Below are 72089 nucleotides of genomic sequence, written 5' to 3' on the forward strand. Positions count from 1 at the left end.
GAAACCCATAAACACCCACTGAAACCCTTCCCCACACACTGAAACCCCTTCCCCACACACTGAAACCCTTCCCCACACACTGAAACCCTTCCCCACACACTGAAATCCTTCCCCACACACAGAAACCCCTTCGCCACACAGTGAAACCCATCCCCACACACTGAAACCATTCCCCACACACTGAAACCCCTTCCCCACACACAACCACATTCCCCACACACTGAAACCCCTTCCCCACACACTGAAACCCCTTCCCCACTCACTGCAACCATTCCTCACACGCTGAAACCCCTTCCACACACACTGAAACCCCTTCCCCACACACTGAAACCAGTCCCCGCACACTGAAACCCCCTCCACACAAACAGAAACCCCTTACCCACACACTGACACCCCTTCCCCACACACTGAAACCATTCCCCACACACTGAAACCCCTTCCCCACACACTGAAACCCCTTCGCCACACACTGAAACCCCTTCCCCACACAGAGAATCCCCTGCTCAACACACTGAATCACCTTCACCACACACTGAAATCCTTTCCCCACACATTGAAACCATTCCCCACACACTGAAACCCCTTCCCCACACAGTGAAACCCCTTCCCCATACACTGAAACCACTTCCTCACACAGTGAAACCCCTTCCCCACACACTGAAACCCTTTCCCCACACAGTGAAACCCCTTCTGCACACACTGAAACCCGTCCCCACACACTGAAACCATTCCCCACGCACTGAAACCCCTTCCCCACACACTGAAACCCCTTCCCCACACACTGAAACAACGTCCCCACACACTGAAACCCCTTCCCCACACACTGAAAACCCTTCCCCACACACTGAAACCCTTTCCCCCCACAGTGAAACCCCTTCCCCACACACTGAAACCCGTCCCCACACACTGAAACCATTCCCCACGCACTGAAACCCCATCCCCACACACTGAAACCCCTTCCCCACACACTGAAACACCTTCCCCACACACTGAAACAACGTCCCCACACACTGAAACCCCTTCCCCACAAACTGAAAGCCCTTCCCCACACACTGAATACCTTCCCCACACACTGAAACCCTTCCCCACACACTGAAACTCCTTCCCCACACACTGAAACACATTCCACACAAAGTGAAACCACTCCCCACACACTGAAATCCTTCCCCACACACTGAAACCACTTCCCCTCACGCTGAAACCATTCCCCACAAACTGAATCCCCTTCCCCACTCACTGAAACCCCTTCCCCACACACTGAAACCAATCCCCACACACTGAAGCCCCTTCCCCACACAGTGAAACCCTTTCCCCACACACTGAAACCATTCCCCACACTCTGAAACCCCTTCCGCACACACTGAACCACATTCCCCACACACAGAAACCCCTTCCACACACACTGTAACCCCTTCCCCACACACTGAAACCATTCCCCACACACTGAAAATCCTTCCACACACACTGAAAACCCTTCCCAACACACTGAAACCATTCCCCACACACAGTGATACCTCTTTCCCCACACAGTGAAACCCCTTCCCCACACACTGAAACCCCTTCCCCACACACTGAAACCCTTCCCCACAAACTGAAACCCCTATCCTACACACTGAAACCCCTTCCCCACACACTGAAACCCCGTCCCCACACAGTGAAACACCTTCCCCACAGACTGAAATTCCTTCCCCAAACACTGAAACCCTTCCCCACACACTGAAACCCATACCCACACACTGAAAACCTTCCCCACACACTGAAACCCATTCCCCCACACTGAAACCCTTCCCCACACACTGAAACCCTACCCCACACACTGAAGTCCTTCCCCACACACTGAAACCCCTTCGTCACACAGTGAAACCCCTTACCCACACACTGACACCTCTTCCCCACTCACTGAAACCATTCCCCACACAGTGAAACGCCTTCCCCACACACTGAAACCATTCCCCACACACTGAAACCCCGTCCACACACACTGAAACCCCTTCCCCACAAGTGAATCCCCATCCCCACACACTGAATCACCTTCACCACACACTGAAATCCTTTCCCCACACACTGAAACCATTCCCCACACACTGAAACCCCTCCCCACACAGTGAAACCCCTTCCCCACACACTGAAACCCCTTCCCCACACAGTGAAACCCCTTCCCCACACACTGAAACCCTTTCCCCTCACAGTGAAACCCCTTCCCCACACACTGAAACCCGTCCCCACACACTGAAACCCCTTCCCCATACAGTGAAACACCTTCACCACACACTGAAACACGTCCCCACACACTGAAACCATTCCCCACGCACTGAAACCCCTTCCCCACACATTGAAACCCCTTCCCCACACACTGAAACACCTTCCCCACACACTGAAACACCTTCCCCACACACTGAAACACCTTCCCCACACACTGAAACCCCTTCCCCATACAGTGAAACACCTTCCCCACACACTGAAACCCCTTCCCCACACATTGAAACCCCTTCCCCACACACTGAAACACCTTCCCCACACACTGAAACACCTTCCCCACACACTGAAACAACGTCCCCACACACTGAAACCCCTTCCCCACACACGGAAAACACTTCCCGATTCACTGAAAACCTTCCCCACACACAGAAACCCTTCCCCACACACTGAAACTCCTTCCCCACACACAGAAACACATTCCAAACAAAGTGAAACCCCACTCCACACACTGAAATCCTTCCCCACACACTGAAACCCCTTCCACTCACGCTGAAACCATTCCCCACACACTGAAACCCCTTCCCCACTCACTGAAAACCCTTCACCACACACTGAAACCAATCCCCACACACTGAAACCCCTTCCCCACACAGTGAAACCCCTTCCCCACACACTGAAACCATTCCCCACACTCTGAAACCCCTTCCCCACACACTGAACCACATTCCCCACACATAGAAACCCCTTTCACACACACACTGAATCACCTTCCGCAGACACTGAAACCATTCCCCACACGCTGAAACCCCTTCCACACACACTGAACCCCCTATCCCACACACTGAAACCCCTTCCCCACACACTGAAACTATTCCCCACAATCTGAAACCCCTTCCCCACACACTGAAACCCCTTCCCAACACACTGAAACCATTCCCCACAAACTGAAACCCCTTCCCCACACAGTGAAACCCCTTCCCCACACACTGAAACACCTTCCCCACACACTGAAATCCTTCCCCACACACTGAAACCCCTACCCTACACACTGAAACGCCTTCCCCAAACACTGAAACCCCGTCCCCACACACTGAAACACCTTCCCCACACACTGAAACTCCTTCCCCAAACACTGAAATCCTTCCCCAAACACTGAAACCCATACCCACACACTGAAACCCTTCCCCACACAATGAAACCCCTTCCCCACACAGTGAAACCCCTTCCCCACACACTGAAACCATTCCCCACACTCTGAAACCCCTTACCCACTCACTGAACCACATTCCCCACACACAGAAACCCCTTCCACACACACTGAAACCCCTTCCCCACACACTGAAACCATTCCCCACACGCTGAAACCCCTTCCACACACACTGAAACCCCTTCCCCACACACTGAAACCCCTTCCCCACACACTGAGACCATTCCCCACAAACTGAAACCCCTTCCCCACACACTGAATCCCCTTCCCAACACACTGAACCCATTCCCCATAAACTGAAACCCCTTCCCCACACAGTGAAACCCCTTCCCCACACACTGAAACCCCTTCCCCATACACTGAAACCCTTCCCCACACACTGAAACCCCTACCCTACACACTGAAACCCCTTCCCCACACACTGAAACCCCGTCTCCACACAGTGAAACACATTCCCCAAACACTGAAACTGCTTCCCCAAACACTGAAACCCTTCCCCACACACTGAAACCCATAACCACCCACAGAAAGCCTTCCCCACACACTGAAACCCCTTCCCCATACACTGAAACCCTTCCCCACACACTGAAACCCTTCCCCACACACTGAAATCCTTCCCCACACACAGAAACCCCTTCGCCACACAGTGAAACCCATCCCTACACACTGAAACCATTCCCCACACACTGAAACCCCTTCCCCACACACAACCACATTCCACACACACTGAAACCCCTTCCCCACAGACTGAAACCCCTTCCCCACTCACTGCAACCATTCCTCACACGCTGAAACCCCTTCCACACACACTGAAACCCCTTCCCCACACACTGAAACCAGTCGCCGCACACTGAAACCCCCTCCACACAAACAGAAACCCCTTACCCACACACTGACACCCCTTCCCCACACACTGAAACCATTCCCCACACACTGAAACCCCTTCCCCACACACTGAAACCCCTTCGCCACACACTGAAACCCCTTCCCCACACAGAGAATCCCCTGCTCAACACACTGAATCACCTTCACCACACACTGAAATCCTTTCCCCACACATTGAAACCATTCCCCACACACTGAAACCCCTTCCCCACACAGTGAAACCCCTTCCCCATACACTGAAACCACTTCCCCACACAGTGAAACCCCTTCCCCACACACTGAAACCCTTTCCCCACACAGTGAAACCCCTTCTGCACACACTGAAACCCGTCCCCACACACTGAAACCCCTTCCCCACACACTGAAACCCCTTCCCCACACACTGAAACAACGTCCCCACACACTGAAACCCCTTCCCCACACACTGAAAACCCTTCCCCACACACTGAAACCCTTTCCCCCCACAGTGAAACCCCTTCCCCACACACTGAAACCCGTCCCCACACACTGAAACCATTCCCCACGCACTGAAACCCCATCCCCACACACTGAAACCCCTTCCCCACACACTGAAACACCTTCCCCACACACTGAAACAACGTCCCCACACACTGAAACCCCTTCCCCACACACTGAAAGCCCTTCCCCACACACTGAATACCTTCCCCACACACTGAAACCGTTCCCCACACACTGAAACTCCTTCCCCACACACTGAAACACATTCCACAAAAAGTGAAACCACTCCCCACACACTGAAATCCTTCCCCACACACTGAAACCACTTCCCCTCACGCTGAAACCATTCCCCACAAACTGAATCCCCTTCCCCACTCACTGAAACCCCTTCCCCACACACTGAAACCAATCCCCGCACACTGAAGCCCCTTCCCCACACAGTGAAACCCCTTCCCCACACACTGAAACCATTCCCCACACTCTGAAACCCCTTCCGCACACACTGAACCACATTCCCCACACACAGAAACCCCTTCCACACACACTGAAACCCCTTCCCCACACACTGAAACCATTCCCCACACACTGAAAATCCTTCCACACACACTGAAAACCCTTCCCAACACACTGAAACCATTCCCCACACACAGTGAAACCTCTTTCCCCACACAGTGAAACCCCTTCCCCACACACTGAAACCCCTTCCCCACACACTGAAACCCTTCCCCACAAACTGAAACCCCTATCCTACACACTGAAACCCCTTCCCCACACACTCAAACCCCGTCCCCACACAGTGAAACACCTTCCCCACAGACTGAAATTCCTTCCCCAAACACTGAAACCCTTCCCCACACACTGAAACCCATACCCACACACTGAAAACCTTCCCCACACACTGAAACCCATTCCCCCACACTGAAACCCTTCCCCACACACTGAAACCCTTCCCCACACACTGAAGTCCTTCCCCACACACTGAAACCCCTTCCCCACACAGTGAAACCCCTTACCCACACACTGACACCTCTTCCCCACACACTGAAACCATTCCCCACACACTGAAACGCCTTCCCCACACACTGAAACCATTCCCCACACATGAAACCACTTCCACACACACTGAAACCCTTTCCCCTCACAGTGAAACCCCTTCCCCACACACTGAAACCCGTCCCCACACACTGAAACCATTCCCCACGCACTGAAACCCCTTCCCCACACGCTGAAACCCCTTCCCCATACAGTGAAACACCTTCACCACACACTGAAACACGTCCCCACACACTGAAACCATTCCCCACACACTGAAACACCTTCCCCACACACTGAAACAACGTCCCCACACACTGAAACCCCTTCCCCACACACGGAAAACACTTCCCGATTCACTGAAAACCTTCCCCACACACAGAAACCCTTCCCCACACACTGAAACTCCTTCCCCACACACTGAAACACATTCCACACGCACTGAAACCCCTTCCCCACACACTGAAACCCGTCCCCACACACTGAAACCATTCCACCGCACTGAAGCCCCATCCCCACACACTGAAACCCCTTCCCCACACACTGAAACCCCTTCCCCACACACTGAAAGCCCTTCCCCACACACTGAAAACCTTCCCCACACACTGAACCACATTCCCCACACACTGAAACCCCTTCCCCACACACTGAAAGCCCTTCCCCACACACTGAAAACCTTCCCCACACACTGAAACCCTTCCCCACACACTGAAACTCCTTCCCCACACACTGAAACACATTCCACACAAAGTGAAACCACTCCCCACACACTGAAATACTTCACCACGCACTGAAACCACTTCCCCTCACGCTGAAACCATTCCCCACTCACTGAAACCCCTTCCCCACACACTGAAACAAATCCCCGCACACTGAAACCCCTTCACCACACACTGAAACCCCTTCGCCACACAGTGAAACCCCTGACCCACACACTGACACCTCTTCCCCACACACTGAAACCATTCCCCACACACTGAAACCCCTTCCCCACACACTGAAACCATTCCCCACACAATGAAACCCCTTCCACACACACTGAAACCCCTTCCAAACACACTGAAACCCCTTCCCCACACAGAGAATCCCCTTCCCCACACACTGAATCACCTTCACCACACACTTAAATCCTTTCCCCACACACTGAAACCCCTTCCCCACACACTGAAACCCCTTCCTCACACAGTGAAACCCCTTCCCCACACACTGAAACCCCTTCCCCACACAGTGAAACCCCTTCCCCACACACTGAAACCCGTCCCCACACACTGAAACCATTCCCCACGCACTGAAACCCCTTCCCCACACGCTGAAACCCCTTCCCCACACACTGAAACAACGTCCCGACACACAGTGAAACCCCTTCCCCACACACTGAAAACCCTTCCCCACACACTGAAACCCCTTCCTCACACATTGAAACACGTCCCCACACACTGAAACCGTTCCCCACGCACTGAAACCCCTTCCCCACACACTGAAACCCCTTCCCCACACACTGAAACACCTTCCCCACACACTGAAACAACGTCCCCACACACGGAAACCCCTTCCCCACACACTGAAAGCCCTTCCCCACACACTGAAACTCCTTCCCCACACACTGAAACACATTCCACACAAAGTGAAACCACTCCCCACACACTGAAATCCTTCCCTACACACTGAAAACCTTCCCCACACACTGAAACCCTTCCCCACACACTGAAACTCCTTCCCCACACACTGAAACACATTCCACACAAAGTGAAACCACTCCCCACACACTGAAATCCTTCACCACACACTGAAACCACTTCCCCTCACGCTGAAACCATTCCCCACAAACTGAAACCCCTTCCCCACTCACTGAAACCCCTTCCCCACACACTGAAACAAATCCCCGCACACTGAAACCCCTTCACCACACACTGAAACCCCTTCGCCACACAGTGAAACCCCTGACCCACACACTGACACCTCTTCCCCACACACTGAAACCATTCCCCACACACTGAAACCCCTTCCCCACACACTGAAACCATTCCCCACACACTGAAACCCCTTCCACACACACTGAAACCCCTTCCACACACACTGAAACCCCTTCCCCACACAGAGAATCCCCTTCCCCACACACTGAATCACCTTCACCACACACTGAAATCCTTTCCCCACACACTGAAACCATTCCCCACACACTGAAACCCCTTCCTCACACAGTGAAACCCCTTCTCCACACACTGAAACCCCTTCCCCACACAGTGAAACCCCTTCCCCACACACTGAAACCCGTCCCCACACACTGAAACCATTCCCCACGCACTGAAACCCCTTAACCACACGCTGAAACCCCTTCCCCACACACTGAAACAACGTCCCCACACACAGTGAAACCCCTTCCCCACACACTGAAAACCCTTCCCCACACACTGAAACCCCTTCCCCATACAGTGAAACCCCTTCCCCACACACTGAAACACGTCCCCACACACTGGAACCATTCCCCACGCACTGAAACCCCTTCCCGACACACTGAAACCCCTTCTCCACACACAGAAACACCTTCCCCACACACTGAAACAACGTCCCCACACACTGAAACCCCTTCCCCACAACTGAAAGCCCTTCCCCACACACTGAAAACCTTCCCCACACACTGAAACCCTTCCCCACACACTGAAACTCCTTCCCCACACACTGAAACACATTCCACACAAAGTGAAACCACTCGCCACACACTGAAATCCTTCCCCACACACTGGAAACCTTCCCCACACACTGAAACCCTTCCCCACACACTGAAACTCCTTCCCCACACACTGAAACACATTCCACACAAAGTGAAACCACTCCCCACACACTGAAATCCTTCACCACACACTGAAACCACTTCCCCTCACGCTGAAACCATTCCCCACAAACTGAAACCCCTTCCCCACTCACTGAAACACATTCCCCACACACTGAAACAAATCCCCGCACACTGAAACCCCTTCACCACTCACTGAAACCTCTTCGCCACACAGTGAAACCCCTTCCCCACACACTGAAACCCTTTCCCCACACAGTGAAACCCCTTCCCCACATACTGAAACCCGTCCCCACACACAAACCATTCCCCACGCACTGAAACCCCTTCCCCACACGCTGAAACCCCTTCCCCACACACTGAAACAACGTCCCCACACACAGTGAAACCCCTTCCCCACACACTGAAAACCCTTCCCCACACACTGAAACCCCTTCCCCATACAGTGAAACCCCTTCCCCACACACTGAAACACGTCCCCACACACTGAAACCATTCCCCACGCACTGAAACCCCTTCCCCACACACTGAAACCCCTTCCCCACACACTGAAACACCTTCCCCACACACTGAAACAACGTCCCCACACACTGAAGCCCCTTCCCCACACACTGAAAACACTTCCCGACACACTGAAACACCTTCCCCACACACTGAAACAACGTCCCCACACACTGAAGCCCCTTCCCCACACACTGAAAACACTTCCCGACACACTGAAACTCCTTCCCCACACACTGAAACACATTCCACACAAAGTGAAACCCCACCCCACACACTGAAATCCTTCCCCACACACTGAAACCCCTTCCCCTCACGCTGAAACCATTCCCCACAAACAGAAACCCCTTCCCCACTCACTGAAAACCCTTCACCACACACTGAAACCAATCCCCACACACTGAAACCCCTTCCCCACACAGTGAAACCCCTTCCCCACACACTGAAACCATTCCCCACACTCTGAAACCCCTTCCCCACACACTGAACCACATTCCCCACACACAGAAACCCCTTCCACACACACTGAAACACCTTCCCCACACACTGACCATTCCCCACACGCTGAAACCCCTTCCACACACACTGAACCCCCTATCCCACACACTGAAACCCCTTCCCCACACACTGTAACTATTCCCCACAAACTGAAACCCCTTCCCCACACAATGAAACCCCTTCCCAACACACTGAAACCATTCCCCACAAACTGAAACCCCTTCCCCACACAGTGAAACCCCTTCCCCACACACTGAAACCCCTACCCTACACACTGAAACGCCTTCCCCACACACTGAAACCCCGTCCCCACACACTGAAACACCTTCCCCACACACTGAAACTCCTTCCCCAAACACTGAAACCCTTCCCCAAACACTGAAACCCATACCCACACACTGAAACCCTTCCCCACACACTGAAACCCCTTCCCCACACACTGAAACCCTTCCCCACACACTGAAACCCTTCCCCACACACTGAAATCCTTCCCCACACACTGAAATCACTTCGCCACACAGTGAAACCCCTTCCCCACACACTGAAACCATTCCCCACACACTGACACCCCTTCCCCACAACAACCACATTCCCCACACTCTGAAACCCCTTCCACACACACAGAAACCCCTTCACCACACACTGAAACCATTCCTCACACACTGACACCCCTTCCACACACACTGAAACCCCTTCCCCACACACTGAAACCCCTACCCTACACACTGAAACCCCTTCCCCACACACTGAAACCCCGTCCCCACACAGTGAAACACCTTCCCCACACACTGAAACTCCTTCCCCAAACAGTGAAACCCTTCCCCACACACTGCAACCCATACCCACACACTGAAACCCTTCCCCACACACTGAAACCCCTTCCCCACACACTGAAACCCTTCGCCACACACTGAAACCCTTCCCCACACACTGAAATCCTTCCCCACACACAGAAACCCCTTCGCCACACAATGAAACCACTTCCCCACACACTGAAACCCTTCCACACACACTGAAACCCCTTCCCCACACACTGAAACCCCTTCACCTCACACTGAAACCCCTTCCACACACAGAGAATCCCCTGCTCAACACACTGAATCACCTTCACCACACACGGAAATCCTTTCCCCACACACTGAAACCATTCCCCACAAACTGAAACCCCTTCCCCACACAGTGAAACCCCTTCCCCACACACTGAAACCACTTCCCCACACAGTGAAACCTCTTCCCCACAAACTGAAACCCTTTCGCCACACAGTGAAACCCCTTCCCCAAACACTGAAACCCGTCCCCACACACTGAAACCATTCCCCACGCACTGAAACCCCTTCCCCACACACTGAAACCCCTTCCCCACACACTGAAACAACGTCCCCACACACTGAAACCCCTTCCCCACACACTGAAAACCCTTCCCCACACACTGAAACCCTTTACCCACACAGTGAAACCCCTTCCCTCACACTGAAACCCGTCCCCACACACTGAAACCATTCCCCCCGCACTGAAACCCCATCCCCACACACTGAAACCCCTTCCCCACACACTGAAACACCTTCCCCACACACTGAAACAACGTCCCCACACACTGAAACCCCTTCCCCACACACTGAAAGCCCTTCCCCACACACTGAAAACCTTCCCCACACACAGAAACCCTTCCCCACACACTGAAACTCCTTCCCCACACACTGAAACACATTCCACACAAAGTGAAACCACTCCCCACTCACTGAAATCCTTCCCCACACACTGAATACCTTCCCCACACACTGAAACCCTTCCCCACAAACTGAAACTCCTTCCCCACACACTGAAACACATTCCACACAAAGTGAAACCACTCGCCACACACTGAAATCCTTCCCCACACACTGAAACCATTCCCCACAAACTGAAACCCCTTCCCCACTCACTGAAACCCCTTCCCCACACACTGAAACAAATCCCCGCACACTGAAACCCGTTCCCCACACAGTGAAACCCCTTCCCCACACACTGAAACCATTCCCCACACTCTGAAACCCCTTCCCCACACACTGAACCACATTCCCCACACACAGAAACCCCTTCCACACACACTGAAACCCCTTCCCCACACACTGAAACCATTCCCCACACACTGAAAACCCTTCCACACACACTGAAAACCCTTCCCAACACACTGAAACCATTCCCCACACACAGTGAAACCCCTTTCCCCACACAGTGAAACCCCTTCCCCACACACTGAAACCCCTTCCCCACACACTGAAACCCTTCCCCACACACTGAAACCCCTACCCTACACACTGAAACCCCTTCCCCACACACTGAAACCCCGTCCCCACACAGTGAAACACCTTCCCCACACACTGAAACTGCTTCCCCAAACACTGAAACCCTTCCCCACACACTGAAACTCATACCCACACACTGAAACCCTTCCCCACACACTGAAACCCTTCCCCACACACTGACGTCCTTCCCCACACACTGAAACCCCTTTGCCACACAGTGAAACCCCTTACCCACACACTGACACCCATTCCCCACTCACTGAAACCAACCCCCACATACTGAAACCCCTTCCCCACACACTGAAACCATTCCCCACACACTGAAACCCCTTCCACACACACTGAAACGCCTTCCACACACACTGAAACCCCTTCCCCACGCAGAGAATCCTCTTCCGCACAGACTGAATCTCCTTCACCACACACTGAAATCCTTTCCCCAAACACTGAAACCGTTCCCCACACACTGAAACACCTTCCCCACACAGTGAAACCCCTTCCCCACACACTGAAACCCCTTCCCCACACAGTGAAACCCCTTCCCCACACACTTAAACCCTTTCCCCACACAGTGAAACCCCTTCCCCACACACTGAAACCCGTCCCCACACACTGAAGCCATTCCCCACGCACTGAAACCCCTTCCCCACACACTGAAACCCCTTCCCCACACACTGAAACAAAGTCCACACACACAGTGAAACCCCTTCCCCAAACACTGAAAACCCTTCTCCACACACTGAAACCCTTTCCCCATACAGTGAAACCCCTTCACCACACACTGAAACACGTCCCCACACACCGAAACCATTCCCCACGCACTGAAACCCCTTCCCCACACACTGAAACCCCTTCCACACACACTGAAACACCTTCCCCACACACTGAAACAACGTCCCCACACACTGAAACCCCTTCCCCACACACTGAAAACACTTCCCCACGCACTGAAAACCTTCCCCACACACTGAAACCCTTCCCCACACACTGAAACTCCTTCCCCACACACTGAAACACATTCCACACAAAGTGAAACCCGACCCCACACTCTGAAATCCTGCCCCACACACTGAAACCTCTTCCCCTCACGCTGAAACCATTCCCCACACACTGAAACACCTTCCCCACTCACTGAAAACCCTTCACCACACACTGAAACCAATCCCCACACACGGAAAACCCTTCCCCACACAGTGAAACCCCTTCCCCACACACTGAAACCATTCCCCACACTCTGAAACCCCTTCCCCACACACTGAACCACAATCCCCACACACAGAAACCCCTTCCACACACACTGAAACACCTTCCCCACACACTGAAACCATTCCCCACACGCTGAAACCCCTTCCACACACACTGAACCCCCTTCCACACACACTGAAACCCCTTCCCCACACACTGAAACCATTCCCCACAAACTGAAACCCCTTCCTCACACACTGAAACCCCTTCCCAACACACTGAAACCATTCCCCACAAACTGAAACCCCTTCCCCACACAGTGAAACCCCTTCCCCACACACTGAAACCCCTTCCCCACACACTGAAACCCTTCCCCACACACTGAAACCCCTACCCTACACACTGAAACGCCTTTCCCACACACTGAAACCCCGTCCCCACACACTGAAACACCTTCCCCACACAATGAAACCCTTCCCCAAACACTGAAATCCTTCCCCACACACTGATAGCACTTCGCCACACAGTGAAACTCCTTCCCCACACACTGAAACCATTCCCCACACACTGAAACCCCTTCCCCACACACAACCACATTCCCCACACACTGAAACCCCTTCCACACACACTGAAACCCCTTCCCCACACACTGAAACCATTCCTCACACACTGACACCTCTTCCACACACACTGAAACCCCTTCCCCACACACTGAACCCCCTACCCCACACACTGAAACCATTCCCCACAAGCTGAAACCCCTTCCACACACACTGAACCGCCTTCCCCACACTCTGAAACCCCTTCCCCAAACACTGAAACCCTTCCCCACACACTGCAACCCATACCCACACACTGAAACCCTTCCCCACACACTGAAACCCCTTCCCCACACACTGAAACCATTCCCCACACACTGAAACCCTTCCCCACACACTGAAATCCTTCCCCACACACAGAAACCCCTTCGCCACACAGTGAAACCCCTTCCCCACACACTGAAACCATTCCCCACACACTGAAACCCCTTCCCCACACACTGAAACCCCTTCACCACACACTGAAACCCCTTCCCCACACAGAGAATCCCCTGCTCAACACACTGAATCACCTTCACCACACACTGAAATCCTTTCCCCACACACTGAAACCATTCCCCATAAACTGAAACCCCTTCCCCACAAAGTGAAACCCCTTCCCCACACACTGAAACCACTTCCCCACACAGTGAAACCTCTTCCCCACACACTGAAACCATTTCCCCACTCAGTGAAACCCCTTCCCCACACACTGAAACCCGTCCCCACACACTGAAACCATTCCCCACGCACTGAAACCCCTTCCTCACACACTGAATCCCCTTCCCCACACACTGAAACAACGTCCCCACACACTGAAACCCCTTCCCCACACACTGAAAACCCTTCCCCACACACTGAAACCCTTTCCCCACACAGTGAAACCCCTTCCCCACACACTGAAACCCTTCCCCACACACTGAAACTCCTTCCCCACACTCTGAAACACATTCCACACAAAGTGAAACCACTCCCCACACACTGAAATCCCTTCCCCACACACTGAAAACCTTCCCCACACACTGAAACCCTTCCCCACACACTGAAACCCCTTCCCAACACACTGAAACCATTCCCCACAAACTGAAACCATTCCCCACACACTGAAACCATTCCCCACACACTGAAACCCCTTCCCCACACACAACCACATTCCCCACACACTGAAACCCCTTCCACACACACTGAAACCCCTTCCCCACACACTGAAACCATTCCTCACACACTGACACCTCTTCCGCACAAACTGAAACCCCTTCCCCACACACTGAAACCCCTACTCCACACACTGAAACCATTCCCCACAAGCTGAAACCCCTTCCACACACACTGAACCGCCTTCCCCACACACTGAAACCCCTTCCCCAAACACTGAAACCCTTCCCCACACACTGCAACCCATACCCACACACTGAAACCCTTCCCCACACACTGAAACCCCTTCCCCACACACTGAAACCATTCCCCACACACTGAAACCCTTCCCCACACACTGAAATCCTTCCCCACACACAGAAACCCCTTCGCCACACAGTGAAACCCCTTCCCCACACACTGAAACCATTCCCCACACACTGAAACCCCTTCCCCACACACTGAAACCCCTTCGCCACACACTGAAACCCCTTCCCCACACAGAGAATCCCCTGCTCAACACACTGAATCACCTTCACCACACACTGAAATCCCTTCCCCACACACTGAAACCATTCCCCACAAACTGAAACCCCTTCCCCACAAAGTGAAACCCCTTCCCCACACACTGAAACCACTTCCCCACACAGTGAAACCTCTTCCCCACACACTGAAACCCTTCCCCACACACTGAAACTCCTTCCCCACACTCTGAAACACATTCCACACAAAGTGAAACCACTCCCCACACACTGAAATCCCTTCCCCACACACTGAAAACCTTCCCCACACAGTGAAACCCTTCCCCACACACTGAAAACCCTTCCCAACACACTGAAACCAATCCCCACAAACTGAAACCCCTTCCCCACACACTGAAACCCCTTCCCCACACACTGAAACCCTTCCCCACACACTGAAACCCCTGCCCTACACACTGAAACCCCTTCCCTACACACTGAAACCACGTCCCCACACAGTGAAACACATTCCGCACACACTGAAACTGCTTCCCCAAAGACTGAAACCCTTCCCCACACACTGAAACTCATACCCACACACTGAAACCCTTCCCCACACACTGAAACCCCTTCCCCACACACTGAAACCCTTCCCCACACACTGAAACCCTTTCCCACACACTGAAGTCCTTCCCCACACACTGAAACCCCTTCGCCACACAGTGAAACCCCTTACCCACACACTGACACCCCTGCCCCACTCACTGAAACCATTCCCCACACACTGAAACCCCTTCCCCACACACTGAAACCATTCCCCACACACTGAAACCCCTTCCACACACACTGAAACGCCTTCCACACACACTGAAACCCCTTCCCCACACAGAGAATCCTCTTCCGCACACACTGAATCACCTTCACCACACACTTAAATCCTTTCCCCACACACTGATACCATTCCTCACACACAGAAACCCCTTCCCCACACAGTGAAACCCCTTCCCCACACACTGAAACCCCTTCCCCACACAGTGAAACCCCTTCCCCACACACTGAAACCCCTTCCCCACACACTGAACCACAATCCCCACACACAGAAACCCCTTCCACACACACTGAAACACCTTCCCCACACACTGAAACCATTCCCCACACGCTGAAACCCCTTCCACACACACTGAACCCCCTTCCACACACACTGAAACCCCTTCCCCACACACTGAAACCATTCCCCACAAACTGAAACCCCTTCCTCACACACTGAAACCCCTTCCCAACACACTGAAACCATTCCCCACAAACTGAAACCCCTTCCCCACACAGTGAAACCCCTTCCCCACACACTGAAACCCCTTCCCCACACACTGAAACCCTTCCCCACACACTGAAACCCCTACCCTACACACTGAAACGCCTTTCCCACACACTGAAACCCCGTCCCCACACACTGAAACACCTTCCCCACACAATGAAACCCTTCCCCAAACACTGAAATCCTTCCCCACACACTGATAGCACTTCGCCACACAGTGAAACTCCTTCCCCACACACTGAAACCATTCCCCACACACTGAAACCCCTTCCCCACACACAACCACATTCCCCACACACTGAAACCCCTTCCACACACACTGAAACCCCTTCCCCACACACTGAAACCATTCCTCACACACTGACACCTCTTCCACACACACTGAAACCCCTTCCCCACACACTGAACCCCCTACCCCACACACTGAAACCATTCCCCACAAGCTGAAACCCCTTCCACACACACTGAACCGCCTTCCCCACACTCTGAAACCCCTTCCCCAAACACTGAAACCCTTCCCCACACACTGCAACCCATACCCACACACTGAAACCCTTCCCCACACACTGAAACCCCTTCCCCACACACTGAAACCATTCCCCACACACTGAAACCCTTCCCCACACACTGAAATCCTTCCCCACACACAGAAACCCCTTCGCCACACAGTGAAACCCCTTCCCCACACACTGAAACCATTCCCCACACACTGAAACCCCTTCCCCACACACTGAAACCCCTTCACCACACATTGAAACCCCTTCCCCACACAGAGAATCCCCTGCTCAACACACTGAATCACCTTCACCACACACTGAAATCCTTTCCCCACACACTGAAACCATTCCCCACAAACTGAAACCCCTTCCCCACAAAGTGAAACCCCTTCCCCACACACTGAAACCACTTCCCCACACAGTGAAACCTCTTCCCCACACACTGAAACCATTTCCCCACTCAGTGAAACCCCTTCCCCACACACTGAAACCCGTCCCCACACACTGAAACCATTCCCCACGCACTGAAACCCCTTCCTCACACACTGAATCCCCTTCCCCACACACTGAAACAACGTCCCCACACACTGAAACCCCTTCCCCACACACTGAAAACCCTTCCCCACACACTGAAACCCTTTCCCCACACAGTGAAACCCCTTCCCCACACACTGAAACCCTTCCCCACACACTGAAACTCCTTCCCCACACTCTGAAACACATTCCACACAAAGTGAAACCACTCCCCACACACTGAAATCCCTTCCCCACACACTGAAAACCTTCCCCACACACTGAAACCCTTCCCCACACACTGAAACCCCTTCCCAACACACTGAAACCATTCCCCACAAACTGAAACCATTCCCCACACACTGAAACCATTCCCCACACACTGAAACCCCTTCCCCACACACAACCACATTCCCCACACACTGAAACCCCTTCCACACACACTGAAACCCCTTCCCCACACACTGAAACCATTCCTCACACACTGACACCACTTCCGCACAAACTGAAACCCCTTCCCCACACACTGAAACCCCTACCCCACACACTGAAACCATTCCCCACAAGCTGAAACCCCTTCCACACACACTGAAACCATTCCCCACAAGCTGAAACCCCTTCCACACACACTGAACCGCCTTCCCCACACACTGAAACCCCTTCCCCAAACACTGAAACCCTTCCCCACACACTGCAACCCATACCCACACACTGAAACCCTTCCCCACACACTGAAACCCCTTCCCCACACACTGAAACCATTCCCCACACACTGAAACCCTTCCCCACACACTGAAATCCTTCCCCACACACAGAAACCCCTTCGCCACACAGTGAAACCCCTTCCCCACACACTGAAACCATTCCCCACACACTGAAACCCCTTCCCCACACACTGAAACCCCTTCGCCACACACTGAAACCCCTTCCCCACACAGAGAATCCCCTGCTCAACACACTGAATCACCTTCACCACACACTGAAATCCTTTCCCCACACACTGAAACCATTCCCCACAAACTGAAACCCCTTCCCCACAAAGTGAAACCCCTTCCCCACACACTGAAACCACTTCCCCACACAGTGAAACCTCTTCCCCACACACTGAAACCCTTCCCCACACACTGAAACTCCTTCCCCACACTCTGAAACACATTCCACACAAAGTGAAACCACTCCCCACACACTGAAATCCCTTCCCCACACACTGAAAACCTTCCCCACACAGTGAAACCCTTCCGCACACACTGAAAACCCTTCCCAACACACTGAAACCAATCCCCACAAACTGAAACCCCTTCCCCACACACTGAAACCCCTTCCCCACACACTGAAACCCTTCCCCACACACTGAAACCCCTGCCCTACACACTGAAACCCCTTCCCTACACACTGAAACCACGTCCCCACACAGTGAAACACATTCCCCACACACTGAAACTGCTTCCCCAAAGACTGAAACCCTTCCCCACACACTGAAACTCATACCCACACACTGAAACCCTTCCCCACACACTGAAACCCCTTCCCCACACACTGAAACCCTTCCCCACACACTGAAACCCTTTCCCACACACTGAAGTCCTTCCCCACACACTGAAACCCCTTCGCCACACAGTGAAACCCCTTACCCACACACTGACACCCCTGCCCCACTCACTGAAACCATTCCCCACACACTGAAACCCCTTCCCCACACACTGAAACCATTCCCCACACACTGAAACCCCTTCCACACACACTGAAACGCCTTCCACACACACTGAAACCCCTTCCCCACACAGAGAATCCTCTTCCGCACACACTGAATCACCTTCACCACACACTTAAATCCTTTCCCCACACACTGATACCATTCCTCACACACAGAAACCCCTTCCCCACACAGTGAAACCCCTTCCCCACACACTGAAACCCCTTCCCCACACAGTGAAACCCCTTCCCCACACACTGAAACCCGTCCCCACACACTGAAACCATTCCCCACGCACTGAAACCCCTTCCCCACACGCTGAAACCCCTTCCCCACACACTTAAACAACGTCCCCACACACAGTGAAACCCCTTCCCCAAACACTGAAAACCCTTCCCCACACACTGAAACCCTTTCCCCATACAGTGAAACCCCTTCCCCACACACTGAAACAAGTCCCCACACACTGAAAACATTCCCCACGCACTGAAACCCCTTCCCCACACACTGAAACCCCTTTCCCACACACTGAAACACCATCCCCACACACTGAAACAACGTCCCCACACATTGAAACCCCTTCCCCACACACTGAAAACACTTCCCCACACACTGAAAACCTTCCCCACACACTGAAACCCTTCCCCACACACTGAAACTCCTTCCCCACACACTGAAACACATTCCACACAAAGTGAAACCCCACCCCACACACTGAAATCCTTCCCCACACACTGAAACACCTTCCCCTCACGCTGAAACCATTCCCCACACACTGAAACCCCTTCCCCACTCACTGAAAACCCTGCACCACACACTGAAACCAATCCCCACACACGGAAACCCCTTCCCCACACAGTGAAACCCCTTCCCCACACACTGAAACCATTCCCCACACTCTGAAACCCCTTCCCCACACACTGAACCACATTCCCGTACACAGAAACCCCTTCCCCACACACTGAAACCATTCCCCACAAACTGAAACCCCTTTCCAACTCACTGAAACCCCTTCCCCACACACTGAAACAAATCCCCGCACACTGAAACCCCTTCCACTCAGACTGAAACAGCTTCCCCACACACTGAAACCATTCCCCACACGCTGAAACCCATTCCACGCACACTGAACCCCCTTCCCCACACACTGAAACCCCTTCCCCACACACTGAAACCATTCCCCACAAACTGAAACCCCTTTCCAACTCACTGAAACCCCTTCCCCACACACTGAAACAAATCCCCGCACACTGAAACCCCTTCCCCACACAGTGAAACCCCTTCCCCACACACTGAAAACATTCCCCACACTCTGAAACCCCTTCCCCACACACTGAACCACATTCCCCACACACAGAAACCATTCCCCACACACTGAAAACCCTTCCACACACACTGAAAACCCTTCCCAACACACTGAAACCATTCCCCACACACAGTGAAACCCCTTTCCCCACACAGTGAAACCCCTTCCCCACACACTGAAACCCCTTCCCCACACACTGAAACCCTTCCCCACACACTGAAACCCCTACCCTACACACTGAAACCCCTTCCCCACACACTGAAACCCCGTCCCCACACAGTGAAACACCTTCCCCACACACTGAAACTCCTTCCCCAAACGCTGAAACTCCTTCCCCACAAACTGAAACTCATACCCACACACTGAAACCCTTCCCCACACACTGAAACCCCTTCCCCACACACTGAAACCCTTCCCCACACACTGAAACCCTTCCCCACACACTGAAGTCCTTCCCCACACACAGAAACCCTTTCGCCACACAGTGAAACCCCTTACCCACACACTGACACCCCTTCCCCACACACTGAAACCATTCCCCACACACTGAAACCCCTTCCCCACACACTGAAACCATTCCCCACACACTGAAACCCCTTCCACACACACTGAAACACCTTCCACACACACTGAAACCCCTTCCCCACACAGAGAATCCTCTTCCGCAGACACTGAATAACCTTCACCACACACTGAAATCCTTTCCCCACACACTGAAACCATTCCCCACACACTGAAAACCCTTCGCCACACAGTGAAACCCCTTACCCACGCACTGACACCCCTTCCCCACACACTGAAACCATTCCCCACACACTGAAACCCCTTCCCCACACACTGAAACGAATCCCCACACACTGAAACCATTCCCCACACACTGAAACCATTCCCCACACACTGAAACCCCTTCCACACACACTGAAACGCCTTCCACACACACTGAAACCCCTTCCCCACACAGAGAATCCTCTTCCCCACACAGTGAAACCCCTTCCCCAAACACTGAAACCCCTTCCCCACACAGTGAAACCCCTTCCCCACACACTGAAACCCTTTCCAAACACAGTGAAAACCCTTCCCCACATACTGAAACCCGTCCCCACACACTGAAACCATTCCCCACGCACTGAAACCCCTTCCCCACACGCTGAAACCCCTTCCCCACACACTGAAACAACGTCCCCACACACAGTGAAACCCCTTCCCCAAACACTGAAAACCCTTCCCCACACACTGAAACCCTTTCCCCATACAGTGAAACCCCTTCCCCACACACTGAAACACGTCCCCACACACTGAAACCATTCCCCACGCACTGAAACCCCTTCCCCACACACTGAAACCCCTTCCCCACACACTGAAACACCTTCCCCACACACTGAAACAACGTCCCCACACACTGAAACCCCTTCCCCATACACTGAAAACACTTCCCCACACACTGAAAACCTACCGCACACACTGAAACCCTTCCCCACACACTGAAACCCCTTCCCCACACACTGAAACACATTCCACACAAAGTGAAACACCACCCCACACACTGAAATCCTTCCCCACACACTGAAACCCCTTCCCCTCACGCTGAAACCATTCCCCACACACTGAAACCCCTTCCCCACTCACTGAAAACCATTCACCACACACTGAAACCAATCCCCACACACGGAAACCCCTTCCCCACACAGTGAAACCCCTTCCCCACACACTGAAACCATTCGCCACACTCTGAAACCCCTTCCCCACACACTGAACCACATTCCCGTACACAGAAACCCCTTACACACACACTGAAACACCTTCCCCACACACTGGAACTCCTTCCCCACACACTGAAACGCATTCCACACACACTGAACCCCCTTCCCCACACACTGAAACCCCTTCCCCACACACTGAAACCCCTACCCTACAGACTGAAACCCCTTCCCCACACACTGAAACCCCGTCCCCACACAGTGAAACACCTTCCCCACACACTGAAACTCCTTCCCCAAACGCTGAAACCCTTCCCCACACACTGCAACCCATACTCACACACTGAAACACTTCCCCACAGACTGAAACCCCTTCCCCACACACTGAAACCATTCCCCACACTCTGAAACCCCTTCCCCACACACTGAACCACATTCCCCACACACAGAAACCCCTTCCACACACACTGAAACACCTTCCCCACACACTGAAACCATTCCCCACACGCTGAAACCCCTTCCACACACACTGAAAACCCTTCCCCACACACTGAAACCCCTTCCCCAAACACTGAAACCCTTCCCCACACACTGCAACCCATACCCACACACTGAAAACCTTCCCCACACACTGAAACCGCTTCCCCACACACTGAAACCATCCCCCACACACTGAAACCCTTCCCCACACACTGAAATCCTTCCCCACACACAGAAACCCCTTCGCCACACAGTGAAACCCCTTCCCCACACACTGAAACCATTCCCCACACACTGAAACCCCTTCCCCACACACTGAAACCCCTTCGCCACAAACTGAAACCCCTTCCCCACACAGAGAATCCCCTGCTCAACACACTGAATCACCTTCACCACACACTGAAATCCTTACCCCACACACTGAAACCATTCCCCACAAACTGAAACCCCTTCCCCACACAGTGAAACCCCTTCCCCACACACTGAAACCACTTCCCAACACAGCGAAACCTCTTCCCAACACACTGAAACCCTTTCCCCACACACTGAAACCCCTTCCACACACACTGAAACCCGTCCCCACACACTGAAAAAATTCCACACGCACTGAAACCCCATCCCCACACACTGAAACCCCTTCCCCACACACTGAAACAACGTCCCCACACACTGAAACCCCTTCCCCACACACTGAAAACCCTTCCCCACACACTGAAACCCTTTCCCCACACAGTGAAACCCCTTCCCCACACACTGAAACCCGTCCCCACACACTGAAACCATTCCCCACGCACTGAAACCCCATCCCCACACACTGAAACCCCTTCCACACACACTGAAACGCCTTCCCCACACACTGAAACAACGTCCCCACACACTGAAACCCCTTCCCCACACACTGAAAGCCCTTCCCCACACACTGAAAACCTTCCCCACAAACTGAAACCCTTCCCCACACACTGAAACTCCTTCCCCATACACTGAAACACATTCCACACAAAGTGAAACTACTCCCCACACACTGAAATCCTTCCCCACACACTGAAAACCTTCCCCACACACTGAAACCCTTCCCCACACACTGAAACTCCTTCCCCACACACTGAAACCACTTCCCCACTCAGCGAAACCTCTTCCCCACACACTGAAACCCTTTCCCCACACAGTGAAACCCCTTCCCCACACACTGAAACCCGTCCCCACACACTGAAACCATTCCCCACGCACTGAAACCCCTTCCCCACACACTGAAACCCCTTCCCCACACACTGAAACAACGTCCCCACACACTGAAACCCCTTCCCAACACACTGAAAACCCTTCCCCACACACTGAAACCCTTTCCCCACACAGTGAAACCCCTTTCCCACACACTGAAACCCGTCCCCACACACTGAAACCATTCCCCACGCACTGAAACCCCTTCCCCACACACTGAAACCCCTTCCCCACACACTGAAACGCCTTCCCCACACACTGAAACAACGTCCCCACACACTGAAACCCCTTCCCCACACACTGAAAGCCCTTCCCCACACACTGAAAACCTTCCCCACACACTGAAACCCTTCCCCACACACTGAAACTCCTTCCCCACACACTGAAACACATTCCACACAAAGTGAAACCACTCCCCACACTCTAAAATCCTTCCCCACACACTGAAAACCTTCCCCACACACTGAAACCCTTCCCCACACACTGAAACTCCTTCCCCACACACTGAAACACATTTCACACAAAGTGAAACCACTCCCCACACACTGAAATCCTTCACCACACACTGAAACCACTTCCCCTCACGCTGAAAGCATTCCTCACAAACTGAAACCCCTTCCCCACTCACTGAAACCCCTTCCCCACACACTGAAACAAATCCCCGCACACTGAAAACATTCCCCACACAGTGAAACCCCTTCCCCACACACTGAACCACATTCCCCACACTCAGAAACCATTCCCCACACACTGAAAACCCTTCCACACACACTGAAAACCCTTCCCAACACACTGAAACCATTCCCCACACACAGTGAAACCCCTTTCCCCACACAGTGAAACCCCTTCCCCACACACTGAAACCCCTTCCCCACACACTGAAACCCTTCCCCACACACTGAAACCCCTACCCTACACACTGAAACCCCTTCCCCACACACTGAAACCCCGTCCCCACACAGTGAAACACCTTCCCCAAACACCGAAACTCCTTCCCCAAACACTGAAACCCTTCCCCACACACTGAAACTCATACCCACACACTGAAACCCTTCCCCACACACTGAAACCACTTCCCCACACACTGAAACCCATCCCCACACACTGAAACCCTTCCCCACACACTGAAGTCCTTCCCCACACACTGAAACCCCTTCGCCACACAGTGAAACCCCTTACCCACACACTGACACCCATTCCCCACACACTGAAACCATTCCCGGCACACTGAAACCATTCCCCACACACTGAAACCATTCCCCACACACTGAAACCCCTTCCCCACACAGTGAAACCCCTTCCCCACACACTGAAACCCTTCCCCACTCAGTGAAACCCCCTCCCCACACACTGAAACCCTTTCCCCACACAGTGAAACCCCTTCCCCACACACTGAAACCCGTCCCCACACACTGAAACCATTCCCCACGCACTGAAACCCCTTCCCCACACGCTGAAACCCCTTCCCCACACACTGAAGCAACGTCCCCACACACAGTGAAACCCCTTCCCCAAACACTGAAAACCCTTCCCCACACTCTGAAACCCTTTCCCCATACAGAGATACTCCTTCCCCACAAACTGAAACACGTCCCCACACACTGAAACCATTCCCCACGCACTGAAACCCTTTCCCCACACACTGAAACCCCTTCCCCACACACTGAAACACCTTCCCCACACACTGAAACATCGTCACCACACACTGAAACCCCTTCCCCACACACTGAAAACACTTCCCCACACACTGGAAACCTACCCCACACACTGAAACCCTTGCCCACACACTGAAAGCCCTTCCCCACACACTGAAACACTTTCCACACAAAGTGAATCCCCACCCCACACACTGAAATCCTTCCCCACACACTGAAACCCCTTCCCCTCACGCTGAAACCATTCCCCACACACTGAAACCACTTCCCCACTCACTGAAAACCATTCACCACGCACTGAAACCAATCCCCATACACGGAAACCCCGTCCCCACACAGTGAAACCCCTTCCCCACACACTGAAACCATTCCCCACACAGTGAAACCCCTTCCCCACACACTGAACCACATTCCCCACACACAGAAACCCCTTCCCCACACACAGAAACCCCTTCCACACACACTGAAACCCCTTCCCCACACACTGAAACCACTTCCCAACACAGCGAAACCTCTTCCCCACACACTGAAACCCTTTCCCCACACAGTGAAACCCCTTCCCCACACACTGAAACCCGTCCCCACACACTGAAAAAATTCCACACGCACTGAAACCCCTTCCCCACACACTGAAACCCCTTCCCCACACACTGAAACAACGTCCCCACACACTGAAACCCCTTCCCCACACACTGAAAACCCTTCCCCACACACTGAAACCCTTTCCCCACACAGTGAAACCCCTTCCCCACACACTGAAACCCGTCCCCACATACTGAAACCATTCCCCACGCACTGAAACCCCATCCCCACACACTGAAACCCCTTCCACACACACTGAAACGCCTTCCCCACACACTGAAACAACGTCCCCACAGACTGAAACCCCTTCCCCACACACTGAAAGCCCTTCCCCACACACTGAAAACCTTCCCCACAAACTGAAACCCTTCCCCACACACTGAAACTCCTTCCCCATACACTGAAACACATTCCACACGAAGTGAAACTACTCCCCACACACTGAAATCCTTCCCCACACACTGAAAACCTTCCCCACACACTGAAACCCTTCCCCACACACTGAAACTCCTTCCCCACACACTGAAACCACTTCCCCACTCAGCGAAACCTCTTCCCCACACACTGAAACCCTTTCCCCACACAGTGAAACCCCTTCCCCACACACTGAAACCCGTCCCCACACACTGAAACCATTCCCCACGCACTGAAACCCCTTCCCCACACACTGAAACCCCTTCCCCACACACTGAAACAACGTCCCCACACACTGAAACCCCTTCCCAACACACTGAAAACCCTTCCCCACACACTGAAACCCTTTCCCCACACAGTGAAACCCCTTCCCCACACACTGAAACCCGTCCCCACACACTGAAACCATTCCCCACGCACTGAAACCCCTTCCCCACACACTGAAACCCCTTCCCCACACACTGAAACGCCTTCCCCACACACTGAAACAACGTCCCCACACACTGAAACCCCTTCCCCACACACTGAAAGCCCTTCCCCACACACTGAAAACCTTCCCCACACACTGAAACCCTTCCCCACACACTGAAACTCCTTCCCCACACACTGAAACACATTCCACACAAAGTGAAACCACTCCCCACACTCTAAAATCCTTCCCCACACACTGAAAACCTTCCCCACACACTGAAACCCTTCCCCACACACTGAAACTCCTTCCCCACACACTGAAACACATTTCACACAAAGTGAAACCACTCCCCACACACTGAAATCCTTCACCACACACTGAAACCACTTCCCCTCACGCTGAAAGCATTCCTCACAAACTGAAACCCCTTCCCCACTCACTGAAACCCCTTCCCCACACACTGAAACAAATCCCCGCACACTGAAAACATTCCCCACACAGTGAAACCCCTTCCCCACACACTGAACCACATTCCCCACACTCAGAAACCATTCCCCACACACTGAAAACCCTTCCACACACACTGAAAACCCTTCCCAACACACTGAAACCATTCCCCACACACAGTGAAACCCCTTTCCCCACACAGTGAAACCCCTTCCCCACACACTGAAACCCCTTCCCCACACACTGAAACCCTTCCCCACACACTGAAACCCCTACCCTACACACTGAAACCCCTTCCCCACACACTGAAACCCCGTCCCCACACAGTGAAACACCTTCCCCACACACCGAAACTCCTTCCCCAAACACTGAAACCCTTCCCCACACACTGAAACTCATACCCACACACTGAAACCCTTCCCCACACACTGAAACCACTTCCCCACACACTGAAACCCATCCCCACACACTGAAACCCTTCCCCACACACTGAAGTCCTTCCCCACACACTGAAACCCCTTCGCCACACAGTGAAACCCCTTACCCACACACTGACACCCATTCCCCACACACTGAAACCATTCCCCACACACTGAAACCCCTTCCCCACACACTGAAACCATTCCCCACACACTGAAATCCCTTCCACACACACTGAAACGCCTTCCACACACACTGAAACCCCTTCCCCACATAGAGAATCCTCTTCCGCACACACTGACACCCCTTCCCCACACACTGAAACCATTCCCCGCACACTGAAACCATTCCCCACACACTGAAACCATTCCCCACACACTGAAACCCCTTCCCCACACAGTGAAACCCCTTCCCCACGCACTGAAACCCCTTCCCCACACAGTGAAACCCCCTCCCCACACACTGAAACCCTTTCCCCACACAGTGAAACCCCTTCCCCACACACTGAAACCCGTCCCCACACACTGAAACCATTCCCCACGCACTGAAACCCCTTCCCCACACGCTGAAACCCCTTCCCCACACACTGAAACAACGTCCCCACACACAGTGAAACCCCTTCCCCAAACACTGAAAACCCTTCCCCACACTCTGAAACCCTATCCCCATACAGAGATACTCCTTCCCCACAAACTGAAACACGTCCCCACACACTGAAACCATTCCCCACGCACTGAAACCCTTTCCCCACACACTGAAACCCCTTCCCCACACACTGAAACACCTTCCCCACACACTGAAACATCGTCACCACACACTGAAACCCCTTCCCCACACACTGAAAACACTTCCCCACACACTGGAAACCTACCCCACACACTGAAACCCTTCCCCACACACTGAAAGCCCTTCCCCACACACTGAAACACTTTCCACACAAAGTGAATCCCCACCCCACACACTGAAATCCTTCCCCACACACTGAAACCCCTTCCCCTCACGCTGAAACCATTCCCCACACACTGAAACCACTTCCCCACTCACTGAAAACCATTCACCACGCACTGAAACCAATCCCCATACACGGAAACCCCTTCCCCACACAGTGAAACCCCTTCCCCACACACTGAAACCATTCCCCACACTCTGAAACCCCTTCCCCACACACTGAACCACATTCCCCACACACAGAAACCCCTTCCACACACACTGAAACACCTTCCCCACACACTGAAACCATTCCCCACACGCTTAAACCGCTTCCACACACACTGAACCCCCTTCCCCACACACTGAAACCCCTTCCCCACACACTGAAACCCTTCCCCACAAACTGAAACCCCTTCTCCACACACTGAAACCCCTTCCCAACACACTGAAACCATTCCCCACAAACTGAAACCCCTTCCCCACACAGTGAAACCCTTTCCCCACACACTGAAACCCCTTCCACACACACTGAAACCCTTCCCCACACACTGCAACCCCTACCCTACACACTGAAACGCCTTCCCCACACACTGAAACTCCTTCCCCAAACAGTGAAACCCTTCCCCAAACACTGAAACCCATACCCACACACTGAAACCCTTCCCCACACACTGAAACCTCTTCCCCACACACTGAAACCCTTCGCCACACATTGAAACCCTTCCCCACACACTGAAATCCTTCCCCACACACTGAAACCACTTCGCCACACAGTGAAACCCCTTCCCCACACACTGACACCATTCCCCACACACTGACACTTTTCCCCACACACAACCACATTCCCCACACACTGAAACCCCTTCCACACGCACTGAAACCCCTTCCCCACACACTGAAACCATTCCTCACACACTGACACCTCTTCCACACACACTGAAACGCCTTCCCCACACACTGAAACCCCTACCCTACACACTGAAACCCCTTCCCCACACACTGAAACCCCGTCCCCACACAGTGAATCACCTTCCCCACACACTGAAACTCCTTCCCCAAACACTGAAACCCTTCCCCACACACTGCAAGCCATACCCACACACTGAAACCCTTCCCCACACACTGAAACCCCTTCCCCACACACTGAAACCATTCCCCACACTCTGAAACCCCTTCCCCACACACTGAACCACATTCCCCACACACAGAAACCCCTTCCACACACACTGAAACACCTTCCCCACACACTGAAACCATTCCCCCCACACGCTGAAACCCCTTCCACACACACTGAACCCCCTTCCCCACACACTGAAACCCCTTCCCCACACACTGAAACCATTCCCCACAAACTGAAACCCCTTCCCCACACACTGAAACCCCTTCCCAACACACTGAAACCATTCCCCACAAACTGAAACCCCTTCCCCACACAGTGAAACCCCTTCCCCACACACTGAAACCCCTTCCCCACACACTGAAACCCTTCCCCACACACTGAAACCCCTACCCTACAAACTGAAACGCCTTCCCCACACACTGAAACCCCGTCCCCACACACTGAAACACCTTCCCCACACACTGAAACTCCTTCCCCAAACACTAAAACCCTTCCCCAAACACTGAAACCCATACCCACACACTGAAACCCTTCCCCACACACTGAAACCCCTTCCCCACACACTGAAACCCTTCCCCACACACTGAAACCCTTCCCCACACACTGAAATCCTTCCCCACACACTGAAACCACTTCGCCACACAGTGAAACCCCTTCCCCACACACTGCAAACATTCCCCACACACTGAAACCCCTTCCCCACACACAACCACATTCCGCACACACTGAAACCCCTTCCACACACACTGAAACCCCTTCCCCACAAACTGAAACCATTCCTCACACACTGACACCTCTTCCACACACACTGAAACCCCTTCCCCACACACTGAAACCCTTCCCCACACACTGCAACCCATACCCACACACTGAAACCCTTCCCCACACACTGAAACCCCTTCCCCACACACTGAAACCCTTCCCCACACGCTGAAACCCTTCCCCACACACTGAAATCCTTCCCCACACACAGAAACCCCTTCGCCACACAGTGAAACCCCTTCCCCACACACTGAAACCATTCCCCACACACTGAAACCCCTTCCCCACACACTGAAACCCCTTCGCCACACACTGAAACCCCTTCCCCACACAGAGAATCCCCTGCTCAACACTCTGAATCACCTTCACCACACACTGAAATCCTTTCCCCACACACTGAAACCATTCCCCACAAACTGAAACCCCTTCCCCACACAGTGAAACCCCTTCCCCAAACACTGAAACCCATGCCCACACACTGAAACCCTTCCCCACACACTGAAACCCCTTCCCCACACACTGAAACCCTTCCCCACACACTGAAACCCTTCCCCACACACTGAAATCCTTCCCCACACACTGAAACCACTTCGCCACACAGTGAAACCCCTTCCCCACACACTGAAAACATTCCCCACACACTGAAACCCTTTCGCCACACACAACCACATTCCCCACACACTGAAACCCCTTCCACACACACTGAAAACCCTTCCCCACACACTGAAACCATTCCTCATACACTGACACCTCTTCCACAAACACTGAAACCCCTTCCCCACACACTGAAACCCTTCCCCACACACTGCAACCCATACCCACACACTGAAACCCTTCCCCACACACTGAAACCCCTTCCCAACACACTGAAACCCTTCCCTACACACTGAAACCCTTCCCCACACACTGAAATCCTTCCCCACACACAGAAACCCCTTCGCCACACAGTGAAACCCCTTCCCCACACACTGAAACCATTCCCCACACACTGAAACCCCTTCCCCACACACTGAAACCCCTTCGCCACACACTGAAACCCCTTCACCACACAGAGAATCCCCTGCTCAACACTCTGAATCACCTTCACCACACACAGAAATCCTTTCCCCACACACTGAAACCATTCCCCACAAACTGAAACCCCTTCCCCACACAGTGAAACCCTTTCCCCACACACTGAAACCACGTCCCCACACAGTGAAACCTCTTCCCCACACACTGAAACCCTTTCGCCACACAGTGAAACCCCTTCCCCACACACTGAAACCCGTCCCCACACACTGAAACCATTCCCCACGCACTGAAACCCCTTCCCCACACACAGAAACCCCTTCCCCACACACTGAAACAACGTCCCCACACACTGAAACCCCATCCCCACACACTGAAAACACTTCCCCACACACTGAAACCCTTTCCCCACACAGTGAAACCCCTTCCCTCACACTAAAACCCGTCCCCACACACCGAAACCATTCCCCACGTACTGAAACCCCTTCCCCACACACTGAAACCCCTTCCCCACACACTGAAACACCTTCCCCACACACTGAAACAACGTCCCCACACACTGAAACCCCTTCCCCACACACTGAAAGCCCTTCCCCACACACTGAAAACCCTTCCCCACACACTGAAAGCCCTTCCCCACACACTGAAACCCCGTCCCCACACAGTGAAACACCTTCCCCACACACCGAAACTCCTTCCCCAAACACTGAAACCCTTCCCCACACACTGAAACTCATACCCACACACTGAAACCCTTCCCCACACACTGAAACCACTTCCCCACACACTGAAACCCATCCCCACACACTGAAACCCTTCCCCACACACTGAAGTCCTTCCCCACACACTGAAACCCCTTCGCCACACAGTGAAACCCCTTACCCACACACTGACACCCATTCCCCACACACTGACACCCTTCCCCACACACTGAAACCCCTTCCCCACACACTGAAACACATTCCACACAAAGTGAAACCCCTCCCCACACACTGAAATCCTTCCCCACACAATGAAACCTCTTCCCCTCATTATGAAACCATTCCGCAAACACTGAAACCCCTTCCCCACACACTGAAACCAAACCCCACACACTGAAACCCCTTCCCCACACACTGAAACCCCTTCCCCACACACTGAAACCATTACCCACACTCTGAAACCCCTTCCACACACACTGAACCACATTCCCCACTCACAGAAAACCCTTCCACACACACAGAAACCCCTTCCCCACACACTGAAACCATTCCCCACACGCTGAAACCCCTTCCACACACACTGAAACCCCTTCCCCACACACTGAAACTCCTTCTCCACACACTGAAACCATTCCCCACACACTGAAAACCCTTTCCCACACACTGAAACCCCTTCCCAACACACTGAAACCATTCCCGACAAACTGAAACCCCTTCCCCACACAGTGAAACCCCTTCCCCACACACTGAAACCCCTTCCCCTCACACTGAATCCCTTCCCCACACACTGAAACCCCTACCTACACACTGAAAACCCTTCCCCACACACTGAAACCCCGTCCCCACACAGTGAAACACCTTCCCCACACACTGAAATTCCTTCCCCAAACACTGAAACCATTCCCCACACACTGAAACCCATACCCACACACTGAAACCCCTTCCCCACACACTGAAACCCTTCCCCACACACTGAAACCATTCCCCACACACTGAAATCCATCCCCACACACTGAAACCCCTTCGCCATACAGTGAAACCCCTTCCCCACACACTGAAACCATTCCCCACACACTGAAACCCCTTCCCCACAACCAACCACATTCCCCACACACTGAAACCCCTTCCACGCACACTGAAACCCCTTCCCCACACACTGAAACCATTCCTCACACACTGAAACCCCTTCCACACATACTGAAACCCCTTACCCACACAGTGACACCCATTCCCCACACACTGAAACCATTCCCCACACACTGAAACCCCTTCCCCACACACTGAAAACCCTTCCCCGCACACTGAAACCCCTTCCCCACACAGAGAATCCTCTTCTCCACACACTGAATCACCTTCACCACACACTGAAATCCTTTTCCCACACACTGAAACCATTCCCCACACACTGAAACCCCTTCCCCACACAGTGAAACCCCTTCCCCACACACTGAAACCCCATCCCCACACAGTGAAACCCCTTCCCCACACACTGAACCCCATTCCCCACACAGTGAAACCCCTTCCCCACACACTGAAACCCGTCCCCACACACTGGAACCATTCCCCGCGCACTGAAACCTCTTCCCCACACAGTGCAACCCCATCCCCACACACTGAAGCCATTCCCCACACTCTGGAGCCCCTTCCCCACAAACTGAACCACATTCCCCACACACTGAAACACCCTCCACACACACTGAAACCCCTTCCCCACACACTAAAACCATTCCCCACACACTGAAAACACTTCCACACACACTGAAACCCCTTCCCCACACACTGAAACCCCTTGCCAACACACAGAAACCATTCCCCACGCACTGAAACCCCTACCCTACACACTGAAACCCCTTCCCCACACACTGAAACCCCGTCCCCAAACAGTGAAACACCTTCCGCACACACTGAAACTCCTTCCCCAAACACAGAAACCCTTCCGCACACACTGCAACCCATACCCACACACTGAAACCCTTCCCCACACACTGAAACCCCTTCCCCACACACTGAAACCCTTCCCCACTCACTGAAATCCTTCCCCACACATTGAAACCCCTTCGCCACACAGTGAAACCCCTTCCCCACACTCTGAAACCATTCCCCACACACTGAAACCCCTTCCCCACACACTGAAACCCTCCCCCACACACTGAAATCCTTCCCCACACACTGAAACCCCTTCCACACACAAGGAAACCCCTTCCCCACACACTGAAACTATTCCTCACACACTGAAACCCCTTCCACACACACTGAAACCCCTTGCCCACACACTGACATCCCTTCCCCACACACTGAAACCATTCCCCACACACTGAACCCCTGCCCCACACACTGAAACCCCTTCCCCACACACTGAAACTCCGTCCCCACACAGAGAATCCCCTTCTCCACACACTGAATCACCTTCACCACACACTGAAATCCTTTCCCCACACACTGAAACCCTTTCCCCACACACTGAAACCCCTTCCCCACACACTTAAACCCTTCCCCACACTCTGAAACCCCTTCCCCACACACTGAACCACATTCCCCACACACAGAAACCCCTTCCACACACACTGAAACCACTTCCGCACACACTGAAACCCTACCCCACACACTGAAATCTTTCCCCACACACTGAAACCCCTTCGCCACACCGTGAAACCCCTTACCCACACACTGACACCCCTTCCCCACACACTAAAACCATTCCCCACACACTGAAACCCCTTCCCCACACACTGAAACCATTTCCCACACACTGAAACCCCTTCCACACACACTGAAACCACTTCCACACATACTGAAACCCCTTCCCCACACAGAGAATCCCCTTCCCCACACACTGAATCACCTTCACCACACACTGAAATCCTTTCCCCACACACTGAAACCATTCCCCACACACTGAAACCCCTTCCACACACAGTGAAACCCCTTCCCCACACACTGAAACCCCTTCCCCACACAGTGAAACCCCTTCCCCACACATTGAAACCCTTTCCCCACACAGTGAAACCCCATCCCCACACACTGAAACCCGTCCCCACACACTGAAACCATTCCCCACGCACTGAAACCCCTTCCCCACAAAATGAAACACATTCCACACAAAGTGAAACACCTCCCCACACACTGAAATCCTTCCCCACACACTGAAACCCCTTCCCCTCACGATGAAACCATTCCCCACATACTGAAACCCCTTCCCCACACACTGAAACCATTCCCCACACTCTGAAACCCCTTCCCCACACACTGAACCACATTCCCCACTCACAGCAACCCCTTCCACACATACTGAAACCCCTTCCCCACACACTGAAACCATTCCCCACACGCTGAAACACCTTCCACGCAAACTGAAACCCCTTTCCCACACACTGAAACCCCTTCTCCACACACTGAAACCATTCCCCACAAACTGAAACCCCTTCCCCACACACTGAAACCCCTTCCCCTCACACTGAATCCCTTCCCCACACACTGAAGCCCCTACCTACACACTGAAAACCCTTCCCCACACACTGAAACCCCTTCCCCACACAGTGAAGCACCTTCCCCACACACTGAAATTCCTTCCCCACACACTGCAACCCATACCCACACACTGAAACCCTTCCCCACACACTGAAACCCCTTCCCCACACACTGAAACCCTTCTCCACACACTGAAATCCTTCCCCACACATTGAAACCCCTTCCCCACACAGTGAAACCCCTTCCCCACACTCTGAAACCATTCCCCACACACTGAAACCATTCCCCACACACTGAAACCCTTCTGCACACACTGAAATCCTTCCCCACACATTGAAACCCCTTCCAGACACACTGAAAGCCCTTCTCCACACACTGAAACCATTCCACACACACTGAAACCCCTTCCACACACACTGAAACCCCTTGCCCACACACTGACACCCCTTCCCCACACACTGAAACCATTCCCCACACACTGAAACACCTGCCCCACACACTGAAACCCCTTCCCCACACACTGAAACTCCTTCCCCACACAGAGAATCCCCTTCTCCACACACAGAATCACCTTCACCACACACTGAAATCCTTTCTCCACACACTGAAACCCTTTCCCCACACACTGAAACCACTTCCCCACACACTGAAACCCGTCCCCACACACTGAAACCTTTCCCCACGCACTGAAACCCCTTCCCCACACACTGAAACCCCTTCCCCACAGACTAAAACACCTTCCCCACACACTGAAACAACGTCCCCACACACTGAAACAACTTCCCCACACACTGAAAGCCCTTCCCCACACACTGAAAACCTTCCCCACACACTGAAAACCTTCCCCACACACTGAAACTCCTTCCCCACACACTGAAACACATTCCACACAAAGTGAAACCACTCCCCACACACTGAAATCCTTCCCCACACACTGAAACCCCTTCCCCTCACGCTGAAACCATTCCCCACACACTGAAACCCCTTCCCCACTCACTGAAACCCCTTCCCCACACATTGAAACCAATCCCTGCACACTGAAACCCCTTCCCCACACAGTGAAACCCCTTCCCCAGACACTGAAACCATTCCCCACACTCTGAAACCCCATCCCCACACACTGAACCACATTCCCCACACACTGAAACCCCTTCCACACACACTGAAACCCCTTCCCCACACACTGAATCCATTCCCCACACACATAAAACCCCTCCACACACACTGAAAACCATTCCCCACACACTGAAACCCCTTCCCCACACACTGAAACCATTCCCCACAAACTGAAACCCCTTCCCCACACACTGAAACCCCTTCCCAACACACTGAAACCATTCCCCACACACTGAAACCACTTCCCCACACAGTGAAACCCCTTCCCCACACACTGAAACCCCTTCCCCACACACTGAAACCCTTCCCCACACACTGAAACCCCTACCCTACACACTGAAACCCCGTCCCCACACACTGAAACCCCGTCCCCACACAGTGAAACACCTTCCCCACACACTGAAACTCCTTCCCCAAACACTGAAAACCTCCCCCACACACTGAAACCCATACCCACACACTGAAACCCTTCCCCACACACTGAAACCCCATCCCCACACACTGAAACCCTTCCCCACACACTGAAACCCTACCCCACACACTGAAATCTTTCCCCACACACTGAAACCCCTTCGCCACACCGTGAAACCCCTTACCCACACACTGACACCATTCCCCGCACACTGAAACCCCTTCCCCACACACTGAAACCATTTCCCACACACTGAAACCCCTTCCACACACACTGAAACCCCTTCCACACATACTGAAACACCTTCCCCACACAGAGAATCCCCTTCACCACACACAGAAATACTTTCCCCACACACTGAAACCATTCCCCACACACTGAAACCCCTTCCCCACACAGTGAAACCCCGTCCCCACACACTGAAACCCCTTCCCCACACAGTGAAACCCCTTCCCCACACACTGAAACCCTTTCCCCACACAGTGAAACCCCTTCCCCACACACTGAAACCCGTCCCCACACACTGAAACCATTCCCCACGCACTGAAACCACTTCCCCACAAAATGAAACACATTCCACACAAAGAGAAACCCCTCCCCACACACTGAAATCCTTCCCCACACACAGAAACCCCTTCCCCTCACGCTGAAACCATTCCCCACACAGTGAAACCCCTTCCCCACTCACTGAAACCCCTTCCCCACACACTGAAACCATTCCCCACACACTGAAACCCCTTCCCCACACACTGAAACCCCTTCCCCACACAGTGAAACCATTCCCCACACTCTGAAACCCCTTCCCCACACACTGAACCACATTCCCCACTCACAGAAACCCCTTCCACACACACTGAAACCCCTTCCCCAACACTGAAACCATTCCCCACAAGCTGAAACCCCTTCCACACACACTGAAACCCCTTCCCCACACACTGAAACCCCTTCCCCACACACTGAAACCATTCCCCACACTCTGAAACCCCTTCCCCACACACTGAACCACATTCCCCACTCACAGAAACCCCTTCCACACACACTGAAACCCCTTCCCCACACACTGAAACCATTCCCCACACACTGAAACCCCTTCCACGCACACTGAAACCCCTTCCCCACACACTGAAACCCCTTCTCCACACACTGAAACCATTCCCCACAAACTGAAACCCCTTCCCCACACACTGAAACCCCTTCGCAACACACTGAAACCATTCGCCACAAACTGAAACCCCTTCCCCACACAGTGAAACCCCTTCCCCATACACTGAAACCCCTTCCCCTCACACTGAATCCCTTCCCCACACACTGAAGCCCCTACCTACACACTGAAAACCCTTCCCCACACACTGAAACCCCGTCCCCACACAGTGAAACACCTTCCCCACACACTGAAATTCCTTCCCCACACACTGCAACCCATACCCACACACTGAAACCCTTCCCCACACACTGAAACCCCTTCCCCACACACTGAAACCCTTCCCCACACACTGAAATCCTTCCCCACACGTTGAAACCCCTTCCCCACACAGTGATACCCCTTCCCCACACGCTGAAATCATTCCCCACACACTGAGACCCCTTCCCCACACACTGAAACCCTTCCCCACATTTTGAAATCCTTCCCCACACATTGAAACCCCTTCCACACACACTGAAACCCCTTCTCCACTCACTGAAACCATTCCTCACACACTGAAACCCCTTCCACACACACTGAAACCCCTTGCCCACACACTGACACCCCTTCCCCACACACTGAAACCATTCCCCACACACTGAAACACCTGCCCCACACACTGAAACCCCTTCCCCACACACTGAAACTCCTTCCCCACACAGAGAATCCCCTTCTCCACAAACTGAATCACCTTCACCACACACTGAAATCCTTTCCCCACACATTGAAACCCTTTCCCCACACACTGAAACCACTTCCCCACACACTGAAACCCGTCCCCACACACTGAAACCATTCCCCACGCACTGAAACCCCTTCCCCACACACTGAAACCCCTTCCCCACAGACTAAAACACCTTCCCCACACACTGAAACAACGTCCCCACACACTGAAACCCCTTCCCCACACACTGAAAGCCCTTCCCCACACACTGAAAGCCTTCCCCACACACTGAAACCCTTCCCCACACACTGAAACTCCTTCCCCACACACTGAAACACATTCCACACAAAGTGAAACCACTCCCCACACACTGAAATCCTTCCCCACACACTGAAACCCCTTCCCCTCACGCTGAAACCATTCCCCACACACTGAAACCCCTTCCCCACTCACTGAAACCCCTTCCCCACACATTGAAACCAATCCCTGCACACTGAAACCCCTTCCCCACACAGTGAAACCCCTTCCCCAGAAACTGAAACCATTCCCCACACTCTGAAACCCCTTCCCCACACACTGAACCACATTCCCCACACACTGAAACCCCTACCACACACTGAAACCACTTCCCCACACACTGAATCCATTCCCCACACACTTAAAACCCTTCCACACACACTGAAAACCATTCCCCACACACTGAAACCCCTTCCCCACACACTGAAACCATTCCCCACAAACTGAAACCCCTTCCCCACACACTGAAACCCCTTCCCAACACACTGAAACCATTCCCCACACACTGAAACCACTTCCCCACACAGTGAAACCCCTTCCCCACACACTGAAACCCCTTCCCCACACACTGAAACCCTTCCCCACACACTGAAACCCCTACCCTACACACAGAAACCCAGTCCCCACACACTGAAACCCCGTCCCCACACAGTGAAACACCTTCCCCACACACTGAAACTACTTCCCCAAACACTGAAAAACTCCCCCACACACTGAAACCCATATCCACACACTGAAACCCTTCCCCACACACTGAAACCCCAACCCCACACACTGAAACCCTTCCCCACACACTGAAACCCTACCCCACACACTGCAATCTTTCCCCACACACTGAAACCCCTTCGCCACACCGTGAAACCCCTTACCCACACACTGACACCATTCCCCGCACACTGAAACCCCTTCCCCACACACTGAAACCATATCCCACACACTGAAACCCCTTCCACACACACTGAAACCACTTCCACACATACTGAAACCCCTTCCCCACACAGAGAATCCCCTTCCCCACACACTGAAATCCTTTCCCCACACACTGAAACCATTCCCCACACACTGAAACCCCTTCCCCACACAGTGAAACCCCGTCCCCACACACTGAAACCCCTTCCCCACACAGTGAAACCCCTTCCCCACACACTGAAACCCTTTCCCCACACAGTGAAACCCCTTCCCCACACACTGAAACACGTCCCCACACACTGAAACCATTCCCCACGCACTGAAACCCCTTCCCCACAAAATGAAACACATTCCACACAAAGTGAAACCCCTCCCCACACACTGAAATCCTTCCCCACACACTGAAACCCCTTCCCCTCACGCTGAAACCATTCCCCACACAGTGAAACCCCTTCCCCACTCACTGAAAACCCTTCCCCACACACTGAAACCAATCCCCACACACTGAAACCCCTTCCCCACACACTGAAACCCCTTCCCCACACACTGAAACCATTCCCCACACTCTGAAACCCCTTCCCCACACACTGAACCACATTCCCCACTCACAGAAACCCCTTCCACACACACTGAAACCCCTTCCCCACACACTGAAACCATTCCCCACAAGCTGAAACCCCTTCCACACACACTGAAACCCCTTCCCCACACACTGAAACCGCTTCTCCACACACTGAAACCATTCCCCACAAACTGAAACCCCTTCCCCACACACTTAAACCCCTTCCCAACACACTGAAACCATTCCCCACAAACTGAAACCCCTTCCCCACACTGTGAAACCCCATCCCCACACACAGAAACCCCTTCCCCTCACACTGAATCACTTCCCCACACACTGAAACCCCTACCTACACACTGAAAACCCTTCCCCACACACTGAAACCCCGTCCCCACACAGTGAAACACCTTCCCCACACACTGAAATTCCTTCCCCAAACACTGAAACCCTTCCCCACACACTGAAACCCATACCCACACACTGAAACCCCTTCCCCACACACTGAAACCCTTCCCCACACACTGAAACCCTTCCCCACACACTGAAACCCCTTCGCCACACAGTGAAACCCCTTCACCACACACTGAAACCATTCCCCACACACTGAAACCCCTTCCCCACACACAACCACATTCCCCACACACTGAAACCCCTTCTACGCACACTGAAACCCCTTCCCCACACACTGAAACCATTCCTCACACACTGAAACCCCTTCCACACACACTGAAACCCCTTACCCACACACTGACACCCCTTCCCCACACACTGAAACCATTCCCCACACACAATGAAACCCCTTCCCCACACACTGAAACCCCTTCCCCGCACAATGAAACCCCTTCCCCACACAGAGAATCCCCTTCTCCATACACTGAATCACCTTCACCACACACTGAAATCCTTTCCCCACACACTGAAACCATTCCCCATACACTGAAACCCCTTCCCCACACAGTGAAACCCCTTCCCCACACAATGAAACCCCTTCCCCACACTGTGAAACCCATTCCCGACACACTGAAACCCTTTCCCCACACAGTGAAACCCCTTCCCCACACACTGAAACCCGTCCCCACACACTGGAACCAATCCCCACGCACTGAAACCCCTTCCCCACTCACTGAAACCCCTTCCCCACACACTGAAACCCCTTCCCCACACACTGAAACAACGTCCCCACACACTGAAACCCCTTCCCCACACACTGAAAACATTTCCCCACACACTGAAACCCTTTCCCCACACAGTGAAACCCCTTCCCCACACACTGAAACCTTTCCCCACACACTGAAACCATTCCCCACGCACTGAAACCCCTTCCCCACACACTGAAACCCCCTCCCCACACACTGAAACACCTTCCCCACACACTGAAACAACGTCCCCACACACTGAAACCCCTTCCCCACACACTGAAAACCCTTCCCCACACACTGCAAACCTTCCCCACATACTGAAACCCTTCCCCACACACTGAAACCCCTTCCCCACACACTGAAACACATTGCACACAAAGTGAAACCCCTCCCCACACACTGAAATCCTTCCCCACACACTGAAACCCCTTCCCTTCATTATGAAACCATTCCGCACACACTGAAACCCCTTCCCCACACTCTGAAACCCCTTCCCCACACACTGAAACCATTCGCCATGCACTGAAACCCCTTCCCCACACAGTGAAACCCCTTCCCCACACACTGAAACCTTGCCCCACACTCTGAAACCCCTTCCCCACACACTGAACCACATTCCCCATACACAGAAACACCTTCCGCAAACACTGAAACCCCTTCCCCACACACTGAAACCAATCCCCACACACTGAAACCCCTTCCCCACACACTGAAACCCCTTCCCCACACACTGAAACCATTCCCCACACACTGAAACCCCTTACCCACACACTGAACCACATACCCCACTCACAGAAACCCCTTCCACACACACTGAAACCCCTTCCCCACACACTGAAACCATTCCCCACACGCTGAAACCCCTTTCACACACACTGAAACCCCTTCCCCACACACTGAAACCCCTTCTCCACACACTGAAACCATTCCCCACAAACTGAAACCCCTTCCCCACACACTGAAACCCCTTCCCAATACACTGAAACCAATCCCCACAAACAGAAACCCCCTCCATACACAGTGAAACCCCTTCCCCACACACTGAAACCCCTTCCCCTCACACGGAATCCCTTCCCCGCACACTGAAACCCCTACCTACACACTGAAAACCCTTCCCCATACACTGAAACCCCGTCCCCACACAGTGAAACACCTTCCCCACACACTGAAATTCTTCCCCAAACACTGAAACCCTTCCCCACACACTGAAGCCCATACCCACACACTGAAACCCCTTCCCCACACACTGAAACCCCTTCGCCACACAGTGAAACCCCTTCCCCACACACTGAAATCATTCCCCACACACTGAAACCCCTTCCCCACACACAACCACATTCCCCACGCACTGAAACCCCTTCCACGCACACTGAAACCCCTTCCCCACACACTGAAACCATTCCTCACACACTGAAACCCCTTCCACTCACACTGAAACCCCTTACCCACACACTGACACCCCTTCCCCACACACTGAAACCATTCCCCACACACTGAAACCCCTTCCCCACACACTGAAACCCCTTCCCCACACACTGAAACCCATTCCCCACACAGAGAATCCCCTTCTCCACACACTGAATCACCTTCACCACACACTGAAACCCCTTCCCCACACACTGAATGCCCTTCCCCACACACTGAAAACCTTCCCCACACACTGAAACCCTTCCCCACACACTGAAACACCTTCCCCACACACTGAAACACATTCCACACAAAGTGAAACCCCTCCCCACACACTGAAATCCTTCCCCACACACTGAAACCCCTTCCCCTCATTATGAAACCATTCCGCACACACTGAAACCCCTTCCCCACACTCTGAAACCCCTTCCCCACACACTGAAACCATTCCCCATGCATTGAAACCCCTTCCCCACACAGTGAAACCCCTTCCCCACACACTGAAACGTTTCCCCACACTCTGAAACCCCTTCCCCACTCACTGAACCACATTCCCCACACACAGAAACGCCTTCCGCAAACACTGAAACCCCTTCCCCACACACTGAAACCAATCCCCACACACTGAAACCCCTTCCCCACACAGTGAAACCCCTTCCCCACACAATGAAAACATTCCCCACACGCTGAAACCCCTTCCACACACACTGAACCCCCTTCCCCACACACTGACACCCCTTCCCACACACAGAACCACATTCTCCACACACAGAAACACCCTCCACACACACTGAAACAATTCCCCACACACTGAAACCCCTTCCCCACACACTGAAACTCCTTCCCCAAACAGAGAATCCTCTTCTCCACATACTGAATCACCTTCACCACACACTGAAATCCTTTCCCCACACACTGAAACTCTTTCCCCACACACTGAAACCACTTCCCCACACACTGAAACCCGTCCCCACACACTGAAACCATTCCCCACGCACAGAAACCCCTTCCCCACACACTGAAACCCCTTCCCCACACACTAAAACACCTTCCCCACACACTGAAACAACGTCCCCACACACTGAAACCCCTTCCCCACACACTGAAAGCCCTTCCCCACACACTGAAAACCTTCCCCACACACTGAAAACCTTCCCCACACACTGAAACTCCTTCCCCACACACTGAAACACATTCCACACAAAGTGTAACCACTCTCCACACAATGAAACCCCTTCCCCACACACTGAAACCCCTTCCCCACTCACTGAAACCCCTTCCCCGCACATTGAAACCAATCCCCGCACACTGAAACCCCTTCCCCAGACAGTGAAACCCGTTCCCCACACACTGAAACCATTCCCCACAATCTGAAACCCCTTCCCCACACACTGAACCACATTCCCCACACACAGAAACCCCTTCCACACACACTGAAACCCCTTCCCCACACACTGAAACCATTCCCCACACACTGAAAACCCTTCCACACACACTGAAAACCCTTCCCCACACACTGAAACCCCTTCCCCACACACTGAAACCATTCCCCACAAACTGAAACCCCTTCCCCACACACTGAAACCCCTTCCCAACACACTGAAACCATTCCCCACACACTGAAACCACTTCCCCACACAGTGAAACCCCTTCCCCACACACTGAAACCCCTTCCCCACACACTGAAACCTTTCCCCACACACTGAAACCCCTACCCTACACACTGAAACCCCGTCCCCACACACTGAAACCCCGTCCCCACACAGTGAAACAGCTTCCCCACACACTGAAACTCCTTCCCCAAACACTGAAAACCTCCCCCACACACTGAAACCCATACCCACACACTGAAACCCTTCCCCACACACTGAAACCCCATCCCCACACACTGAAACCCTTCCCCACACACTGAAACCCTACCCCACACACTGAAATCTTTCCCCACACACTGAAACCCCTTCGCCACACCGTGAAACCCCTTACCCACACACTGACACCATTCCCCGCACACTGAAACCCCTTCCCCACACACTGAAGCCATATCCCACACACTGAAACCCCTTCCACACACACTGAAACCCCTTCCACACATACTGAAACCCCTTCCCCACACAGAGAATCCCCTTCCCCACACACTGGAATCCTTTCCCCACACACTGAAACCATTCCCCACACATTGAAACCCCTTCACCACACACTGAAACCCGTCCCCACACACTGGAACCAATCCCCACGCACTGAAACCCCTTCCCCACACACTGAAACCCCTTCCCCACACACTGAAACCCCTTCCCCACACACTGAAACAACGTCCCCACACACTGAAACCCCTTCCCCACACACTGAAAACATTTCCCCACACACTGAAACCCTTTCCCCACACAGTGAAACCCCTTCCCCACACACTGAAACCTTTCCCCACACACTGAAACCATTCCCCACGCACTGAAACCCCTTCCCCACACACTGAAACCCCCTCCCCACACACTGAAACACCTTCCCCACACACTGAAACAACGACCCCACACACTGAAACCCCTTCCCCACACACTGAAAACACTTCCCCACACACTGCAAACCTGCCCCACATACTGAAACCCTTCCCCACACACTGAAACCCCTTCCCCACACACTGAAACACATTCCACACAAAGTGAAACCCCTCCCCACACACTGAAATCCTTCCCCACACACTGAAACCCCTTCCCCTCATTATGAAACCATTCCGCACACACTGAAAAACCTTCCCCACACTCTGAAACCCCTTCCCCACACACTGAAACCATTCGCCATGCACTGAAACCCCTTCCCCACACAGTGAAACCCCTTCCCCACACACTGAAACCTTGCCCCACACATTGAAACCCCTTCCCCACACACTGAACCACATTCCCCACACACAGAAACCCCTTCCGCAAACACTGAAACCCCTTCCCCACACACTGAAACCAATCCCCACACACTGAAACCCCTTCCCCACACACTGAAACCCCTTCCCCACACACTGAAACCATTCCCCACACTCTGAAACCCCTTCCCCACACACTGAACCACATTCCCCACTCACAGAAACCCCTTCCACACAAACTGAAACCCCTTCCCCACACACTGAAACCATTCCCCACACGCTGAAACCCCTTCCACACACACTGAAACCCCTTCCCCACACACTGAAACCCCTTCTCCACACACTGAAACCATTCCCCACAAACTGAAACCCCTTCCCCACACACTGAAACCCCTTCCCAACACACTGAAACCATTCCCCACAAACTGAAACCCCCTCCCCACACAGTGAAACCCCTTCCCCACACACTGAAACCCCTTCCCCTCACACTGAATCCCTTCCCCACACACTGAAACCCCTACCTACACACTGAAAACCCTTCCCCACACACTGAAACCACGTCCCCACACAGTGAAACACCTTCCCCACACACTGAAATGCTTCCCCAAACACTGAAACCCTTCCCCACACACTGAAACCCATACCCACACACTGAAACCCCTTCCCCATACACTGAAACCCCTTCGCCACACAGTGAAAACCCTTCCCCACACACTGAAATCATTCCCCACACACTGAAACCCCTTCCCCACACACAACCACATTCCCCACACACTGAAACCCCTTCCACGCACACTGAAACCCCTTCCCCACACACTGAAGCCATTCCTCACACACTGAAACCCCTTCCACACACACTGAAACCCCTTACCCACACACTGACACCCCTTCCCCACACACTGAAACCATTCCCCACACACTGAAACCCCTTCCCCACACACTGAAACCCCTTCCCCACACACTGAAACCCCTTCCCCACACAGAGAATCCCCTTCTCCACACACTGAATCACCTTCACCACACACTGAAACCACTTCCCCACACACTGAAAGCCCTTCCCCACACACTGAAAACCTTCCCCACACACTGAAACCCTTCCCCACACACTGAAACACCTTTCCCACACACTGAAACACATTCCACACAAAGTGAAACCCCTCCCCACACACTGAAATCCTTCCCCACACACTGAAACCCCTTCCCCTCATTATGAAACCATTCTGCACACACTGAAACCCCTTCCCCACACTCTGAAACCCCTTCCCCACACACTGAAACCATTCCCCATGCATTGAATCCCCTTCCCCACACATTGAAACCCCTTCCCCACACACTGAAACCTTTCCCCACACTCTGAAACCCCTTCCCCACACACTGAACCACATTCCCCACACACAGAAACGCCTTCCGCAAACACTGAAACCCCTTCCCCACACACTGAAACCAATCCCCACACACTGAAACCCCTTCCCCACACACTGAAACCCCTTCCCCACACACTGAAACCATTCCCCACACTCTGAAACCCCTTCCCCACACACTGAACCACATTCCCCACTCACAGAAATCACTTCCACACACACTGAAACCCCTTCCCCACACACTGAAACCATTCCCCACACGCTGAAACCCCTTCCACACACACTGAAACCCCTTCCCCACACACTGAAACACCTTCCCCACACACTGAACCACATTCTCCACACACAGAAACACCCTCCACACACACTGAAACCATTCCCCACACACTGAAACCCCTTCCCCACAAACTGAAACTCCTTCCCCACACAGAGAATCCTCTTCTCCACACACTGAATCACCTTCACCACACACTCAAATCCTTTCCCCACACACTGAAACTCATTCCCCACACACTGAAACCACTTCCCCACACACTGAAACCCGTCCCCACACACTGAAACCATTCCCCACGCACAGAAACCCCTTCCCCACACACTGAAAGCCCTTCCCCACACACTAAAACACCTTCCCCACACACTGAAACAACGTCCCCACACACTGAAACCCCTTCCCCACACACTGAAAGCCCTTCCCCACACACTGAAAACCTTCCCCACACACTGAAAACCTTCCCCACACACTGAAACTCCTTCCCCACAAACTGAAACACATTCCACACAAAGTGAAACCACTCTCCACACACTGAAATCCGTCCCCACACACTGAAACCCCTTCCCCACTCACTGAAACCCCTTCCCCGCACATTGAAACCAATCCCCGCACACTGAAACCCCTTCCCCAGACAGTGAAACCCCTTCCCCACACACTGAAACCATTCCCCACAATCTGAAACCCCTTCCCCACACACTGAACCACATTCCCCACACACAGAAACCCCTTCCCCACACACTGAAACCCCTTCCCCACACACTGAAACCATTCCCCACAAACTGAAACCCCTTCCCCACACACTGAAACCCCTTCCCAACACACTGAAACCATTCCCCACACACTGAAACCACTTCCCCACACAGTGAAACCCCTTCCCCACACACTGAAACCCCTTCCCCACACACTGAAACCCTTCCCCACACACTGAAACCCCGACCCTACACACTGAAACTCCGTCCCCACACACTGAAACCCCGTCCCCACTCAGTGAAACACCTTCCCCACACACTGAAACTCCTTCCCCAAACACTGCAAAACCACCCCCACACACTGAAACCCATACCCACACACTGAAACCCTTCCCCACAAACTGAAACCCCATCCCCACATACTGAAACCCTTCCCCACACACTGAAACCCTACCCCACACACTGAAATCTTTCCCCACACACTGAAACCCCTTCGCCACACCGTGAAACCCCTTACCCACACACTGACACCCCTTCCCCACACACTGAAACCATACCCCACACACTGAAACCCCTTCCCCACACACTGAAACCATTTCCCACACACTGAAACCCCTTCCACACACACTGAAACCCCTTCCACACATACTGAAACCCATTCCCCACACAGAGAATCCCCTTCCCCACACACTGAATCACCTTCACCACACACTGAAATCCTTTCCCCACACAATGAAACCATTCCCCACACACTGAAACCCCTTCCCCACACAGTGAAACCCCTTCCCCACACACTGAAACCCCTTCCCCACACAGTGAAACCCCTTCCCCACACACTGAAACCCTTTCCTCACACAGTGAAACCCCTTCCCCACACACTGAAACCCGTGCCCACACACTGAAACCATTCCCCACGCACTGAAACCCCTTCCCCACACAATGAAACACATTCCACACAAAGTGAAACCCCTCCCCACACACTGAAATCCTTCCCCACACACTGAAACCCCTTCCCCTCACGCTGAAACCATTCCCCACACAGTGAAACCCCTTCCCCACTCACTGAACACCCTTCCCCACACACTGAAACCAATCCCCACACACTGAAACCCCTTCCCCACACACTGAAACCCCTTCCCACACACTGAAACCATTCCCCACACTCTGAAACCAATTCCCCACACACTGAACCACATTCCCCACTCACAGAAACCCCTTCCACGCACACTGAAACCCCTTCCCCACACACTGAAACCATTCCCCACACGCTGAAACCCCTTCCACACACACTGAAACCCCTTCCCCACAGACTGAAACCCCTTCTCCACACACTGAAATCCTTCCCCACACACTGAAACCCCTTCCCCTCACGCTGAAACCATTCCCCACACAGTGAAACCCCTTCCCCACTCACTGAAAACCCTTCCCCACACACTGAAACCAATCCCCACACACTGAAACCCCGTCCCCAGACAGTGAAACACCTTCCCCACACACTGAAATTCCTTCCCCAAATACTGAAACCCGTCCCCACACACTGAAACCATTCCCCACGCACTGAGACCCCTTCCCCACACACTGAAACCCCTTCCCCACACACTGAAACACCATCCCCACACACTGAAACCATTCCCCACACGCTGAAACTCCTTCCACACACACTGAAACCTCTTCCCCACACACTGAAACCCCTTCTCCACACACTGAAACCATTCCCCACAAACTGAAACCTCTTCCCCACACACTGAAACCCCTTCCCAACGCACTGAAACCATTCCCCACACACTGAAACCCCTTCCCCACACAGTGAAACCCCTTCCCCACACACTGAAACCCCTTCCCCACACACTGAAACCCTTCCCCACACACTGAAACACCTACCCTACACACTGAAACCCCTTCCCCACACACTGAAACCCCGTCCCCACACAGTGAAACACCTTCCCCACACACTGAAACACCTTCCCCAAACACTGAAACCCTTCCCCACGCACTGCAACCCATACCCACACACTGAAACCCTTCCCCACACACTGAAACCCCTTCCCCACACACTGAAACCCTTCCCCACACACTGAAATCCTTCCCCACACATTGAAACCCCTTCGCCACACAGTGAAACCCCTTCCCCACACTCTGAAACCATTCCCCACACACTGAAACTCCTTCCCCACACACAACCACATTCCCCAAACACTGAAACCCCTTCCTCACACACTGAAACCCCTTCCCCACACACTGAAACCATTCCTCACACACTGAAACCCCTTGCACACACACTGAAACCCCTTGCCCACACACTGACACCCCTTCCACACACACTGAAATCATTCCCCACACACTGAAACCCCTGCCCCACACACTGAAACCCCTTCCCCACACACTGAAACTCCTTCCCCACACAGAGAATCCCCTTCTCCACACACTGAATCACCTTCACCACACACTGAAATCCTTTCCCCACACACTGAAACCCTTTCCCCACACACTGAAACCACTTCCCCACACACTGAAACCCGTCCCCACACACTGAAACCATCCCCACGCACAGAAACCCCTTCCCCACACACTGAAACCCCTTCCCCACACACTAAAACAACCTCCCCACACACTGATACAACGTCCCCACACACTGAAACCCCTTCCCCACACACTGAAAGCCCTTCCCCACACACTGAAAACCTTCCCCACACACTGAAACCCTTCACCACACACTGAAACTCCTTCCCCACACACTGAAACACATTCCACACAAAGTGAAACTACTCCCCACACACTGAAACCATACCCCACACACTGAAACCCCTTCCCCACACACTGAAACCATTTCCCACACACTGAAACCCCTTCCACACACACTGAAACCCCTTCCACACATACTGAAACCCATTCCCCACACAGAGAATCCCCTTCCCCACACACTGAATCACCTTCACCACACACTGAAATCCTTTCCCCACACAATGAAACCATTCCCCACACACTGAAACCCCTTCCCCACACAGTGAAACCCCTTCCCCACACACTGAAACCCCTTCCCCACACAGTGAAACCCCTTCCCCACACACTGAAACCCTTTCCCCACACAGTGAAACCCCTTCCCCACACACTGAAACCCGTGCCCACACACTGAAACCATTCCCCACGCACTGAAACCCCTTCCCCACACAATTGAACACATTCCACACAAAGTGAAACCCCTCCCCACACACTGAAATCCTTCCCCACACACTGAAACCCCATCCCCTCACGCTGAAACCATTCCCCACACAGTGAAACCCCTTCCCCACTCACTGAACACCCTTCCCCACACACTGAAACCAATCCCCACACACTGAAACCCCTTCCCCACACACTGAAACCCCTTCCCCACACACGGAAACCATTCCCCACACTCTGAAACCCCTTCCCCACACACTGAACCACATTCCCCACTCACAGAAACCCCTTCCACACACACTGAAACCCCTTCCCCACACACTGAAACCATTCCCCACACGCTGAAACCCCTTCCACACACACTGAAACCCCTTCCCCACAGACTGAAACCCCTTCTCCACACACTGAAATCCTTCCCCACACACTGAAACCCCTTCCCCTCACGCTGAAACCATTCCCCACACAGTGAAACCCCTTCCCCACTCACTGAAAACCCTTCCCCACACACTGAAACCAATCCCCACACACTGAAACCCCGTCCCCACACAGTGAAACACCTTCCCCACACACTGAAATTCCTTCCCCAAATACTGAAACCCGTCCCCACACACTGAAACCATTCCCCACGCACTGAGACCCCTTCCCCACACACTGAAACCCCTTCCCCACACACTGAAACACCATCCCCACACACTGAAACCATTCCCCACACGCTGAAACTCCTTCCACACACACTGAAACCTCTTCCCCACACACTGAAACCCATTCTCCACACACTGAAACCATTCCCCACAAACTGAAACCTCTTCCCCACACACTGAAACCCCTTCCCCACACAGTGAAACCCCTTCCTCACACACTGAAACCCCTTCCCCACACACTGAAACCCTTCCCCACACACTGAAACCCCTACCCTACACACTGAAACCCCTTCCCCACACACTGAAACCCCGTCCCCACACAGTGAAACACCTTCCCCACACACTGAAACACCTTCCCCAAACACTGAAACCCTTCCCCACGCACTGCAACCCATACCCACACACTGAAACCTTTCCCCACACACTGAAACCCCTTCCCCACACACTGAAACCCTTCCCCACACACTGAAATCCTTCCCCACACATTGAAACCCCTTCGCCACACAGTGAAACCCCTTCCCCACACTCTGAAACCATTCCCCACACACTGAAACTCCTTCCCCACACACAACCACATTCCCCACACACTGAAACCCCTTCCACACACACTGAAACCCCTTCCCCACACACTGAAACCATTCCTCACACACTGAAACCCCTTTCCCACACATTGAAACCCCGTCCCCACACAGTGAAACACCTTCCCCACACACTGAAACACCTTCCCCAAACACTGAAACCCTTCCCCACGCACTGCAACCCATACCCACACACTGAAACCTTTCCCCACACACTGAAACCCCTTCCCCACACACTGAAACCCTTCCCCACACACTGAAATCCTTCCCCACACATTGAAACCCCTTCGCCACACAGTGAAACCCCTTCCCCACACTCTGAAACCATTCCCCACACACTGAAACTCCTTCCCCACACACAACCACATTCCCCACACACTGAAACCCCTTCCACACACACTGAAACCCCTTCCCCACACACTGAAACCATTCCTCACACACTGAAACCCCTTGCACACACACTGAAACCCCTTGCCCACACACTGACACCCCTTCCACACACACTGAAATCATTCCCCACACACTGAAACCCCTGCCCCACACACTGAAACCCCTTCCCCACACACTGAAACTCCTTCCCCACACAGAGAATCCCCTTCTCCACACACTGAATCACCTTCACCACACACTGAAATCCTTTCCCCACACACTGAAACCCTTTCCCCACACACTGAAACCACTTCCCCACACACTGAAACCCGTCCCCAAACACTGAAACCATCCCCACGCACAGAAACCCCTTCCCCACACACTGAAACCCCTTCCCCACACACTAAAACAACTTCCCCGCACACTGAAACAACGTCCCCACACACTGAAACCCCTTCCCCACACTCTGAAAGCCCTTCCCCACACACTGAAAACCTTCCCCACACACTGAAGCCCTTCACCACACACTGAAACTCCTTCCCCACACACTGAAACACATTCCACACAAAGTGAAACTACTCCCCACACACTGAAATCCTTCCCCACACACTGAAACACCTTCCCCTCACGCTGAAACCATTCCACACACACTGAAACCCCTTCCCCACTCACTGAAACCCCTTCCCCACACATTGAAACCAATCCCCGCACACTGAAACCCCTTCCCACACAGTGAAACCCCTTCCCCACACACTGAAACCATTCCCCACACTCTGAAACCCCTTCCCCACACACTGAACCACATTCCCCACACACAGAAACCCCTTCCACACACACTGAAACCACTTCCCCACACACTGAAACCATTCCCCACACACTGAAAACCCTTCCACACACACTGAAAACACTTCCCCACACACTGAAACCCCTTCCACACACACTGAAACCATTCCCTACAAACTGAAACACCTTCCCCACACAGTGAAACCCGTTCCCAACACACTGAAACCATTCCCCACACACTGAAACCACTTCCCCACACAGTGAAACCCCTTCCCCACACACTGAAACCCCTTCCCCACACACTGAAACCCTTCCCCACACACTGAAACCCCTACCCTACACACTGAAATCCCGTCCCCACACACTGAAACCCCGTCCCCACACGGTGAAACACCTTCCCCACACACTGAAACTCCTTCCCCAAACACTGAAAACTTCACCCACACACTGAAACCCATACCCACACACTGAAACCCTTCCCCACACACTGAAACCCCATCCCCACACACTGAAACCCTTCCCCACACACTGAAACCCTACCCCACACACTGAAATCTTTCCCCACACACTGAAACCCATTCGCCACACCGTGAAACCCCTTACCCACACACTGACACCCCTTCCCCACACACTGAAACCATTCCCCACAAACTGAAACCCCTTCCCCACACACTGAAACCATTTCCCACACACTGAAACCCCTTCCACACACACTGAAACCCCTTCCACACATACTGAAACCCCTTCCCCACACAGAGAATCCCCTTCCCCACACACTGAATCACTTTGACGACACACTGAAATCCTTTCCCCACACACTGAAACCATTCCCCACACACTGAAACCCCTTCCCCACACAGTGAAAACCCTTCCCCACACACTGAAACCCCTTCCCCACACACTGAAACCATTCCCAACGCACAGAAACCCCTTCCCCACACACTGAAACCCCTTCCCCACACACTAAAACACCTTCCCCACACACTGAAACAACGTCCCCACACACTGAAACCCCTTCCGCACACACTGAAAGCCCTTCCCTGCACACTGAAGACCTTCCCCACACACTGAAACCCTTCCCCACACACTGAAACTCCTTCCCCACACACTGAAACACATTCCACACAAAGTGAAACCACTCCCCACACACTGAAATCCTTCCCCACACACTGAAACCCCTTCCCCACTCACTGAAACCCCTTCCCCACACATTGAAACCAATCCCCGCACACTGAAACCCCTTCCCCACACACTGAAACCCCTTCCCCACACACTGAAACCATTCCCCACACTCTGAAACCCCTTCCCCACACACTGAACCACATTCCCCACACACAGAAACCCCTTCCACACACACTGAAACCCCTTCCCCACACACTGAAACCATTCCCCACACACTGAAAACCCTTCCACACACACTGAAAACCCTTCCCCACACACTGAAACCCTTTCCCCACACACTGAAACCATTCCCCACAAACTGAAACCCCTTCCCCACACACTGAAACCCCTTCCCAACACACTGAAACCATTCCCCACACACTGAAACCACTTCCCCACACAGTGAAACCCCTTCCCCACACACTGAAACCCCTTCTCCACACACTGAAACCCTTCCCCACACACTGAAACCCCGACCCTGCACACTGAAACCCCGTCCCCACACACTGAAACCCCGTCCCCACTCAGTGAAACACCTTCCCCACACACTGAAACTCCTTCCCCAAACACTGAAAACCTCCCCCACACACTGAAACCCATACCCACACACTGAAACCCTTCCCCACACACTGTAACCCCATCCCCACACACTGAAACCCATCCCCACACACTGAAACCCGACCCCACACACTGAAATCTTTCCCCACACACTGAAACCCCTTCGCCACACCGTGAAACCCCTTACCCACACACTGACACCCCTTCCCCACACACTGAAACCATACCCCACACACTGAAACCCCTTCCCCACACACTGAAACCATTTCCCACACACTGAAACCCCTTCCACACACACTGAAACCCCTTCCACACATACTGAAACCCGTTCCCCACACAGAGAATCCCCTTCCCCACACACTGAATCACCTTCACCACACACTGAAATCCTTTCCCCACACAGTGAAACCCCTTCCCCACACACTGAGACCCCTTCCCCACACAGTGAAACCCCTTCCCCACACACTGAAACCCTTTCCCCACACAGTGAAACCCTTTCCCCACACACTGAAACCCGTGCCCACACACTGAAACCATTCCCCACGCACTGAAACCCCTTCCCCACACAATGAAACACATTCCACACAAAGTGAAACCCCTCCCCACACACTGAAATCCTTCCCCACACACTGAAACCCCTTCCCCTCACGCTGAAACCATTCCCCACACAGTGAAACCCCTTCCCCACTCACTGAAAACCCTTCCCCACACACTGAAACCAATCCCCACACACTGAAACCCCTTCCCCACACACTGAAACCCCTTCCCCACACACTGAAACCATTCCCCACACTCTGAAACCCCTTCCCCACACACTGAACCACATTCCCCACTCACAGAAACCCCTTCCACACACACTGAAACCCCTTCCCCACACACTGAAACCATTCCCCACACGCTGAAACCCCTTCCACACACACTGAAACCCCTTCCCCACACACTGAAACCCCTTCTCCACACACTCAAATCCTTCCCCACACACTGAAACCCCTTCCCCTCACGCTGAAACCATTCCCCACACAGTGAAACCCCTTCCCCACTCACTGAAAACCCTTCCCCACACACTGAAACCAATCCCCACACACTGAAACCCCGTCCCCACACAGTGAAATCCCTTCCCCACACACTGAAATTCCTTCCCCAAATACTGAAACCCGTCCCCACACACTGAAACCATTCCCCACGCACTGAAACCCCTTCCCCACACACTGAAACCCCTTCCCCACATACTGAAACACCATCCCCACACACTGAAACCATTCCCCACACGCTGAAACTCCTTCCACACACACTGAAACCATTCCCCACAAACTGAAACCCCTTCCCCACACACTGAAACCCCTTCCCAACAAACTGAAACCATTCCCCACACACTGAAACCACTTCCCCACACAGTGAAACCCCTTCCCCACACACTGAAACCCCTTCCCCACACACTGAAACCCTTCCCCACACACTGAAACCCCTACCCTACACACTGAAACCCCGTCCCCACACAGTGAAACACCTTCCCCACACACTGAAACTACTTCCCCAAACACTGAAACCCTTCCCCACGCACTGCAACCCATACCCACACACTGAAACCCTTCCCCACACACTGAAAACCCTTCCCCACACACTGAAATCCTTCCCCACACACTGAAACCCCTTCGCCACACAGTGAAACCCCTTCCCCACACTCTGAAACCATTCCCCACACACTGAAACTCCTTCCCCACACACAACCACATTCCCCACACACTGAAACCCCTTCCACACACACTGAAACCCCTTCCCCACACACTGAAACCATTCCTCACACACTGAAACCCCTTGCACATACACTGAAACACCTTGCCCACACACTGACACCCCTTCCACACACACTGAAACCATTCCCCACACACTGAAACCCCTGCCCCACACGCTGAAACCCCTTCCCCACACACTGAAAACCTTCCCCACACACTGAAACCCTTCCCCACACACTGAAACTCCTTCCCCACACACTGAAACACATTCCACACAAAGTGAAACTACTCCCCACACACTGAAATCCTTCCCCACACACTGAAACCCCTTCGCCACACAGTGAAACCCCTTCCCCACACTCTGAAACCATTCCCCACACACTGAAACTCCTTCCCCACACACAACCACATTCCCCACACACTGAAACCCCTTCCACACACACTGAAACCCCTTCCCCACACACTGAAACCATTCCTCACACACTGAAACCCCTTGCACATACACTGAAACCCCTTGCCCACACACTGACACCCCTTCCACACACACTGAAACCATTCCCCACACACTGAAACCCCTGCCCCACACGCTGAAACCCCTTCCCCACACACTGAAACTCCTTCCCCACACAGAGAATCCCCTTCTCCACACACTGAATCACCTTCACCACACACTGAAATCCTTTCCCCACACACTGAAACCCTTTCCCCACACAGTGAAACCACTTCCCCACACACTGAAACCCGTCCCCACACACTGAAACCATCCCCACGAACAGAATCCCCTTCCCCACACACTGAAACCCCTTCCCCATACACTAAAACAACTTCCCCACACACTGAAACAACGTCCCCACACACTGAAACCCCTTCCCCACACACTGAAAGCCCTTCCCCACACACTGAAAACCTTCCCCACACACTGAAACCCTTCCCCACACACTGAAACTCCTTCCCCACACACTGAAACACATTCCACACAAAGTGAAACTACTCCCCACACACTGAAATCCTTCCCCACACACTGAAACTCCTTCCCCTCACGCTGAAACCATTCCCCACACACTGAAACCCCTTCCCCACTCACTGAAACCCCTTCCCCACACATTGAAACCAATCCCCGCACACTGAAACCCCTTCCCACACAGTGAAACCCCTTCCCCACACACTGAAACCATTCCCCACACTCTGAAACCCCTTCCCCACACACTGAACCACATTCCCCACACACAGAAACCCCTTCCACACACACTGAAACCCCTTCCCCACACACTGAAACCATTCCCCACACACTGAAAACCCTTCCACACACACTGAAAACCCTTCCCCACACACTGAAACCCCTTCCACACACACTGAAACCATTCCCCACAAACTGAAACCCCTTCCCCACACACTGAAACCCCTTCCCAACACACTGAAACCATTCCCCACACACTGAACCTACTTCCCCACACAGTGAAACCCCTTCCCCACACACTGAATCCCCTTCCCCACACACTGAAACCCTTCCCCACACACTGAAACTCCTACCCTACACACTGAAACCCCGTCCCCACACACTGAAACCCCGTCCCCACACAGTGAAACACCTTCCCCACACACTGAAACTCCTTCCCCAAACACTGAAATCCTACCCCACACACTGAAACCCATACCCACACACTGAAACCCTTCCCCACACACTGAAACCCCATCCCCACACACTAAAACCCTTCCCCACACACTGAAACCCTACCCCACACACTGAAATCTTTCCCCACACACTGAAACCCCTTCGCCACACCGTGAAACCCCTTACCCACACACTGACACCCCTTCCCCACACACTGAAACCATTCCCCACACACTGAAACCCTTTCCCCACACACTGAAACCATTTCCCACACACTGAAACCCCTTCCACACACACTGAAACAACTTCCACACATACTGAAACCCCTTCCCCACACAGAGAATCCCCTTCCCCACACACTGATCACTTTGACCACACACTGAAATCCTTTCCCCACACACTGAAACCATTCCCCACACACTGAAACCCCTACCCCACACAGTGAAAACCCTTCCCTACACACTGAAACCCCTTCCCCACACAGTGAAACCCCTTCCCCACACACTGGAACCCTTTCCCCACACAGTGAAACCCCTTCCCCACACACTGAAACCCGTCCCCACACACTGAAACCATTCCCCACGCACTGAAACCCCTTCCCCACACAATGAAACACATTCCACACAAAGTGAAACCCCTCCCCACACACTGAAATCCTTCCCCACACACTGAAACCCCTTCCCCTCACGCTGAAACCATTCCCCACACAGTGAAACCCCTTCCCCACTCACTGAAAACCATTCCCCACACACTGAAACCAATCCCCACACACTGAAACCCCTTCCCAACACACTGAAACCCCTTCCCCACACTCTGAAACCATTCCCCACACTCTGAAACACCTTCCCCACACACTGAACCACATTCCCCACTCACAGAAATCCCTTCCACACACACTGAAACCCCTTCCCCAAACACTGAAACCATTCCCCACACGCTGAAACCCCTTCCACACACACTGAAACCCCTTCCCCACACACTGAAACCCCTTCCCCTCACACTGAATCCCTTCCCCACACACTGAAACCCCTACCAACACACTGAAAACCCTTCACCACACACTGAAACCCCTTCCCCACACAGTGAAACACCTTCCCCAAACACTGAAATTCCTTCCCCAAACACTGAAACCCTTCCCCACACACTGAAACCCATACCCACACACTGAAACCCCTTCCCCACACACTGAAACCCTTCCCCGCACACTAAAACCCTTCCCCACACACTGAAATCCTTCCCCACACACTGAAACCCCTTCCACGCACACTGAAACCCCTTCCCCACACACTGAAAACATTCCTCACACACTGAAACCCCTTCCACACACACTGAAACCCCTTACCCACACACTGACACCCCTTCCCCACATACTGAAACAATTCCCCACACACTGAAACCCCTTCCCCACACACTGAAACCCTTTTCCCCGCACACTGAAACCCCTTCCCCACACAGAGAATCCCCTTCTCCACACACTGAATCACCTTCACCACAAACTGAAATCCTTTCCCCACACACTGAAACCATTCCCCACACACTGAAACCCCTTCCCCACACAGTGAAACCCCTTCCGCACACACTGAAACCCCTTCCCCACACTCTGAAACCCCTTCCCCACACACTGAAACCCTTTCCCCACACAGTGAAACCCCTTCCCCACACACTGAAACCCGTCCCCACACACTGGAACCATTCCCCACGCACTGAAACCCCTTCCCCACACACTGAAACCCCTTCCCCACACACTGAAGCCCCTTCACCACACACTGAAACAACGTCCCCACACACTGAAACCCCTTCCCCACACACTGAAAACATTTCCCCACACACTGAAACCCTTTCCCCACACAGTGAAACCCCTTCCCCACACACTGAAACCCGTCCCCACACACTGAAACCATTCCCCACGCACTGAAACCCCTTCCCCACACACTGAAACCCCCTCCCCACACACTGAAACACCTTCCCCACACACTGAAACAACGTCCCCACACACTGAAAGCCCTTCCCCAGAAACTGAAAACCCTTCCCCACACACTGCAAACCTTCCCCACACACTGAAACCCTTCCCCACACACTGAAACCCCTTCCCCACACACTGAAACACATTCCACACAAAGTGAAACCCCTCCCCACACACTGAAATCCTTCCCCACACACTGAAACCCCTTCCCCTCATTATGAAAACATTCCGCACACACTGAAAACCTTTCCCCACACACTGAAACCCCTTCCCCACACACTGAAACCATTCCCCATGCACTGAAACCCCTTCCCCACAAAGTGAAACCCCTTCCCCACACACTGAAACCTTTCCCCACACTCTGAAACCCCTTCCCCACACAGTGAACCACGTTCCCCACACACAGAAACCCCTTCCGCAAACACTGAAACCCCTTCCCCACACACTGAAACCAATCCCCACACACTGAAACCACTTCCCCACGCACTGAAACCCCTTCCCCACACACTAAAACCATTCCCCACACTCTGAAACCCCTTCCCCACACACTGAACCACATTCCCCACTCACAAAAATCCCTTCCACACACACTGAAACCCCTTCCCCACACACTGAAACCAATCCCCGCACACTGAAACCCCTTTGCCACACACTGAAACCCCTTCCCCTCACACTGAAGCCATTCCCCACACTCTGAAACCCCTTCCCACACACTGAACCACTTTCCCCACACACGGAAACACCCTCCACACACACTGAAACCCCTTCCCCACACACTGAAACCATTCCCCACACACTGAAAACCCTTCCACACACACTGAAAACCCCTCCCCACACACTGAAACCCCTTCCCCACACACTGAAACCATTCCCCACAAACTGAAACCCCTTTCCCCACACACTGAAACCCCTTCCCAACACACTGAAATCATTCCCAACACACTGAAACCCCTTCCCCACACAGTGAAACCCCTTCCCCACACACTGAAACCCCTTCCCCACACACTGAAACCCTTGCCCACACACAGAAACCCCGACCCTACACACTGAAAACCCTTCCCCACACACTGAAACACCGTCCCCACACAGTGAAACACCTTCCTCACACACTGAAACTCCTTCCCCAAACACTGAAGCCCATCCCCACACACTGCAACACATACCCACACACTGAAACCCTTCCCCACACACTGAAACCCCTTCCCCACACACTGAAACCCTTCCCCACACACTGAAATCCTTCGCCACACAGTGAAACCCCTTCCCCACACTCTGAAATCATTCCCCACACACTGAAACCCCTTCCCCACACACAACCACATTCCCCACACACTGAAACCCCTTCCACACACACTGAAACCCCTTCCCCACACACTGAAACCATTCCTCACACACTGAAACCCCTTCCACACACACTGAAACCCCTTGCCCACACGCTGACACCCCTTCCACACACACTGAAACCATTCCCCACACACTGAAACCCCTGACCCACACACTGAAACCCCTTCCCCACACACTGAAGCTCCTTCCCCACACAGAGAATCCCCTTCTCCACACACTGAATCACCTTCACCACAAACTGAAATCCTTTCCCCACACACTGAAACCCTTTCCCCACACACTGAAACCACTTCCCCACACACTGAAACCCGTCCCCACACACTGAAACCATTCCCCACGCACAGAAACCCCTTCCCCACATACTGAAACCCCTTCCCCGCACACTAAAACACCTTCCCCACACACTGAAACAACGTCCCCACACACTGCAACCCTTCCCCACACACTGAAACTCCTTCCCCACACACTGAAACACATTCCACACAAAGTGAAACCACTCCCCACACACTGAAATCCTTCCCCACACACTGAAACCCCTTCCCCTCACGCTGAAACCATTCCCCATACACTGAAACCCCTTCCCCACTCACTGAAACCCCTTCCCCACACATTGAAACCAATCCCCGCACACTGAAACTCCTTCCCCACACAGTGAAACCCCTTTCCCACACACTGAAACCATTCCCCACACTCTGAAACCCCTTCCCCACACTCTGAACCACATTCCCCAAACACAGAAACCCCTTCCACACACACTGAAACCACTTCCCCACACACTGAAACCATTCCCCACACACTGAAAACCCTTCCACACACACTGAAAACCCTTCCCCACACACTGAAACCCCTTCCCAACACACTGAAACCATTCCCCACACACTGAAACCACTACCCCACACAGTGAAACCCCTTCCCCACACACTGAAACCCCTTCCCCACACACTGAAACCCTTCCCCACACACTGAAACCCCTACCCAACTCACTGAAACCCCGTCCCCACACACTGAAACCCCGTCCCCACACACTGAAAACCTCCCCCACACACTGAAACCCATACCCACACACTGAAACCCTTCCCCACACACTGAAACCCCATCCCCACACACTGAAACCCTTCCCCACACACTGAAACCCTACCCCACACACTGAAATCTTTCCCCACACACTGAAACCCCTTCCCCACACACTGAAACCCCTTACCCACACACTGAAACCCCTTCCCCACACACTGAAACCATTCCCCACACACTGAAACCCCTTCCCCACACACTGAAACCATTTCCCACACACTGAAACCCCTTCCACACACACTGAAACACCTTCCACACATACTGAAACCCCTTCCCCACACAGTGAAACCCCTTCCCCACACACTGAAACCCCTTCCCCACACAGTGAAACCCCTTCCCCACACACTGAAACCCTTTCCCCACACAGTGAAACCCCTTCCCCACACACTGAAACCATTCCCCACACACTGAAACCCCTTCCCCACACAGTGAAACCCCTTCCCCACACACTGAAACCCCTTCCCCACACAGTGAAACCCCTTCCCCACACACTGAAACCCTTTCCCCACACAGTGAAACCCCTTCCCCACACACTGAAAACCGTCCCCACACACTGAAACCATTCCCCACGCACTGAAACCCCTTCCCCACACAATGAAACACATTCCACACAAAGTGAAACCCCTCCCCACACACTGAAATCCTTCCCCACACACTGAAACCCCTTCCCCTCACGCTGAAACCATTCCCCACACAGTGAAACCCCTTCCCCACTCATTGAAAACCTTCCCCACACACTGAAACCAATCCCCACACACTGAAACCCCTTCCCCACACACTGAAACCCCTTCCCCACACACTGAAACCATTCCCCACACTCTGAAACCACTTCCACACACACTGAAACCCCTTCCCCACACACTGAAACCCCTTCTCCACACACTGAAACCATTCCCCACAAACTGAAACCCCTTCCCCACACATTGAAACCCCTTCCCAACACACTGAAACCATTCCCCACAAACTGAAACCCCTTCCCCACACAGTGAAACCCCTTCCCCACACACTGAAACCCCTTCCCCTCACACTGAATCCCTTCCACACACACTGAAACCCCTACCTACACACTGAAAACCCTTCCCCAAACACTGGAACCCCGTTCCCACACAGTGAAACACCTTCCCCACACACAGAAATTCCTTCCACAAACACTGAAACCCTTCCCCACACACTGAAACCCATACCCACACACTGAAACTCCTTCCCCACACACTGAAACCCTTCCCCACAGACTGAAACCCCTTCCCCACACACAACCACATTCCCCACACACTGAAACCCCTTCCACGCACACTGAAACCCCTTCCCCACACACTGAAACCATTCCTCACACACTGAAACCCCTTCCCCACACACTGAAACCCGTCCCCACACACTGGAACCATTCCCCACGCACTGAAACCCCTTCCCCACACACTGACACCCCTTCCCCACACACTGAAACCCCTTCCCCACACACTGAAACAACGACCCGACACACTGAAACCCCTTCCCCACACACTGAAAACATTTCCCCACACACTGAAACCCTTTCCCCACACAGTGAAACGCCTTCCCCACACACTGAAACCAGTCCCCACACACTGAAACCATTCCCCACGCACTGAAACCCCTTCCCCACACACTGAAACCCCCTCCCCACACACTGAAAAACCTTCCCCACACACTGAAAGAACGTCCCCACACACTGAAACCCCCTCCCTACACACTGAAAACCCTTCCCCACACACTGCAAACCTTCCCCACACATTGAAACCCTTCCCCACACACTGAAACCCCTTCCCCACACACTGAAACACATTCCACACAAAGTGAAACCCCTCCCCACACACTGAAATCCTTCCCCACACACTGAAACCCCTTCCCCTCTTTATGAAACCATTCCGCACACACTGAAACCCCTTCCCCACACTCTGAAACCCCTTCCCCACACACTGAAACCATTCCCCATGCACTCAAACCCCTTCCCCACACAGTGAGACCCCTTCCACACACACTGAAACCTTTCCCCACACTCTGAAACCCCTTCCCCACACACTGAACCACATTCCCCACACACAGAAACCCCTTCCGCAAACACTGAAACCGCTTCCCCACACACTGAAACCAATCCCCACACACTGAAACCCCTTCCCCACACACTGAAAACCCTTCCCCACATACAGAAACCATTCCCCACACACTGAAATCCTTCCCCACACACTGAAACCCCTTCCCCTCATTATGAAACCATTCCGCACACACTGAAACCCCTTCCCCATACTCTTGAACCCCTTCCCCACACACTGAAACCATTCCCCATGCACTGAACCCCCTTCCCCACACAGTGAAACCCCTTCCCCACACACTGAAACCTTTCCCCACACTCTGAAACCCCTTCCCCACACACTGAACCACATTCCCCACACACAGAAACCCCTTCCGCAAACACTGAAACCCCTTCCCCACACACTGAAACCAATCCCCACACACTGAAACCCCTTCCCCACACACTGAAACCCCTTCCTCACACACTGAAACCATTCCCCACACTCTGAAACCCCTTCCACACACACTGAAACCCCTTCCCCACACACTGAAACCATTCCCCACACGCTGAAACCCCTTCCACACACACTGAAACCCTTCCCCACACACTGAAACCCCTTCTTCACACACTGAAACCATTCCCCACAAACTGAAACCCCTTCCCCACACACTGAAACCCCTTCCCAACACACTGAAACCATTCCCCACAAACTGAAACCCCTTCCCCACACAGTGAAACCCCTTCCCCACACACTGAAACCCCTTTCCCTCACACTGAATCCCTTCCCCACACACTGAAACCCCTACCTACACACTGAAAACCCTTCCCCACACACTGAAACCCCGTCCCCACACAGTGAAACACCTTCCCCACACACTGAAATTCCTTCCCCAAACACTGAAACCCTTCCCCACACACTGAAACCCATACCCACACACTGAAACCCCTTCCCCACACACTGAAACCCTTCCCCACACACTGAAACCCTTCCCCACACACTGAAATCCTTCCCCACACACTGAAACCCCTTCGCAACACAGTGAAACCCCTTCCCCACACACTGAAACCATTCCCCACACACTGAAACCCCTTCCCCACACACAACCACATTCCCCACACACTAAAACCCATTCCTCATACACTGAAACCCCTTCCACACACACTGAAACCCCTTACCCACACACTCACCCCCCTTCCCCACACACTGAAACCATTCCCCACACACTGAAACCCCTTCCCCACACACTGAAACCCCTTCCCCACACACTGAAACCCCTTCCCCACACAGAGAATCCCCTTCTCCACACACTGATTCACCTTCACCACACACTGAAACCCCTTCCCCACACACTGAAACCCCTTGCCCACACACTGACACCCCTTGCCCACACACTGAAACCATTCCCCACACACTGAAACCCCTGCCCCACACACTGAAACCCCTTCCCCACACACTGAAAATCCTTCCCCACACAGAGAATCCCCTTCTCCACACACTGAATCACCTTCACCACACACTGAAATCCTTTCCCCACACACTGAAATCCTTTCCCCACACACTGAAACCCGTCCCCACACACTGAAACCATTCCCCACTCACAGAAACCCCTTCCCCACTCACTGAAACCCCTTCCCCACACACTAAAACACCTTCCCCACACACTGAAACAACGTCCCCACACACTGAAACCCCTTCCCCACACACTGAAAGCCCTTCCCCACACACTGAAAACCTTCCCCACACACTGAAACCCTTCCCCACACGCTGAAACTCCTTCCCCACACACTGAAACACATTCCACACAAAGTGAAACCACTCCCCACACACTGAAATCCTTCCCCACACACTGAAACCCCTTCCCCTCACGCTGAAACCATTCCCCCCACACACTGAAACCCCTCCCCCAGTCACTGAAACCCCTTCCCCACACAGTGAAACCAATCCCCGCACACTGAAACCCCTTCCCCACACAGTGAAACCCCTTCCCCACACACTGAAGCCATTCCCCACACTCTGAAACCCCTTCCCCACACACTGAACCACATTCCCCACACACAGAATCACCCTCCACACACACTGAAAACCCTTCCCCACACACTGAAACCATTCCCCACACACTGAAAACCCTTCCACACACACTGAAAACCCTTCCCCACACACTGAAACCCTTTCCCAACACACTGAAACCATTCCCCACAAACTGAAACCCCTTCCCCACACACTGAAACCCCTTCCCAACACACTGAAACCATTCCCCACACACTGAAACCACTTCCCCACACAGTGAAACCCCTTCCCCACACACTGAAACCCCTTCCCCACACACTGAAACCCTTCCCCACACACTGAAACCCCTTCCCCACACACTGAAACCCTTCCCCACACACTGAAACCCCGTCCCCACATAGTGAAACACCTTCCCCACACACTGAAACCATTCCCCACACTCTGAAACCCCTTCCCCACACACTGAACCACTTTCCCCACACACAGAAACCCCTTCCACACACAGTCTGTATCACAGACTCAGGGGAAGAGTAGACCGCCCCCTGTCTCTGTATCTCAGACTCAGAGGAAGAGTAGACCGCCTCCTGCCTCTGTATCACAGACTCAGGGGATGAGTAGTCCGCCCCCTGTCTCTGTATCTCAGACTCAGGGGAAGTGTAGACCGCCCCCTGTCTCTGTATCACAGACTCAGGGGAAGAGTAGACCGCCTCCTGTCTCTGTATCTCAGACTCAGGGGAAGAGTAGACCGCCCCCTGTCTCTGTATCTCAGACTCAGAGGAAGAGTAGACCGCCTCCTGCCTCTGTATCACAGACTCAGTGGATGAATAGACCGCCCCCTGTCTTTGTATCTCAGACTCAGGGGATGAGTAAACTGCCCCTTGTCTCTGCATCTGAGACTCAGGGAATGAGTAGACTGCCCCCTTTCTCTGTATCACACACTCGGGGGATGAGTAGACCGCCTCCTGTCTCTTTATCACACACTCGGGGGATGAGTAGACCGCCCCCTGTCTCTGTGTCACAGACTCAGGTGATGAGTAGACCGCCCCCTGTCTCTGCATAACAAACTTGGGATGAGTAGACCGCCTCCTGTCTCTGTATCACACTCTAGGTGGATGAGTAGACCGCACCCTGTCTCTCTATCACACACTCAGGATTGAATAGATCACCCCCAGTCTTTGTCCCATAGACCCGGGTGATGAGTAGACTGGAACCTGTCTATATTTCAGGGACTTTGGGGCTGAGTAGACAGCCCCCTGTCTCTGTATCACAAATTTAGGGAATGAGTAGACCGCTATCTGTCTCTGTATCACACACTCAGGGGATGAGTAGACCGCCCCCTTCCTCTGTATCACAGACCCAGGGGATGAGTAAACTGACACTTGTCTCTGTATCTCAGACTCAGGGGATGAGTAGACCGCCCCCTGTCTATTTATCACACAGTCGGGGGATGAGGAGACCGCCCCCTGTCTCTGTATCACAGACTCAGGGGATGAGTAGACCGTCCCCTTCCTCTCTATCACAGACCCAGGGGATGAGTAAACTGCTCCTTGTCTCTGTATCACAGACTCAGTGGATGAGCAGACCGCCCCCTGACTCTGTATCTCAGACTCAAGGAATGCGTTAACCGCCCCCTGTCTCTGTATCACATACTCAGTGGATGAGCAGACCGCCCCCTGTCTCTGTATCACAGAGTCAGTGGATGAGTAGACCGCCCCATGTCTCTGTATCACAGACTCAGGGGATGAGTAGACCGTCCCCTGTCTCTGTATCACAGACTCAGTGGATGAGAAGACCGCCCCCTGTCTCCGGATCACAGACTCAGTGGATGAGCAGACCGTCCCCTGTCTCTGCATCACAGACTCAGGGGATGAGTAGACCGTCCCCTGTCTCTGTATCACAGACCCAGCGGATGAGAAGACCGCCCCCTGTCTCTGGATCACAGACTCAGTGGATGAGTAGACCGCCCCCTGTCTCTGTATCACAAATTTAGGGGATGAGTAGACCGCACCCTGTCTCTGCATCACAGACTCAGGGAATGAGTAGACCGCCCCCTGTCTATTTATCACACACTCGGGGGATGAGTAGACCGCCCCCTGTCTCTGTATCACAGACTCAGGAGATGAGTAGACCGTCCCCTGTCTCTGTATCACAGACTCAGGGAATGAGTAGACTGCCCCCTGTCTTTGTATCAGACACTCAGTGGATGAGCAGACTGCCCCCTGTCTCTGTATCACAGCCACAAGGAATGAGTAGACCGCCCCCTGTCTCTGTATCTCAGACTCAGGGAATGAGTAGAACGCCCCCTGTCTCTGTATCATCGACTCAGGGGAAGAGTAGACCGCCCCCTGTCTTTGTGTCACAGATTCAGGGGAGGAGTAGACGGCCTCCTGCCTCTGTATCACATACTCATGGGATGAGCAGACCGTCCCCTGTCTTTGTATCACAGACTCAGGGGATGAGTAGACCGCCTCCTGTCTCTGTATCACAGACTCAGGGGATGATTAGACAGCCCCCTTTCTCTGTATCACAGACTCAGGGTATGAGTAGAAGGCCCCCTGTCTCTGTATCACAGACTCAGGGGATGATTAGACAGCCCCTGTCTTTGTATCACAGACTCAGGGGATGATTAGACCGCCCCCTGTCTCTCTATCATCGACTCAGTGGATGAGTAGACCGTCCCCTCTCTCTGTCTCTCAGAGTCAGTGGATGAGTAGACCGCCCCCTGTCTCTGTATCTCAGAGTCAGTGGATGAGTAGACCGTCCCCTGTCTCTGCATCTCAGAGTCAGTGGATGAGCAGACCGCAACCTGTCTCTGTGTCACAGAGTCAGTGGATGAGTAGACGGCCCCCTGTCCCCATCTCGCACACTCGGGGGATGGTTACACCGCCCCCTGTCTCTGTATCACAGACTCATGGGATGAGTAGTCCGCCCCCTGTCTCTGTATCTCAGACTCAGGGGAAGTGTAGACCGCCCCCTGTCTCTGTATCACAGACTCAGGGGAAGAGTAGACCGCCCCCTGTCTTTGTATCTCAGACTCAGGGGAAGAGTAGACCGCCCCCTGTCTCTGTATCTCAGACTCAGGGGAAGAGTAGACCGCCTCCTGCCTCTGTATCACAGACTCAGGGGATGAGTAGACAGCCCCCTGTCTCTGTATCTCAGACTCAGGGGATGAGTAAACTGCCCCTTGTCTCTGCATCTCAGACTCAGGGAATGAGTAGACTGCCCCCTTTCTCTGCATCACACACTCGGGGGATGAGTAGACCGCCTCCTGTCTCTTTATCACACACTCGGGGGATGAGTAGATCGCGCCCTGTCTCTGTATCACAGACTCAGGGGAAGAGTAGACCGCCCCCTGTCTCTGTATCTCAGACTCAGGGGAAGAGTAGACCGCCCCCTGTCTCTGTATCTCAGACTCAGCGGAAGAGTAGACCGCCTCCTGTCTCTGTATCACAGACTCAGGGGATGATTACACAGCCCCCTTTCTCTGTATCACAGACTCAGGGTATGAGTAGAAGGCCCCCTGTCTCTGTATCACAGACTCAGGGGATGATTAGACAGCCCCCTGTCTCTCTATCATCGACTCAGTGGATGAGTAGACCGTCCCCTCTCTATGTCTCTCAGAGTCAGTGGATGAGTAGAACTCCCCCTGTCTCTGTATCTCAGAGTCAGTCGATGAGTAGACCGTCCCCTGTCTCTGCATCTCAGAGTCAGTGGATGTGCAGACCGCAACCTGTCTCTGTGTCACAGAGTCAGTGGATGAGTAGACGGCCCCCTGTCCCCATCTCGCACACTCGGGGGATGGTTACACCGCCCCCTGTCTCTGTATCACAGACTCATGGGATGAGTAGTCCGCCCCCTGTCTCTGTATCTCAGACTCAGGGGAAGTGTAGACCGCCCCCTGTCTCTGTATCACAGACTCAGGGGAAGAGTAGACCGCCCCCTGTCTTTGTATCTCAGACTCAGGGGAAGAGTAGAACGCCCCCTGTCTCTGTATCTCAGACTCAGGGGAAGAGTAGACCGCCTCCTGCCTCTGTATCACAGACTCAGGGGATGAGTAGACCGCCCCCTGTCTCTGTATCTCAGACTCAGGGGATGAGTAAACTGCCCCTTGTCTCTGCATCTCAGACTCAGGGAATGAGTAGACTGCCCCCTTTCTCTGCATCACACACTCGGGGGATGAGTAGACCGCCTCCTGTCTCTTTATCACACACTCGGGGGATGAGTAGATCGCGCCCTGTCTCTGTATCACAGACTCAGGGGAAGAGTAGACCGCCCCCTGTCTCTGTATCTCAGACTCAGGGGAAGAGTAGACCGCCCCCTGTCTCTGTATCTCAGACTCAGGGGAAGAGTAGACCGCCTCCTGCCT

The sequence above is a fragment of the Heterodontus francisci genome, chromosome 44, assembly GCF_036365525.1.
Source record: "Heterodontus francisci isolate sHetFra1 chromosome 44, sHetFra1.hap1, whole genome shotgun sequence".
In the NCBI taxonomy this organism is placed as follows: Eukaryota; Metazoa; Chordata; class Chondrichthyes; order Heterodontiformes; family Heterodontidae; genus Heterodontus; species Heterodontus francisci.